Source organism: Arachis hypogaea, chromosome 5 (genome assembly GCF_003086295.3).
Source record: "Arachis hypogaea cultivar Tifrunner chromosome 5, arahy.Tifrunner.gnm2.J5K5, whole genome shotgun sequence".
In the NCBI taxonomy this organism is placed as follows: domain Eukaryota; kingdom Viridiplantae; phylum Streptophyta; class Magnoliopsida; order Fabales; family Fabaceae; genus Arachis; species Arachis hypogaea.
The window spans coordinates 91,329,026-91,400,681 of NC_092040.1; the positions used below are offsets into that span (position 1 = coordinate 91,329,026).

Consider the following 71,656-nt stretch of genomic DNA (forward strand, 5'->3'; position numbering starts at 1 on the left):
TTATATAAAAAATATATTAAAATTAAATTCTTATTTATATTGTATGAGTTGCATGAGGCACGAATAAACAACTCTATCAAGAAGTAAAAACACGCATACACTATACAAGGAAACTGAGTAACTTCAATAATTATTTTTAAATTAAATGTTAAAATATTCTATGGCTAAAATTTGAGAGCTTGTCAAAACATGCAGTAACAAGATCACGTCAAAAAAGGTATCTATAAGGATACTCTAGTACTTAAGTCAGCTTTGTATGTTCTCTGAAAATCTAAATTAGATAGATTTACTTTCTTTAGTTTTCTCATTTCCTTCTTAAGTTTGTCACTACTACTTTATTTAAGATTCTTAGACTTAGTCGAGAACAAAATTGTCCACATATGTTAAATGTCCTAGGTGATATTCAAAATTCACAAATATTTAACTAAAATTAATCTATTTTATTAGTATTATTGCAAAAAAAAAAAAGGAAAAAAAGAGGTAGCCAGATCCAGAGATCCTAGGTAGCTGTTGCTGAAACAAGCTAAGCAAACCTCGTATCGTACGTATGCCAAACAGTAATGTTAACGTTAACGTCAAACCTCAATTTAGTGACCGAAAGTCCTTTTTATCCTTATTAAATCCCACTTTCTCTCTAAAAAATTAAACAAATAAATAAAAAGATAACTTCAATATTACAAGACTAACAAATATTATTATTTTAAATTAATAATTAATCAATAATAATTTATATTTATATTTATCAAAATTTATGTATATAAATCAATTATATGTATAAATTAATATTAAAAGTAATTTAGCACTTATATTAAATAAATATTGATAAAATTGATAAAAAATATTTTTTTTAATTTGTTAACATATTTGATAAATTTTAATAATAACAAAAATAAAACACTAAAAAATAAAAAAAATCTCTTTTAAAAAGCTAAAATCTATATATATTAAAAAAATTCTTAAAAAATACTTATCACATAGTAAAAATAAAATATTTTTATATTATTATATTTAAATATAATTAATAAATAAATAATTATTTTTATATAAAATATCTAAGTATAAAATTATTTTTATTTTTTCTAAAAAAAATCTCAATTTTTTTAAACGCATCCAAACAAATTCTAAACCCTAAGACGATTGTCTGAAAAGATAATACTGAAAATAAAAAAGTCTCCTCGCTTAGCTTCTTTTACTTTCCTTTCCCTTTCTTTTTTCCAAAGCTTCACTTCCCACGCAAAAGTGCGAAACTCAATGGACCCACCACCGCCACCGCCACCGGCAGCCACGTCATCCAACGGCGCCAACAAGCTCCGCCTCATGTGCAGTCACGGCGGTCATTTCCTCCCCCGTCCACGCACCAACACTCTCTTCTACGCCGGCGGCGAGACACGCATCGTCTCCTTCCATCGCCACAACCTCGCCACTATTTCCTCCTTCATTTCTCACATCTCCGCCACACTCTCCGTCGTGCCTCCGTTCAACATCAAGTACCACCTCCCACCTCACCTCCACCTCGACTCACTCATCTCTCTCTCTTCCGACGATGACCTTGCCGTACTCCTCGACGAGAACCGCCGCCTCAACTCCACTCCCTACCGCATCAGATTGTTCCTCTTCTTCTTCCACTCTTCTCCGCGTTCCGCCGCTGCAATTCGGCACCCGAAGACGGAGGCGTGGTTCTTCGACGCGCTTAAGAGTGCTAAGATTATGGAGCGTGATGCTCACGTGACCAGTCAGGAGTTTTGTTCCTCTGTGGCCGAGTCTATGGTTTTGGATACAACCTCATCTTTTGGCTCCACTTCTTCTTCAACTTCGTCGACGAATTTGCCTCCGTTGAGGGCTCAGGCTGATGAGAACAACAACAACGACGTCGTTTTGAAGGATAGCAAGGGGAAGTTGAATTCTTCGGATTCAACCTCGTGGTACTTACTTGTGCTCTTTTCTCTTCTTTTTTACTTTTGTTGCCTATGTTGTGTTTGTTGTTTTGCCACTGCCAGTCAATTTAATAAATCAATTCATTTAACTCTGATTATTCAAGGTGAAGAATTTTTAATAACTTAGTAAAGCTAAGCTTAGGAATTCATAATTGGCGGTTGAACTGAACATTGGACTTCAATTATCATATGGCTTGAACTGATTATATGATATTGAGCTGAGGTTGAGCTCTGCCAATTTGGGTTCACTTCCATCCATAGATGTAAGTTTGATTAGTAGTTCTTTTAGGTCCGGTTTGCTATTTTTTTTCTTGACGGAAATGCAGAGATATGAACAGACACATACCTATTTAGGGGAAACTGATACGAAAACAAGCAAAATGCCAAATTGCCAATTGTTTTGAGACAAATTTACCCAAGTTTTTGTTCACCAAAAAATTGGAGACAATAGGATATGGACGAGACATAACTTTTTTGTGGTGTCTGTCTTTTGTCCGTGTTTCCTACACTGAGATACTTACAAATACAGCCTTAGTCTACATTCTCAGTTGTTGCTTCTGAGTATTTTTGTACTGTTAGCATTATTTCTTGGAATTTGATGTTGTTTAATGGTGACAGTTACTTCACTTACTTGAGCTCAAAGTAGTGAGAACACCCATCCCTTCCATTCAAATTTTAAAAGTGTTAAGCTATCATGGCAAAAATTATGGCAATGGCTTGCTGGCAATTTAGTATGTTCTGTTGCAGCTGAATGCCCTTGTTTATACTCGCACTCAGTTTTGGTAACTGGTAGTGTTTTATTTTGTTTCAGTGATAATACTGTTTCATCTAGTGTTATGTCCAATACATCTTACGAAGACCCTGCGGTTTATCATATTTCGGAGGCAAGAACCAATGCTGAATCCATTGAAGCTGAAAACAAACTCGCTTACATTTCCTCTGGGGGCATGGCGAATAACATGAATATGGATCTCGGGTATGCCTCATTTCCACAGTATAATCAAGTGGGGAATCCGCATTTGCAGTTTGTACAAGCTCCTCAGCAAATTCTACCAATCCACCCAAGTGGCCTGTTACCACTACCATCATGCCAACCAATGTACCAGCAACCGCAACCATTGCAGAATATGGTTTACTATCCTAATCAATCGTGTGCTGTATACCTTGTGCCTATTGGAAACATCCCTCCCAATGGTTTTCCTATAGCTGCTTCTGGCAAAGCTTCATTGAATCTGAATCCAGATCCTCCCTTAATGAATGTTCATGTAGCTTACAAACCTATGCGGGAAGCCAGGTCTCCTTTTGGCCATGATTTTGCCCCACCAGATTACTTAATAGACAATGCAATGACTGCATCTTCTACTCATGTAACTCAGCAACAAGACATGGATATTTATTCATTTTATCATCAATCTCCAAACGTATCTATCAATTCTGGGGAATCTCCCGAGTTTGAAAATGAACTTGATGATGGCCTTGCTCGTGATCAGATATACAAATCCCAGCCCCCTCCTCCGAAATACCCAACCATGTCAAAAGCTACAACAAACTTGTTATCTGAGGCTCTTGCTAAATTGCATGTGGATAACCTGAAGCAGCAGACAGAACAGTAGTCTTTACCATGTGCAAGATACAGTTTTGGTAGAAGTTCTACAGTGACTTTGAATGTTTCTTTTCTGTTTCTCATAATGTACTGGTATGTCTTGTTTTATCTTCACCCTCTGAGTGTTTTTATAGGTTGAGCTTTTCCTGTTACCCTTTTTTCTTTTTTTACTTTTTTCATATGAATATTTCTTTGATACTTGAATGTTACTAATTCTCATGTTTGATATGTAAACCATCCATAATGTCAAATCCTATAGAAGATTTTCATATAAAAGAAGACATTTTCTTTAGATTAACTTAGCAAGGGTGTTTCACATATTCAGAGATCAATTTTTAGTTGCAGCTTTAATGTTTAATGTTCGAACTCCACTAATGAATTAAGTGCAGAAACACATCACAACCGGTGTAATTAATAAATATTTTTATATTATAATCGCTTATAATAATGCCATTGAGTTGATAATCTTTGAATCTTTGCTGATTCGATTTTCTGTCATTTTGCCATACCTTTCCCTTTCATTGTTCCTCAGCATTTCTGGATAACCCTCCTTAGGATAATGATAACAACATTTAAAATGAATTAATTATAAATAAATAAAGTTGGCTTTCAGCTACCAGTATAACTTTTTATGAATTTGTCAGCGGTTCGTTTATAAATCCTAAACTATGGTTTGTAGGTTTTCAAATAGTGGACTTATTCAAACTATACCAGTTATCATAATTTTATAGTTAATTTCAGTTGTCATTTATAGGGTTCCGCTACTTACTCAAATTATATTATATACTAGTAGTATGGTTAACATACAACAATTGTATAAGAAGTATTTCATTCTTAACAGCACCACACATGCTTGATGCACCAACATATTTGTACAAATTCTCAAAAAAAAATCAAGATATTTGATAGCACTATTCTTTATCCTTGTGTAGAATCACTCTTCTTTACAAAGTCTAGATGAGCAGTCTAGCATAGTGCAATAAGACTAGTTGCCCCATTGTTTTTATTATTGTTATTGAGGAAAAGCAAGGCTTTAAATTAAGTGTAGTTTGGATTATATACTATCATAAACATATCAAAGATGAAAATAACAAGAGTGATAAGCTCTGTAATGATTTAAACGACATTAAGGCTATCTTTAATAAGTGTCTCAAGACAAAGATTCAGAAACAGGAGACAAAGATAATAGAGAAAAGTTGTGTCTCTATTACTGTCTCCGAACAAATTTTGTTTCAAGACAATGAAATTTTGCTTAATTTTGTATTTGTCTCTTTTCTTTTTCTCTAAGCATTCTGTATTGTTGTTTTGACACTAGGGCTTTACCTTCTCAATGCTGTTATATTGAAGCAGTGTTACTGTGATGAATTCCTATTGCTCCTCTTGTTCTTCTTCCCTCTGAAAAACTTGGTCAAGTTTGGGATCACCTTCTTCTTCTTTTTGATGGTGAAAGGACTCACACGAGTTGCCGGTGAAGCAGACTTCTGAAATTTGGATCCCCTTGCAGGAGTCGCACTGCCATTGGATTTGTTGCTCTTTTGAGACAATGATCTCTGCATCTGCAAGTCACTTGATGCATTATTTTTGCCTTTTCTTGGCCAATTCTCTAGCTCTTCCCTACCTACTTTCTTTGTAACCAGCCTTTCTTTGTTATAGTCTTCTACTTTTGTCTCTTTGATTACAGTCTCAGCTATTTTAGCTCTTATCAGTATCTCTTTCTCACTAGCCTTGACAGCTTCAGTCCATGCCTTTGCTGCTGCAACCTTTTTGTCTGCGATTTTTTCAGCCTCGGCCGCACGATTAGTTAAATACTCGTATTCGAACTTTGAGATTGTGATCGAAGATCTGTTCTGTGTAGCTAATCCTCTGTCTCTCATTGCATTCTCTGTGAGGGCTTCCAGCTTCTCTAAGGCTAAACTTTCGGATAATTTGATTGCTTCAAGCTCCTTCATGATGTGTTTCAACCTTTCCTCAGCCATGTCTTTCTCAAACTCGGATCTTTCTATCTCTGCTTTAGTTTTTGTAACCTCTTGATAAACAAGCTCTCTTTCTTTTTCTGCTGTCTCTATTTCTGCATTAAGCTTATTCAGAGAATGTTGTAAACTAGTTACTATTGATTTGTCCTTTTCCTCTGCTGCAATCAAACCTTCTAGTTTAGATTTTGCTCTCAAAATCTTGGAATTGAGATTTTGAACTTTTGTACCAGCTTTTGATTCCTCCTTTAAGCCAACTGTCTCAGCACTCACTTGCTTCATCTCATTTCTTATCACATCCATAGATGCCATAAACTGGAAACCTTCTTCCCTTATTAAAGCTAAATCTTTCTTTGCTACCTCTACTTCTTCTTCTAGAGTCTCTAGCGGAGGAGACTCGCTTGATTCCTCCCATTTACCCGAAGCTCCTTCGATGTGTTCAGTGCTCTCATGTCTTCGAACCCTTTTATCCATTTCTTTGGCATGCTTCAGTTCGTTCTGCAAGACACCAACATCAGACAATGTCATAGCTAATTTCATTTCATGCTCTTTTGACTTATTTATCTCTTCAATACCCTCCTTCAACTTCTTTCTTAACTTTTCCAGTTCGAATAAAATCTCCTTGGCTTCCTTTTCTCTCCGAGCTTTGATGTCTTCCACTTCTTTTAAAGCATCAATCCTGGCCAATTCAACCAGCACTTGTTCTTCATTGGCTTCCTCAATCTCCTTCCTCAGCAATTCCACCATTCTTGATCCGTGCATCACACGCGATAGGGATGCTTCCATTTCCGTCTCAGCTTGTGATTTCTCTTTCAAAACAGCATCCACATCAAGCTTGAGCTGGAACAACTGGTGTTTAGCATATTCCAATTCTCTCATCACTTGTGAGTATTCATGGTTGTGACTATTGTCCTTCCTTTTTGCCTTGTGCAACTTCAATTCTAGTGATGCTCTTTCTTGCTTATGCGCCTTCACCTTGTAGCTAGATTTCTCAATCATAGAAGAAAGATCTTTCACTGTCTTCTTTGCAGTAGAAAGCTCATACTCTGCTTCAGCTTTCGCAGAATCCGCAGCCCGTCTTCTCTCTTTGTACCAACCAGCATCTCTTCTTGCTCTTTGAAGCTCTCTTGATGTTGAAGCGTACTTCTGAAGCAAAGAACATGCAAGAAATTAGAACACACAAAAAATCTAATAAATTCATAAATTGCTTATAGTCAAACTATATATGAAGATTGAAGCGAAAACATACCGAAGATGATAAACAATCCATGTAGCTTTTCTTCAATGAAGGACTATTGAAATCTGCAATCCTAACAGGTAGCCAAAAAATGAAATTGTAACAAGGTTAACTAACTAGGTTACTTATTGAGACACTCAAGCAATGATTATAGGAAAACAGCATAAAGGGTAGCAAAATAAATGCCTTACCAGTTTGATAATGTTTATCCCAAGAAACAATGTTGGTGTTTGTGGTGAAAGTGTTTGTGGTTGAGAAATGTAAACAAAGCTCAAATGGCACAAATTAAAACAATAATAATAAATTATGCAACAGCAATAGCGACAGACTGATCAGGTGACTGGCTATTGTTGGACACATACGTCGTTGCTCATGTCCTAAACTATTCTTTTGGATCTTTCGTAATGTTTAATTTTCTGTCTTCTTTCAATAATATTCTTTTTCATTGCAAGCAAGTATCAAAACTCTTGTCCTGAAATTTTCCGTTATTTTTTCTTTTTCATTGGACCCCATCAATTTTCGTTTTCTTTGGTCCACTAAATTTTGATCTTCTTAGTTTCATTAATTATTTATACTTTTACATAATTACATCGAGTGATACCGAAATTAATAATTTTTAGTAGAACATGTTTGTAACGAATTTTCATTACTAAATTTTTGATTTTTTTTTCCTTTAGTTTTTATATCAGATTGTCATATTAGCGGATACAAATTTAGTTAAATCAATCTTTATTATTTAAAAAAGAAAGTTTCTATTTATTTTTTAAATTTTCAAATCAATCCCCCTACAAAAATGAGCTATATTAGTTTTTAAATTAAAAATTTGACATGTGTGAACTAATTTGTTAATAAAATAAAATATTAAAAATTATTTTGGTGTTTTATAATCTATCAAAAAATAAAATGTCATACTAAACGTTTTTTGAAAAAATAATATAGGTATTACTCTAATTTATAATTTAAATATATATTCAATTCTACGTCACTCATTTATTCCTTTATTCTTACCATGAATATATATATTTTTTATTTCAATTACGTGAACTTGTGAAGGAATACAAAATTAAGGTTAACTAACGTGTTCAATACTCAATAGCTATATTTCAATTATTTTATTAGTAAAACATATTTCAATGGTTTGACATGTTTAATACGGTTGATTAAATTATTTAATATAATAATATAAATTTGAACATTTTAACTATGATTTGCAATGATTGGTGTGTGGATTAGAGGAAGCGAGAAGCGCGCAATTCCAAAAATGAAATTGCATGGTGATAGTCATACGTTGGAAGATCTTGCATGAAACTGAAGAAATTAAACTCTGGGAAGCAACCATTGATGGTTGTTGTTCTTCTTCAATTCATTTCCCTTTTAGAATTAATTGGATGAGATCGATCTTTCTAGAAGAAGAAGAAGAAGAAGAAGAAGAAGAAGAAGAAGAAGAAGATGATGAAAGTGATGGATATGGAGAAATCATCTATTTGCAACAGTGTCGTTAACTTCTTGTTGGAGGAAAACTACCTTCTAACCGCCTTCGAGCTCCTCCACGAGCTCCTCGACGACGGCCACAACGAACAAGCCATTCGCCTCAAACAATACTTCGCCGATCCCTCTCGCTTCCCTCCTCTTCAAATCGCTCGCCTCAACTCTCTCACATCATGCATGTTCTTCATTCTCTCTTTTAATTTCAAAATTAACCACCATTGTTGCTTGTTTCTTTCTAAATATGTGTGTGGGATTTATGATTTGATTAATGAGATATTGATGCTTGAAATTTCAGTGATAGATCCGCAGACTCTGCTGCAAGAGAAAGAAGAGGCAGAAAGCAAGTTAGCCCTTACTGAATATGAGCTACGTTTGGCACAAGAAGACATCTCCAAGCTCAAAGCTGATTTAGAGAGCAAAACACAATTCCTTGATCAGCTTAATGGTACTTTTTCATCTTTCTTCCATGATATCTTATTTAAGAATTGTTGGTTGTTACAATGTTTATCTATGTAATCATCTGTCTAGTGCACAAGCATTTCGCATTAAAGTAGGGTCCAGGGAAAGACCGTATCTAAAAGGTGTAATGTAAGCAGCCTAAGCCGATAATTGCATTAGTGATCTGACCTTGAGGTCACAGAGACAACTGAACCATTGCTCTAAAACTCCCCCTTACACGACAAGAAAAATATCTAAATTTACTTCTCTGAAACATGTTTGTTGTGCTCTTAGTGTTTAGGATGTCTTTTTAAATGCTAAGCTTGCATGATCCTGAACTTGCATTTATATAGAGATTGTTAAAAAATACATTAATTTGCATTGGTGACATTCTTCTATGAGGATATATAATAGATATTATTGTTGTAATTCTTGCATGCTTGATGATGCTTCTACTGCGAATGCAGCTTCACAATCATGTAGTAAACATGATCTAGAGAGTGATGGGCAACAAATTCAAGAACAAAAGAACAATAATAATAGTAATACTTCATTCACTGATTTGGGACCCCTCAAAAATACTGAACGAAGAGATCTTAACTATGCTGTGAAGGAATATCTTCTTTTTGCTGGCTACCGCCTTACTGCAATGACATTTTATGAGGAGGTAAGAATTGCATCTAATTCCACTTTCGATTTTTCATTTTAACTACTTTCACTTTTGCATTTGTTGGCTTTATGTATTAATACTTGATCAGATTAATCTGCTTTACACAACTTTTCTGCTCTATTTCTTGTTTATGTATTTTCAGTCCTGAGATATTAACCAAACGCCGCCTTAATTTCGTGCAGTGTTTAATTTGCAATAACTATTTCTGTAGGTTACAGATGTTAACCTAGATAGTGTACAGAATTCACAAGCAGTAATACCAGATGCATTGCGTCATTACTATTATCACTATATTTCATCAACTTCAGGGGCTGCTGAGGTAATTTTTACACTCATGGTAGAAGTTGTTCATTGGTTCCTTCCTAAAGGGTGTTGATGAATGGTCCAACTTGACGTCTTGGCTAAATCCTTAAATATTAGAATTGTGTCTATCTTGTGTTATGCATACACATATTAATGCATTTTTTTTTATAGGCCTTTCAAGATTTATGTAAATATAGTATAACCAATATGCAGGAAAAAATTGCCCAACTTCGAGAAAATGAGATGTTGCTCAAAGAAAATCAGAGGTTGAATCAAGAAATGGAGACGTTGTTGAATGATAAAAAGTTGGCTGATGATAAAGTAGACACATTGACTAAATCCTTGGAGGTACTGAAGAAAGAACTTAAAGACAAAGAGAACCTGGTAGGTCTTATATTTTCTGAAACGTCTCAGTTAAATAATGTTCATATTCTCTAAAGTATATCCTAGATAGTGACTTGTGAGGTTCTTTGCTCTATTTTAGGCACAATTGTTAAAGCAATCATTGGAGAATCAAAGAAAGGAGCTCCGTGTTTGCAGAACCGATATCATGAAGATGAAAAAGCGTATTGATGGATCTAATTCTGCAGAGCCTTTAGATAAGTACAAGAAAGAAATTAAGAACTTGCATATAGAAATCAAAAGGTTGAAGGTAAAGAATGAAGCTCCTGAAGCTCTGAGTTCTATTGGTTCTGAAAATGAAACTGTTGCTGAAGACAAAGTGATTGAAATTCATGAGGACAAGGGATCATTCTCCCACCCTGTTGAGGAGGATAACAAGAGTGACGCACGGAGAGATGATGCTCAATCACCACCATCAGTTGTTGGAACTCCTAGGGATTATGATGATAAACATGAAGATGCATTAGTTGATGGGTTGCTTAGTCCTTCAAATGTAGATGCTGCTATTGAAAATGTTGAAATTGTTTCTGAGCATAGTGAAGCCAAAAATGATGATATCAGGTTACAAGTAAAGTTAGACAAAGTAAATAATGAAGCAATATCTGAGAAGACGGTAAGTCAATTGTTCATCAGCTTTAATGATGTAAATAATGAAAGAGAATTTACTTACCTATATCAAAATGTAAATTATGTACTATTGATCTTATATGTGTTTGTTGTTATTTGACAGGGATTAGTAATCATTCAGATACTTGCGGACGCTTTGCCTAAAATTGTTCCTTATGTTTTGATCAACCATCGTGAGGTTTGTCAGTCACTAATTTAGAGTTTAAGGTTTAGGATTTACAACATATATTGAATTAGTATTGATCATTTCCAGGAGCTAATTCCTCTAATCATGTGTGCAATCGAGCACCATCCAGATAGCAGCACTCGCGATTCCTTGACTCATACATTGTTTAACTTGATCAAGCGCCCTGATGAACAACAAAGAAGAATAATAATGGAGGTTGGTTATATTATATTTCTTAGGATTTTCAAGGACGCCGTTCATCAATGCAACATGTTTTTTTCTTTCTTATCATTTCAGGCATGTGTTAGCCTTGCAAAGAATGTGGGAGAGATGAGAACAGAAACAGAATTGCTTCCTCAATGTTGGGAACAAGTACATATATCATGCCTTGATTTGTTCAAGTTTCTCTACTTTGCCATTCTAAATTAGGATCAAAGTTTATTATAATCTGTTGATATTATGGATTTTATACAGATAAGTCACATGTATGAGGAGCGTAGGTTGCTTGTTGCTCAATCATGTGGAGATCTAGCAGAATATGTGCGGCCGGAGATTCGCGACTCTCTTATTTTATCCATTGTGCAGCAACTAATAGAAGATGCTGCCATCATTGTTCGAGCAGCTGCGGCTCACAATCTGGCTATGCTGCTTCCATTTTTCCTGAACATGGATAAATATTTCAAGGTCAGCAATCATGGAGAAGATTTCTGACTTGAGAGAATTGGCTGCAATGTAAGCTCTGGAATAGGTTGAAGCCATGGTCCAGGGAATGGAGCCTTTTATATTATTCTTCCTATAATAATATAATATTGACAAATTTTAAGAACAAAGTATAGAAAGATTTAAGACAAATGTGTTTGCTCCAATTATTTTTTTTCATTTGATGTTGTTAGGTGGAGGAGTTGATGTTCCAATTGATATGTGATCCCTCAGGAGTGGTAGTGGAAACTACTCTCAAGGAATTGGTTCCTGCAGTTATCAAATGGGGAAATAACTATGAACATGTCTTGAGAGGTTTACTCTCACTTATGTTAACTTCTGCTCAGGTATTTTTAGAAAAACTTTGAATGTTCTTGAAGCATATTTAGTGCCCAGATCAAGAGTATTCATAACTTTCTTATGGAGCATGTATTAAGTGTTAGCAATCATTTTGAGTGGAATTTTGTGCCTCCAAATTGCAGAATTGTCCTCCTATATCAACTGTTAAAGCTTCTATTGATTCACATCTTCATGTTCTTGGTGAAAGAGAGAGATGGAATATAGATTGTCTATTGAGAATGTTGGTGGAATTGCTCCCTGTGGTGCACCAGAAAGCAATTGAGACTTGTCCCTTTTCATCTACCACTGAATCTAAGAAAGTGGTGTTCTCTACCACATTACTTGAATCGTACGCAAGGTAAGCTTAGAAGAAAAATGTTGACCATGAAATAAATAAGACCATTATTAGACATGTAAAATAATGTATGAAACAAAAATTTGGGCCTTGAACGTCGCATCTTTTCATCATAATAAGATTAAGTTCAGTAAGTATTTTAAGAAAGAAAAAGATAATAGAGACAAATATAAGAAAGAGGATTTCATCCCATTTTTTTCTCCCAATTTCCCAGATAGAAATATTTTGTCCTTTTGTGTATATATCTCCTCTTTCAAATATGTTTATGTTTCCTAATATTTCTGAATGGCCATAATCTAAAACCATTATGATAAGCATAGCACACCTGAGTAAGCAAAAACACATACAGGATTTTATTCTCAATGCTGATGAACTGATCATGAATGGTCTCCACTTTCTGGTAGGGAACATGTTGAATGGGAAGCATTTGAATGGATGCATGTTGAGTGCTTTCCCAAATTGATACAGCTAGCTTGCTTGTTACCATGGAAAGAAGATAACTTACGGAGCCGAATCTCAAAGGTCACTATAGTCTTTACCTTTTCATTATTGTGTATAAGGAGCATGGTTAACAACTGAATGATGATTTTGTTGAATGAAATTTTGCAGTTTCTGTTATCTGTTTCTGAAATGTTTGGGGAATCCTACACAACATGCATAATGCTACCTGTATTTTTAACAGCAGTTGGGGATGATGCCGATTTCACATACTTTCCAACTTCTATTCATTCTAGAATTAAAGGTAACTATACGATTTAATATAAAACCATTTACATCATTACTGTATTTGGCATCTAATCACTTGTTGTAGGTTTGAGACCAAGGAATGTTGTTGCTGAAAAGATTGCTGCATCATGTGTGCTACCACTTCTGCTGGCTGGAATTTTGGGAGCTCCAGGGAAAAGAGATCAGTTAGCAGAGTACTTGAGAAATCTTCTACTAAAAGAAGACAGTTCCAAGAAGGAGAATCCTTCATCCAAACACACCCTTGAGATTATTAATGCCGTTCGCTTCATTTGGTTTGTCAATCCTCTAACTAATCTATAGAGATTCTTAATTAGATCCTTACAGTTTAAAATCTCTTATCTATATATGAGCTTATATATATTGAAAACATTTTTGTAGCATATATGAAGAAAACCATGGTATGGTATTTGATATCATATGGAACATGGTTGTTAGCTCAAATGAGGAAATAAAAACAAGTGCTGCCAATCTTCTCAAAGTTATTGTAAGATTATATTGTTTTTCTTAGTTATTTGTTTGAGTTAAATTACTCTGTTTGTCCTTATAATTTCACTAATTTATAACTGAGTCTCTACACTTTTAAAGTTTTTAATTGGATTCCTACTTTCTACATTAGTTTTAATTTTGTAATCACATCCTTGCCATACCAAAACATGTTTAACTTAATGATATGCTAAGGCATATTCGTTAGTAGTTTGAGATAGATGAAAACGTTTTTGTAATATTTATTGTTAAAAAGAATTTAATTACCACTTTAAAATTGGTATAGAGACCTAATTAAAAAATTTTAAAATATAAGATCTAATTACAAATTTAAAAAAATTACAAAGACCAACAAACTAGTTTAACTTTTTGTTTGTTACTAGTTATGTCTATGCAGAAACTAACATATATAAGGGGTCTTTAATACATGATAGGTGCAATATGTTGATGCAAAAGTTGCTTCAACAAATGTGTTACCTGCTTTAGTTACTCTTGGATCTGACCAAAACATCAATGTCAAGTGTGCCAGCATTGAAGCTTTTGGTGCTGTGGCTCAAAACTTCAAAGTTGACATGGTATCTCTCAAAACTCTGTCAATATTGATACAGATTTTTTTAAGTTACTAATACTCAAATGGATATGTTGCAGATAGTTGACAAGATAAGAGTTCAAATGGGTGCATTTCTTGAAGAAAGATCCCATGAAGCCACCATTGCTGTCATTCATGCTCTGGTGGTTGCAGTGCCTCATACAACAGAACAGCTTAGAGATTATATCCTTAAGAAAGAAAATTTCTAGAAATCATATTAAATTATCAATGTTTTGGAAAATTTTCTGTTACTTTTCAGGTTCACCAAAATTCTATCATTTCATTTGTTTTCTTCAACTTGATGATGTTACATCTTTTGTCCAAGATTGCTCAACTCACAGCCGCTCCATCTACTGCTTCAGGGGATTTGATTCCTCGGCGAGAGCGAGCTAACGCATTTTGTGAGGCGATTCGCGCTCTAGATGCTACAGGTTCGCTTGATTAATTACTCTTTTTGTTTCAAAATATCTGTCACTAAAAGACTTGGTACAATCACATTTATATAATTAAGTGCAAAATATGATGTTAAATGTAAAAAAATAAACAAGAAAATGCCAATACAGGCACCAAGAAAAAATCATTGTATTCGGATCAAAGATATTCTTTGGTGACTAAGTTAGTTGATTTTTTAGTACTAAATTACAACATAGTGTGAACTCTTAACTTGTACTATTAGAATGCCTTTAGATTCTAATTCTAAGACAAAATTACAAAGTAATAGAGAATTAATACAAATAATTTCTATCTTCATTTTTAAGGAGTATAAAAAATTCAAAAATTTTCTCCTTGATTAAGAATTCTAATATTTGTCTTGTGCATGCATGCATGTTGTAGATCTTGGTGCAAATAGTGTTAAGGAATTCCTGCTACCATCTATACAGAACCTATTGAAAGACGTGGATGCATTGGATCCAGCACATAAAGAAGCACTTGAGATCATAATGAAGGAGAGATCAGGAGCAAGCACCAGATTGAAAAGTCAACACTCACGTGCATCATCACTTAGCAACCTCTTTGGGGAGAGAGAGTTGCGCACCAAGAGAGACAGCACAGACACGCCGCCCGAGGCGAATAATCTTTCCCCTAGGGCAGCGGCCTTGGCTGCCTCCGGGGAGGATACTAGATTTCGGAGACTTATGATGGGACATTTTAGTGAGATACTTCGTGCCAAGGGAAGATCACCTGACGAAGCTCAAAATCCATAGGAGCTGAGGTTATATTTTATGTGCCCAGTTTTTTTTTTATATATATTTCTTTATTTTCAAAAATGTTCAAATGGTATACTTATTTGTAATACTAATATCAAAGTAACATTCATCATTTTTCTTCAATTATATTTTAGTTTAATTTTCAGGATTAAGGCTCAATTTTTTGGAATTGGGGGCATGTGTGTGCTTCGCTTGGATATGGTTTAGGGGGGAACAGACATATATGTGGGATAGTTTTTTGTCAGTGTGATTAGAAGGAACTCGGAGCGTGCGTGTTGTTTGTATCTAAATTTTTTAATAACAAATCGCATGGTCCGATTTGTTTGGTGAGGAGCTAAAAATTCTTATGGATGAAATCGGACCCAACGATTTCACAATGAAGCATTTTGATTGCATATCGCAGGGTCCGAGTTCGTGGACGAGGGCATGAGTTGGGCAACATTGAACTCGGACCCTCCGTTTTGTGAAAGCTTTAGGGGAACTCGGATGGTCCGAATTCGTGTCCTTTTTTTTTTCATGTTTAACCTAGTCGAAGGGTCCGATTTCGGTAAAAATGATGATATAAAAGTATGAGTTGAACTGGTGGGAGTTTTGTGGCGTCTTCTTCGTTTTTGAACGGCAGCTTCTTCTTTCTTCTATCTGGTTTTTTTAGTTTTAACTTTGAAAATCTAGTAGTTAAGATTAATGTTATGCTTTTTTTGTGGTGAGTGAGAAAAAATGAGTGACAAAATATTACTAAAAATATACTATTTTGGTCAGATTTTGTTACAAACGACTGAAGGAGTTAAATTTATTTGTGAAAACCCACTAGATGTTGTTATTCCTTTTATTATCTCATTTGAAGAGCTGAAAGGTGTAATATGTGAAAAGATTGACTCTGAGAGGGCAAGAAAGATATCGTGTATGCTATACAGATATTCCATACAGGTGTTTGGTGGATTCGTCTAGTATCAAACCAAATATGTGACAGATGAAGCGAGCATGCAGGAGAGGTTTTCAATGTATATTGAAAACCGGTCTCAGATCTCGTTCATCGAGTTGTATGTTGAGTTTGAACAATCTGAGGCTGACCGGAATATTCTACGGGAAGATTATAATAGTGACAGTGAAGAAGAGTTCGAAAGCAACTATGAATGTGTTGCTCCAAATGAAGATGAAGATCAAGGTGACAGAACCATGGCCCCAGATGTGACAGAAGTGGCAAATGCACTCGCGAACGAAGTTCTGTTTGAGGAGCCATCCTTCATGCGAGTTTTAGACCTGGAAGCCATGCATGTTCCAGAATTTCCAGAATATATGACTGCAGGTACGTATACGTGGTGTTAGTCCTTTTTTAGTTAGACATTGATTGAGTTATGAGTAAGCAAGTTTAGGGGTATTTGATTCTTTTTTTACTTTTATATGCTAGAAGAATTAATTAGAAAATAATAATTAAATTGTCCATAGTATGGTTATAACGGATTGCTTGAGTTTGCAATAATTATTTGTACCGGTTCTATCTTTTTACAGTTCAAACCCCATGAACCGGACCGAAACGGTCCGGTTTATTGGTTTGTCGGTCGAACCAGCCTGACCGGTCCGGTTCGTTTGGTATGCAGTCGAACCGGAAAATCCGGTATGCTTTTTAAATATGCTGCTGTTGTTATTTATTTGTCTGGAGTGACATCATAACATGTTGTTAGGTTTGGAGTTATAGCATACTGGATTCAGTGAAATTTTATTAACCTTTACAGTCGTTTTTGAAATATGTACGTGTTAATGAAATTTTTGCTGTGCTTGTTGTCCCAGCAGAAATTCCTATTGTGGAAGACGGTGAATTTGGCGTAGGTATGGAGTTCAGTTCAAGAGAAGCTGTTATTAAGGTGGTAAAAGACTATAGCATATGACGAAGCGTAGACTACCAGGTTTGAGTCTGAGCCCTTGACATTTTATGCCAAGTGTACACAGTATGGGTCATGGTGTGATTGGCTTATTAGGGTTAGTTTGATCAGCAGGAGGTACTGTTGGGTTATAAGGAGGTATAATGGTAGTTACACATGTACAAGAGCCACGATTTCACAGGATCATTCGAAGCTAGATTCTATCACAATTGCAGAAGCAATAAAGCCACTGGTTGAGGCTGACCCATCCTTAAAGGTAAAATCGGTTATAGCAGAAGTCCAGTCGAAGTTCAACTACACCGTCAGTTACCGAAAAGCATGGTTGGCTAAGTAAAAGGTAGTTGAAAAAATATTTGGTGGTTGGGAGGCATCGTATGAAGCGTTGCCAATATGGTTTGAGGCCATGTGTCACAAGGAGCCATCAGCTATTGTCCATTTTGAGACTATGCCTGCATATCAGGGCGATGAATTGGTGGGTGATATTCGGGTAATGCATCGTGTATTTTGGAGTTATTATCCTTGTATTAGGGCATTCAGCCATTGTAAGCCAATTATCCAGGTGGATGGGACTCACTTGTACGGAAAGTATAAGGGTTGTTTGCTTGTGGCAGTTTCACAAGATGGCAACAACAATATCGTTCCAATTGCATTTGCTATTATGGAGGGAGAGACTTCTGATGCATGGCATTTTTTCCTCAGTAACCTTCGTCAACATGTTGTAACTCGTGATGGTGTGGGTCTAATATCCGACAGGCACGAATCCATAAATGCAGCTGTGGAACGCAGTAACGGAGCGTGGTCACCTCCAAGAGCTTTTCATATGTTTTGCATCAGGCATATAGAGTCAAACTTTTTGAGAAAGTTCAAGGCACCGTACCTCCAAAAATTGGTCGTCAACATCGGTAACCATTTATGAGATTTAAGCAATTTATTAATATATTTTCCTTACATAAATCTATTGACCTCCATTCCTTTGCTTTGCATATGTTGTGATCTACCAGGATATTCTAGGACGGTGCGGGAGTATGAGGTGCGTTACCAGCGGTTACGGGAACGTGGCGAGGCGTACACAGACTGGTTAAACCGAATTTCTCGCGAGCAGTACGCATTGGTCTTTGATGGTGGGTACCGATGGGGGCACATGACAACGAATCTTGTGGAGTGCATCAATTCAGTTTTGAAGGGTGCACGCAATCTCCCCATTACTGCTCTTGTGAAGGCAACATTCTACAGGCTAAATGAGTTATTCACCCCGAAAAAGAGCGGAGACGGAAGCAAGGATCAATGCTGGCCATGTCTTCTCTGATATCGTGACCTCGAAGTTGCATTAAAACCAAATTGCATCAGGAAATATTCAGGTTAGTTGCTTTGACCGCCAGAATGAGGTCTTTGAGGTTCGGGAGATGCCAAGCGGACTGGAGTTTGCAGTCGATCTCTGTGGCCTACGATGTGACTGTGGTGAGTTCCAGGTGGACAGGATCCCCTGCAGACATGTATTCGCATGTTATGCCAACCAGCACTGGATTGGCAACTGTATGTGCATGATGTGTATAAGATGGACCAAGTGCGGCGGGTGTACCGAGCAAGGTTTAGGCCACTAGGAAATCCTGCTACATGGCCTGCTTACAACGGACCTCGGTTTATACCGAATCCATACCTGAGACGGGTAACGAAAGGTCGCCCAAGGATGACGCGCTTTCTGAATGAGATGGACACGCGAATGTTACGTCGTCCTAGGCGATGTACTCTATGTGGGGCTGAAGGACATAGTCGTAGCAGATGCCGTCAGACAGCTGGTTCGAACACCAACAGAGGTGCCCCTAGGTTCACAGATTTAATATGAGATTGTATAATATAACCTGAATGAGCAAATTTAATTAAAATGACCTACTATATGTAACCTTATAATTTATGACAATTTAGTATTATAACATATCTGTGCCATTATATAATATGATGGTTAATACATCAATACATCAATATCTGTATGAGCATATTAAGGTTTTATGAAACATTGTTACATACTCCAGATGATTAATACATTAATAATATCACTACAACATAAGCACAGTAAACATAGAATATAAACTGATAGTTAGTGCTATTTATTATTACATAATGTCCAACACAAAAAAATTACTCTAAACATTACAAAGTACACTGAAAACTACATTAAGTCATTAGTACATAATTTCCAACATATACAAATAACCCTAAAAAAAATTAATAACTACTTTCTCATTGCCCACTTTACATCCTTCACAAACTTCTTGCATTTCTTAGCCGCTTTTTTAAAGACGGAAGGAGTGAAACGATTAGCGCTCCGACGTGGGGGATCGATCCGTAGATTTTAACCTTTGACGTTGTCATCCGGACTGTGTGCCTGACCTGTATACAACGAAGGAATAAACAACTACATGCAGCATATTACAAATTCATAACCAATATAGATACAACAAATCAAGAAGGAAAAGCCAAAAGAGAGGCCAATTATGCAAACAAGATACATTCAAATATGGAATACATAAAGTAAAATATTTAACATAATACCATCGTTACGAGATTCTTCATCCTCATCAAACTCTTCAATATCATCCTCCTCATCATCGCCTTCGTCATCTGGGTCGTCTACTAGATAGGCATCAGTTTCTCGTTCGAGTGTGTTAGTGTCTTCCTCAATAAGTCCCAAGTTAACACGGCTAGGATTTTGACTATTAAGGACACTGTGTCCACCCTCACTCCTACTAGAGTCGACAGATACGAACCCTCCAGAAGCAACGGATGAGGTATGGCCTGGATACCTCGCATCCAATGAATACCTGCCTGACATGAACTCAGGCTGATGGTCATATTGTGACTGTGCTGCATCTGCAGCCATGAACCCAAGCAACTGGCTAAAAGAACCTCCTTCACCTGTTTCAAACTGTGACATACCCCAATATTGTTGCTGCATTGGAAATGATGGGGTGAACTGTGTCTGAGGTAGATACTGGGTTGAGGGCTGAGGTTGTTCTTGTTGAGGCGGATTTGGAAGTGATATATATGGCTCCTGATCTTCATTGTCATCATCCATATCTTGACTATCCTCATCAGTATCCTGATTACCCCCATCCATATCATCATTACCCGCATCCATGTCCTGGTTATCTTCATCATTCTCTTGACCCACAAGATTCGACAAGGCTAAGCGATTTCCATATTTTGTATGGTACCAGTTCATGTAAGTATCCAAAGGATGCTCTGAAGGCATGGGAAGCTCAGAAAGAATGTAGTGATACCTGTTTGTCCAATGCATCACCCATTTTGAATGAGTCGGTGCCGTGGCCCAGTTAAGATTCTTAGGACCAGTCAGAACCTCTCCATGCGCCTTATCCAAATTCTGCTTTGGATTAGGTACTCCCTGAATGAAACCGAACTGTCGTCTGACCCTATCGGTGGCATGCCACTCAATACATTCAAATGACACTAATGGAACTGTAGCGCTCCAGATAACCGATTGCATGTAGATTTCAGCAGGAATTATGTTTGGATCCACACGATCCACAGCATAAGCAACCCAGACAAACTGGAAAAATAAGGGATACTCATCATTACAACCCACAATTCAAATAAAAATAAAAATGCATCATGCTTTTGTAGAAAACTTGTTAGACTAAAACATACCTGTCTTTCCTGAAGTTCATCAAATGCCTTCCTAAAGTGATCTAGTTTCAAATTTCTAAATCGTCGGTCACCACGCTCCCAGTTACGCCACCTAATATGATGTTCTCCATTAGGTCAACTGAAACTTAAATATCAAGAAACGGGTACATTGTAACATAATATTACCTGTTTGCTAGTGGAAAACTACGGGGTTCTCTAGGAATCGGCGATAGATATGGCAGTCGGATCCAAGCCCATCCGAGCAGAAGTGTTAGTGGACCATCTATTTCCTTACAGTTATAACGAGATGCCCTGCATAATGCCCTGTAAAGGTGTGCTAGGCATGCCGAGCCCCAACTATACTGTCCAATATTGACAAACTCACGTAGCAAGGGTAGAAATTTCCAATGAACACCTGCCCCTGACTTATCCACAAACAGGATAGTTCCGATCAGCAACATAATGTGGCACCTAACATACCTCTGTATATTTATTTCATCAGTCAATTCTAAATTCTCTTTTAGATTCCTCAGCCACGTCAGTTTTATGCAGCTAGATCTACAGTCCTCTTTTCGCGGTGCAACGCCAAACTGAAGCAAACACTCCGCCTCCAAGGCTTCAAAACTACTCATTGTCATCCCTGTTACTGGAAGACCATCTGTGGGAAGACCAAGAATTAAAGCTACATCTTCAAGTGTCACAGCACATTCACCAATGGGAAGGTGAAACGTATGTGTGTCTGGGTGCCAACGTTCGATTAGAGCATTTACCAATGCTTTCTGACACTGCACTATCCCAATCTGAGACACATGATAGAACCCGGTAATTTGCAAATGATCCTCCACCCTATCGTTGTACCGATCCGGAGGAACTGGATGGTTACATGTCAACATTCTTGATTTCTACAAAAAAAAACATAACAACTTACTAGTCAGATAATTAACAATTACTAACTTACCATCATCAATCAATTTACTGAATCCTTATATAACTAATTCTTCTAACTTTTAAAATTATTTAATTAATCCTAAAAATTATTCATAACTATAAATGAAACTCATTACAAACACATATATTCCTAATCAATATTTTCAACAATATCACAACATCTAGAATAAAATCGAATGTTAATTACTCTTTTGTTAAACAATTTTTCCTCTATGTTAAAAAATATTAACAATTAGTATATGTCATCATTCATACTCTAACAACGGTAATAATTAACTTGCTAATAATAATTACTAGAATTAAAAATATTTAAATATTCTCATACAAAAAAATCTAACATGGATTAATTAAAATAGCGCTACTAATCATTCAGCATTAACACTTTATCGCAATAACAATAACACTAACATTTAACCAAAATCAATAACAGTTATATTAAGATTTTAAAAACGCATTTAAATAAGATTGGCTTACATATAATTATACTAAAAATAAAATAAAATAAAAAATTACATTATCTACTACATATTACAGTCGAAAATACAAAACATAACAACAACATAATCACAAAAAAATTCCTAATCATGATATATTTAATTAATAATCTGTAAAAAAATTTTAAAAAAATCTAACTAATATTCAAAAATTGGTCATAATTATTCTATTTATATTCATCAACTGCACCTCTAACAACAACATAATCATAAAAAATTTCCTAATCATAATATATATAATTAATAATCTATAATATAACTTTAAACAAATCTAACAAATATTCAAAAATTACTCATAATCTTTCTATTTATGTTCTTCAGCTGCATGTTTAATAACAATATAATCATAAAAAATTTCTTAATTATGATAAATATAATTAATAATCTGTTAAAAATATTTTAAAATAATCTAACCAAAAATCATAAATTAGTCATAATCATTCTATTTATATTCTTCAATTGCATCTCTAACAATATTCATAATAATAAAATTTTAAATTTTAATAATTATAAATATAAAAAATTATAAAATTTAAAAAAAATAAAAAAATACTTACATAATCAGGATCACCGAGATAATGAATAATATGAAGCTCAGATCGATCAACATCTTTAACTTTGTATTTCTTTGGCATTGTTGATGCTCCTCCACCATGCAAATACCAGAGAAAGGAAGAAGAAGGTGACTGAGAGTGAAAGGTTAGTGAGTGAAGTGTGTATTCGGATGGTGAGAGAGGTAGTTACTTCTTTGTGTGTTTTTTAGGGGCACCGTTTATGGATCACCGGGGGATACGACGCGTGTTCGTCCTTACAGCAATTCGGACCATGCGATTCGTCTAATGGAAATCGAACGGTCCGTGAAGTGTAGCCAACTCGGAGGGTCCGAGTTCCACACCAACCTGAGACAAATGCATAAAACTCGGACCGTGGGTTTTGTTGCCTGAACTCGGAGGGTCCGAGTTCCTTCACCCCTGACACCACACTTAAGTTACACACCTCCCAGCCCCATATCATACTCATACACCAGCATAGGTCCCATATGTAAATTAAAAAGCGTCAGGATTAAACGGTTATTTATTACATGTATTTATTTATTTATTTATAATAATTTTATTTTATTCGCATTAATTATCATACTAATACTATGATTCATGGAATCACATTAGTACTAAATTTGTAGCTTTACCTAATCTACATTAGAACTATAAAGTAATATAAAGTGATACAAATGATGACTATTACGGTAAATGCACTGCTAAAATACTTCAAACTTAATAGCACCCCATTCTTCAAATTTTATTATGAAAATATTGCATGCTTATTATCAAGTCATGACACATGAAAATCAATTAACTTTTATCAGAATCATAAATTTCACATTGGCTGGAAATAGAAATGAAACAATCTTTATAAGAGTAGTGAATATTTCTTTTTAGGCACATTTTGATAAGTGAACGTGGAGACTTTAATTAATATCTATTTATCTATTTATAATTTATAAAGGTTTATATTAATTTTTTATACAATAAATTTTAGTATTTTTTTTTTCAAATGATACTACGTCAGCACTTTTAAATACATGACAACATATGAAAATCAATCAATCATCTTTAAAAATTAAATTCTTACCTATTATTATTCAACTAATAAAAACATAAATTACTAATTAAATACAATAAATATATAAAAATAAAGTATCATAATTATAAAAGATGTCTGTTACAAATATCCAAATCTCACATTATTTAACTTACTTATATATATTATATAATTAAGACTTTTACTACTTCACTATTGGCTCTCTTTTTAATTTTTTACAAATTATACTACATACTACTCTTATTACTATTACTTCATTTCTTATTCTCTATCTCGTTTAAATTATTCAAAAATATTCCAAATAAGTTTAAATTTAGCATAATATTTTATTAGATAATTTAAATATATCATAGTTATAAAATTAATTTATAATTTTATATTATATTGCATTTAAATATATTAAAGTATTATTTTCACAATATTTTTATTCGAATTTATTTTTTTTAATCTTTTCTTTAATTATTTACAAACAATTAAAACAACAAATATATAAATTTGTATAACTCTAATATAAAAAATTTGTCTTTTAAAAAAATTGACTTCAAATTCCTAAAAACAATAATCTATGATTCAATTTATATTATATTTTTGTTGAATAATTATATAAAATTGTATATAAATTATTAAATAAATATTTTTATAAAATATTTTTAATATAAAATACTTTAAATTTAATATTAATATGCATATTATCTAATTAATCTCTAAACAATATTAGAATATATTATGTAGTATAACTAATTTAACTCCGCACAATTACACAAATCTCACTCTAGTTACTCTTACTATCAAAACAAAAGCCTAAGTTAAAATTTCGCTTCAAATAGTGAAAATAATACTTATAATCCATAGATATATTTATACATATGAACTGTAGTATTTTAATTTATATATAAATATCAATACACAGAAGATGTAATAACCTAGCTAGCTAGCTGTAATTAATTACCCCCTGACCTATATTTTGGAAATGGAATTTGGCCGGACTCAATAAGTTGAATGTCTTGGACAAGGAGCTCATAGTGCTTCTTCACTTGTTCTGCAGTTTTTCCATTGCCAACAACCTTAGCAACATTGTTCCAACGTTCAGAATTGTTCTTGTCATATGCAGCTATTGCCCTTTCAAAAGCTTTGTTCTCCTCAACAGTCCATGCATTATTATCGGCACTACTTGATGATCCTGAAGACATTATTATTATTATCTAGCTATGAAGAAACAAAAACAAATTAACTAAAATATAAACAAATACTTATGCAACGAGCTTGCTAAGTTACAGTATGATAAATACTTAGCAATAATAAGGATGAAGATATAAAAAAATTAGAAACATTGCATTATTATATGTAATAATAAAGAGTGTATATATATGTTCTAAGAAATTGAAGGGTATATGAAAGTGAACTTGACTTGTATATGCATGAAGGGAGTCGTCTTTTATAGTGGCGGTTATCAAGAAGACCTAATTGGTGAAAGAAAGTGAAATTCTAATGAATTTTTATTTATTTATTTATTTATTTTTGACGGGGTTCATTATGAACCACAAAGTAAAGTAAGGACCATCAGCATAGTATTGGAGAATCAGAATCAGTTTATGTATCTTCAAGAGTTACTGTGTCGGCTAATTAAACGTACATTATTCTTCATGTTATTGGGGTACTCATATATTTAAATGGTTTTAATATGAAAAATAGATATTTTGGTGAGTTGTTATATTTGTGTGTTAAACATATTTTAAATACAAAATTTATTTGATACTGATTTAATAGACATATCTTTTATATCTAATTATATCTTAATAAAAAATAAAATAATATTTTTTCAGAAATCAAAGTTCACATTAAGTTCAAGTTCAATGAGCATCTATTTCTTTTAACAAATATTTTTCACATACAAATCCATACAAATCTTTTTATTTAATTCATCTCACGCATTACTATTTATCCAACTTTTCAATCAACGTGCGAATATATAACTGTCTTTCTCAAAAGAATTTTGTTTTCGTTTCCGAATTTTCTAAGCGTTTTCAATCTATGTTCTCTTCTATCTCTGCGTTCTCTATATTTCTCTTCGTTCATTCTAGGCGTTCTCTTTTTTCGTTTTTCGCAATTTTCTTCGTTCTCTACATTTTTTAAATTAAGCTCTAAAATCAGTTTTGAATAGCTATCTCGTTGTTGTTGAAAATAATGAATGATTCAAGTTCAGATTGTAAATTGAACCAGAGCGAAGTAGATTATTCTTTTGAATCCAATCAAGTGACCGAAGTGTGGATCGATTCTAATTAATGTTTTCGTTAGTAGTTTATGATTCCGTAGGTGAATAATGTTATTTTTGTTTGTGAAAATTGTTGTTCATCGTTGATGGTTTGAATTGAATGTAACGTGGGATTTCTGCATTAAAAAAATATGTTTATATATTTGCAGCAAATTTCGATGTAAAACTAAGATATTTATGTATATTGTTTAAAAATTTTTGGTGTATGTGTACTGATAATTTCTACATAATTCATAACTCTTCTTTTCCCTCCTCCACATCTTCTGCTGCTGCTTCTTCTTCTTTTTCATCATCATTATTATCTTCTTTTTTTCTTATTCATTTTTTTCTTCTTGTTTTACCTTCTCAAGTTTCTTCTTATTTTTCTCTCTTAACAAGAATTAAAAAAAATCAAATAAAGAAGAAGAAAACATACATAATGCTACAAAAATACTAGGAAGAGGATGAACCTATATTCATTCAACTAAAAGAAAGAAAGAAATAAGAAAAAAAATCAACATTAAAAAAAATATTTTTGTGTATATGCAGCAAATTTCGGTGTAAAACTAACTAAGATATTTATATGGATTGTTTAAGAATTTTCAATATTTTTAAAAACTCTTCCTCTTTTTGCTCCTCATCTTCTACTGCTTCTTCTTCTTCTTTTTCATCATCATCACCATCTTTTTTTCTTTTTTTATTTATCTTTTCTTTCTTATTTTACCTTCTCAAGTTTCTTCTTATTTTACTCTCTTAACAAGAATAAAAATAAAAAAATACATAATGCTGCAAAATTACTTGAAAGATGATGAACTTACATTCATTCAACTAAAAGAAAGAAAGAAATAAAGAAAAAAAGAAGAAGAAAAAATGTAGCATTAAAGAAAATATTTTTGTGTATTTGCAGCAAATTTCGGTGTAAAACGAAGATATTTATGTGTACTGTTTAAGAATTTTCGGTGTTTTTTGTACTGATAAGTTCTGCATAATTCAAAACTCTTCCTCTTCTTCCTCCTCATCTTCTTCTGCTGCTGCTTCTTCTTTTTTTTTTCATCATCATACAATCTTCTTCTTCTTCTTTTTCTTATTCATCTTTTCCTTCTTGTTTTACCTTCTCAAATTTCTTCTTGTTTTACTCTCTTAACAAGAATAAAAAAAAGAAGAAGAAAAAGCACATAATGCTACAAAATTACTTGGAAGATGATAAACTTACATTCATTCAACTAAAAGAAAGAAAGAAATAAAGAAAAAAGAAGAAGAAAAAAATATAGCATTAAAGAAAATATTTTTGTGTATTGCAGCAAATTTCAGTGTAAATTGAAGATATTTATGTGTATTATTTAAAATTTTTTGGTGTTTTTGTAATGATAAATTCTGTATAATTTAAAATTCTTCCTCTTCCTCCTTCTCATCTTCTGCTATTTCTTGTATTTTTTCATCATCATCACCATCTTCTTTTTTTCTTTCTACTTCTTATTTTACCTTCTCAAGTTTTTTCTTATTTTACTCTCTTAACAAGAATGAAAACAAAAAAGAATCAAATAAAGAAGAAGAAACATATAATGCTGCAAAATTACTTGAAAGATGATGAACTTATATTTATTCAACTGAAAGAAAGAAAGAAAGAAGGAAAAAAAAAGAAGAAAAACCTGCAGCATTAAAGGAAACATTTTTGTGTATTTGTAGCAAATTTCGGTGCAAAACGAAGATGTTCATGTATATTGTTTTAAGATTTTTCGGTGTTTTTGTACTGATAGGTTTTGCATAATTCAAAATTCTTCCTCTTCCTCCTCCTTATCTTTTGCTGCTTCTTCTTCTTCATCTTCTTATTTTATTTACTCATAATTCTTTTCAAATTTAGTTTCGAAACTTCCTTCACTTTTCACAATGATTTTGAGAGATTTTGATCCTTATTTGAATTTTGAGTATTGCGATTTTGATCGAGAGAGAAAAATCATTTGTCATAATGGTTTCTGCACTATTCAATAGTTGAAAAAGCACGTGTTTACATGCAATCTAAATTGAGGATTATTTTTGTTGAATTTTGATCAACTTATATAAAGTTGTATGTTAAAAAGACTTATATATATAGCAGACCTCTTAACCAATAATGTACATTTCTGTCATTAATAACAATTTTATATAGGGAAGTTTTATGGTGCCATTAATTTTGGTGACTAAGGCGGGCATAAGTTTGACCTATAAGTAAAATATTAACACATGACAAAAAAAATTAAATCTAACACCAAAATATTTCTATCTCTCTTATAATTTCTTATGATTACTTTTATTAAAATAATATTTTATAATTATAAAAAATAATTTCAAAAAGATAATATCAAAATTATTTTTTAATTATATTTATAATTATTATTTTTATTTTTAAAAAATATTTTTTATAATTATTTTTACTAAAATATTATTTATAATTATTTTTATTTTTAATTATTTATTATTATTTTTTTAATAATTTCCAAAAATAACATTAAAATTATTTTTTAATTATTTTTATTTTTATTTTTATTTGTAAAAAATAATTTTTTATAATTATTTTTATTATTATTTTTAAAATAATTTTTTATAATTAATTTTTTGTAATTTTGAGAAACTAATATCAAAATGATATTCTCTCTCTTAGTGTTAGTTTAAAAATAATCATAAAAAATTATAAGAGAGAGAATATCATTTTAGTGTTAGTTTTCTAAAATTACAAAAAAATAATTATTTTGGTAAAATTAATGATAAAAATAATTACAAAAAATTATTTTATAAAAATAAAAAATAATTTAAAAAATCATTTTGATGTTATTTTTTAGAAATGATTAAAAATAATAATAATAAAAAATAATTTAAAAATAAATATAATTATAAAAAAATTATTTTAATAAAAATAATTATAAATAATTAGTTTTTAAAAATAAATAAAATAATAATTATAAATATAATTAAAAATTTTATTTTAATTTTATTTTTTAAATTATTTTTTAATTATAAAAATTATTATAAAAAATTATTTTGATAAAAATAATCATAAATAAAAAAAATTATTTTGATCTTAAACTTAATTTTCTTGTCATATATTAATATTTTATTTATAAATTAAATTTATACCAACTTTAATCACCAAAATTAATACTATCATAAAACTCTCCTTTTATATATATATATACACACACTTAGCTTTCAGCTTTCAGCAACTTGGAAAATTTGACACGCCCCTATGGGCCTATGGTTGCAAATATCTTTCAAGTAGAACTTCCCAATTGGAATAAGTTAAGTATATTCGTAAGTTAAAGTATATTTTGAAAATTAATTTGAGTTAGAATAATAGTTAATTCATTAGTTTGTTTAAGTAAGTATTAAAAGTTCAAATTTTATATTATACATGTAATAATTATTATTCTTATCTAATTTTTAACAAATTAATTCTTAATTTATTAAACAAAAAATACTGTAAAAAATAAAAAAATATATGTTTTAAAAATTAGAATAATATTTTTTATATATAATAATTTATTGATCAGAATAAACTCTCAAATAGAGATTAAATTAGTCATCTAGACTACGAAATACATAAGAAAAACTCAACATATCTTATGATTGTTAATTGATATGCACGGATAATTTCGAACTTAATTATACACAATAATCTTGCATTCTTCGAATCTTTACGATATTTTTTGTCATCAAGCTATATCTTTCATAATGAGAATATATACACCTATCCTAGAACATATGACATATCTATACAATTTTATATCAATCAATTTAAAATTATTATTTGACATATTTTTATAAATTAAAATGAACGGTAGTATAAATGTTAAAAACAGACATAAACATGGGTTACACCTTATAACGATCTTATTAATATTCAAGTTTTACAAAATTTAACATAAACAATCTTTATAGTAGGTAACAATTATAACTCAACAGATGCTAAAATTTATTTTTTATAAAGAGATTTGAGCAATATAATAAATTTGAAGAATAGAATTAAACTATTAATAATTAAAATATATTTTGATGAATATATATAGTGTCTTTGTTAGTACAACATATATATACGAATTCATCCACAGGGAAAACCCTAATTTATTTGTCCTTTTCTCCTCCTATTACTTAAAGAACATGAAACCATAAGAATCAGCAACTTTAATTTATGCACGTGATGAAGAAGAATATAATAATCCAATATGTATAATAATAGTTAGGTTGGTCCTATTCGATCCTGATAATAAAGTTGCTGGCTTGCTACAAATAATTAAAGAGATATACATTCTAATTTGTTTGAGTGAATCTTAAAAAAAAAAATCAAAATATCAAGTAAGATGAGTTGGATAGCATTTATGTGGATCACATCAAATTATGATGTATAGATATGATGCAATGCTTATCACAAATAATTTAGTTCTGTATGATTTAGAATTATGGTTTAGAATTTAGAATTTAAAAAAATTATTATTGACTGATTTTAGTTAAAACAATGTTGATTTTTTAGTTGAACTCTAGATTATATAATGTCCTAATTAATTAAAAAGAGGAATGACAACTAACTCTTATTTTATAGGGTTTTAACAAAAGAAAATGCGTACTCTATGCTCTTCGTGATTGTGAGAAAAGTCAGAAAACGAAAGATACATTTAGCTAATATTATATTTAGCTATTTAATATCATTTATTTACTATTTTAATTTATTTTTTTGTCATTAGAGATATAATTATTAATATATCTTCTCTTATAAACTTAAATTTTTGAGAAAAATTATTTCATCCCATGATATTAAAGTTTTTATAAATTAAAGATTTAAAGTTCAATTTTTATTGATTCTAAAAAAAATAGTATAAGTCCAATAGAAAAAATAATTATACAAAAAAATTTACATAAACATAAAAAGAAACTCTTGTGTGAAAACTGAAAAGTATATTAGAGATATATATAATCATTTGTATCTCTTCATACAACTTAGACGTCTGAGAAAAATTATTTTAGACCAATTATATAGAATAATTCCACCTTTGTAATTAACAGAAAAATAATTACTTTACCTAATGAAAAATCTTTATCATCATATTCTAATTTTTACCATAAACTATAGGTAGAATAATGCTACATAATCAATAAAATTTATTTATTTTTTAGTCAATACTTAATTAATTCTAAATATTAAAGACTAAATTTTAGATTTAAATAATTTTAAATTTTAATAATATAAAAATAAAATATTAACCCAAAATACTAATTAATATTAAAAAATTTGATCCCTTATATTTCTCCTATAAATCATAGAAATAATGATTTCTATTCAAAATATACACACCTACCCTACCTTTAATTTTTCTTTTCACTCTCACTTAACTAACTCGATGGTTAGAATCCTTGTATGTACCACTCTGATCATTGTTCTTCAAGCCCAGCATGATGGAAGTCTACCCCTCGGAATCAAAGGATTAACCCTACCTTGAATCAAAGTTAACGCTTCTTCAAACACTACTTATTACCACTATATAAAGACTCTTAGCTTGTAGCGACAAATCTTATGAAATTCAACAAATGGAGCTAGCATTAGCATTTTCAATATATATATATAAGTCATCATTGTCCACTTCCCCAACCACCATTCCCACCAATTCTAATATACTAATTGACCATTTCAACACAGAACTTTAAACTAATTAATTACCCTAATTATTATTAAATAACTACTTGAAATCACTATAAGAAAAAAAACAATATTTATAAAAAAATTATTACAAAGTTGTTGCAAAAAAATTCTTAAATTTTATGATAAATAAATAATTTGTTACAAAAATATTATATTTTATGACAAAATAAATTTTTATTACAAAACATTTAAAGTTTTTGAAACAAACGGATAATTTGCTACAAAATATTTTAAATTTTTGCAACAACTTAATATTTTGTTATAAAACATTGTAACATTTTAAAACAAAATAATTCGATACGAAAGACAACATAATTTATAACAAAAGAAATTATGTTAAAAAATATTAGAATATTTTGTAATAATTTTTTTATTATCATAAAATATTTTTATTTTATAACAAAAAAAAATTTTTGTTTTAAAATAATAATTTACAATAAGTTTAAGTTTAATATAAAATTTTTGTTACAATACCATTTTTTTTTTTTTTTGGGTAGTGAGTGCAATATCCACTACTACTGTCAAAGTGCGTGGGAACCTTATTACTTGGAGTTCAACTTTTGATGCCACACCAAAGACTTTAATTTGTTATTATCCAACGGGTCCACAATCACACCAAATCAACTCTCTCCAATTAATAATATCCAACTCAATACACATTTAGTGTAATAAGGTGTACATACAGTCACTAAGTGAAGTACCACATAAATCAATTTTCACGTACAGCTGTTAGAGAAGAACCATAGAAAACTAAATAAACTAATATTCTAAGAATATGTTTGTATTTTAAAGTTCAAGAAGATATAAAGATGTAATAATATTATATAAGCAATTCAAATTAAAGAAATAAATACCTAATAAAACTACGAGAGAGAACAAAATTAAATGAAAAGGAGTGTGCATTATTTTTATTTGTACACCCAATCATATATACCTTTTAGTCAATCATCCCCAACATTTGTTACCTCTTTTGTTTTAACTTTTAAGAGACAAATCAATGCAAGACACTCTAAGACTAATTATTGTTAGCTATAAAAAGTAGGGAAAAAAAACAGTCATTTTCTTTGTGAAATGTCTAAATGGTATTTTCCTTTCTTTTATTTATAAAATATATATATTTTTTATATAAGATTAAAAAAAACATACACTTTAACATAAAAAATTATATATATATATATATATATTAGTGATAATTATTTGGTTGATTCAAATAATTATTTATTTTTAATATTTTTTACATAATATAAATATTTTGGCTTGTTACAAAAATTATATAAATATTTTATCTATTTCATAATTACTGATAAAATATTAAAAATAAGTAAAATTTATTATATTAATAATCATGAAATATATAGAAACTTTAAATTAAATATTTTGTAACAAGTTCAAATATTTTATATCATCTGACAAAATAAAAAAAATTATGACAATAGCAAATAGATAAAATTTATTACATTAATAATATAAAATATCTAAAAAGTTTTAAATTAAATATTTTTTATTCAAGTTAAAATATCTTATATTATGTGATAAAATATTAAAAATTAAATAAAATTTTGTACAATAATAAATTATTATTATTATTATTATTATTATTATTATTATCATCAATCAAGTAATTATTATTATTATTATTATTATAATTATTAATAGATATATATATTACAAATAAAAAAAAGAGGATGCCATTTAAACATTTTGTGGAAGATAAAAGTATCATTTTTTCTAAAAAAACATTATTCTTAATCAGTAATAAGTTTTTTTTACGTAATTCGTCGTGGATTGGAGTTTTATTTAATAATCTGTTATTGGCCAATGAATTACTACATGCATAAGGTGATATTTGAATTTCTGACACTTATTTAAACAGACTAATAAACTAACAACTAGACCAACCCAAGTTAATTTTAATTAGTAATAACTAGTAAGTTAAATCCACCCAACCAACCTTCCAAATCAACCAACCCAAATCCCCCCCCCCCCCAAAACAAAAAAACCTTTAACATTTTAATCTATAAAAAATGGTGAAAATTGTTTTCCTGTTTTTTTCCACTTCCATGTATGCATGCATGATGCCATGATTACAAAAGAATATATTATTTGCCAATATAATAATGAACAAACCAAACCCACTCTCTCTCTCCACTATATCACACACTCATTATAAATTGGTGCACAAGTTTAGTTTGAGATCATCACATAATCAATATCCAATTCATCAGATATTGTATTGGTGCATAGAGTCACATAAAAAAGCTAATTAAGAAATTAGTAGAAAATACACACATAATGAAGAATTTCTCTAACTATGTGATGGCCGTAGCGGTGGCCATCTCACTGTTTTTTCTGGTGGTAGTATCTCCACCAGTAGAAGCAGTGACATGTAGTCCCCTACAGTTAAGTCCATGCTTGGCAGCATTCACGTCGGATACTCCGCCGTCGAGCACATGCTGCCAAAGGCTGAAGGAGCAGAGGCCATGCCTTTGTGGTTACCTCAAGAACCCTAGCCTAAGGCAGTATGTTAATTCTCCCGCTTCTAGAAAAATTGCTAGCTCTTGTGGTGTTCCCTTCCCCACATGCTAATTATTATTATATTAAAATAAAAATAGTAATTACTTCATATGAATAGTAATATATATGTTATCTTAGCTTCGTTGTGTGATGTATCTTATATATATGGCCCATTAAGAAAATAATTATGTTCAAGGGATGTACTGGCTTGAACACTATGAATGAAATACTTTAATATACAATGAAGGAATTTGCCTTAATGAATATAATTATATATGCTATCAATGACTCTTTTAGGTGATATCTTCTATATATATAATCAACTTTATTGTAGAAATAGATATACTTTGATAATTGGTATGATCGTGATTATTTTTTAGACAACAATTTATTCTCTTGGGACGATAATCATTTTTGAGCATATTGATGATTAAGAAAAAGAATATAGTATTAAACATTATTTTCATGACACCCAATATAAAACTTGTAACAATTATTATATGTTGTCAACTTGTCATCTCTGTTTATATATAAAAATTGACGATAGTAGCAATTCAATATTACGGTTCAATTTAACTGACTTTATTGAAGCTTTTTTTCAAGTAGCTTCATGAGGTTACCCATTTAATTTCTTAGGTTGTGCCACAATATTCTTCATCTTCTAATAAAAATGATATTAAGGTGAGTGTAAAAGCTAAAAAGACTAATTATATATAAAGAGATTATTATTTTGCTCCTCTTTTGTTTTGTTTTTTTTTTTTTTTTGGGTTTAGAGAGGTGGCTATTTTTCTATTATTAAAATATAATCAGTTTACGATATGACTTATAATAGGTCCGATAATCACTTTCTCTTTTATGGAAGAAAGACAGAAAGGTTCTATTCACTTCCCATGGCCTCTAGCTAAAAATTTTAAGACCAGATTATTATTATTATTATTATTATTGTTATTATTATTATTATTATTGGATCAAGGAAAACGAGATTTTTATTTATTCTTTTGGTCGTGTGGAAAAACTAGATATATTTACTTTGAAACTAATAAGACATCTATCAGATCAGCAACTCAAACGTTATTACTGTCTTTCTGAAAATAAAAATGTTCGGTAATTAAAAAAATTAGTTAAAAATAGTCAAAATTTATCTTACTTAATATTTATTAATTATTATAATATTTAATAAATACTAAATAAAATAAATTTTAGTTTTTTTTGTATTTTTCTAATATTACGACTATAAAAATAAGCTTCTCTTTTGAGTCATAACATGGCCTCCATTAATTAACTATAGTCCAATATTATTGGGTTTTTTTTTTTTTATCTATGAATTAGACAATTTTTAATTTTAGATTATACACTCACACATACATAATATTTTTTTTTTAGGTTAAATTTGCATATAATGAGGATCGAATCTAAAACCTCTTAGTAGAAAAAAGAACTTGTATCACTTGAACTAAGGTTCATTGGCCAATACTATTGGGTCTTAAATCAAGTTGATTAATTTCCAGAAGAAAAAAAAGGTGAACGCAAGGCCCTAGTCTAATGTTATGATCTTTATCTTGTAATAGGTGCATCCAAGCCCAAGACCTGATTGAGGCCAATAAAAATTTTTAGTTTTTTATTTATAAAAATAGGATATTGAGATATAAATATATAAACATAAAATTATATTTAGCATATGAGATATAGATAGAAATATTGTATTTTTGGAACACTGAATTAATATATTTTTTAAAGTCAAAATCACCGGATAGGAGATTTTTTTTTTATTTGTCTTATACTATTTTTTTATTTTTGGAGTTCACTAATAATCAAATTCTAAACCTTTTAAATAAAGAGTTTTGATATTATATTATAAAATCATTCACTCTAAAAACTTAAGCTAATAAGAAAAGATAATATTAATAGTTATATTTCTAATAGTTGAATCTACTTTAAAAAAATCCCAAAAAAAATTTGAACTCAAAAAAAATAATCCAATATACGAACCCTAACCCCATTTAACAAAAAAAAAAAAAAAGAAGAGAAATCCAAGTAACTTAGGTGGCATCTATCAAAATCTACTATATAAACCTTTTTATAATTTGTTCTCAACCTAAATGTCATTGTTGGTTGAATTTTGGTTGCATAATTACCATATTCGATCTTTTTGGTTATTATAGGAGACACCAATAATGAGTAAGTAATCGTGCCAAACCTACTCTTTCAAATTAGTATCCAACTCAATAGCTACTTATTAGAGGCGTGTAAGGGGTATAGATAGGGGTGACAATATGTATTTTATTTGTGGATATCTAATTTGATCTCATTCGATTGGACAGGGTTGTCAATTTAATTCGTAGTAGATAGGATAGGATGCGGGTAGAGTTTTTGTGCAGGTAGGGTAGAATGTGGGTTGAGCCTTAATCCTACTTGATCAACCCGCACTCTATATATGTATATGTTATATATTTATATAAAAATATATTTTAAGTGGATGTTGAACCTAAAATCTCTCACTAAATACAAAAGATCTTTGGCCAATAAAAAATTATTAATTAATAATTTAATATTTTTTTACATAAAAATCAGTTCTATTTTAAATTATCATTAAGTTATATAATAATAGTGTATTTTTTCTGTAACTTGCGATTACCGGATAGGATTAAAGTTGAGATTCTTAACCCGCGAATAGAGTAGAATTGAATTTATATAAAAATTTTAATCCACAAATAAAATTAGAGTTGAATCTAAACCGTATCCTATTCTACTTATTACCATTCCTAGTTATATAGGGTCATCAAGTGAAGTACCACATTACGTACGACACATTTTTCACATATGTTAATGTTTACTTGAATATAAAAACATGAAAAATATGATAAAACAATATATAAATAACTAGAAGGAGGTAGGCATCAGAGTGGTCCCTGAAGTTGTCCTCGAGGATCAAAGTAATCCCTGAAGTTAAAAATTTGTCTGGATCGTCCCTGAAGTTGATCTCCGGTACTCATAGTGGTCCTTCCGGTGAACTTCGTCCAGCTGGCGCAACCGGAAAGTTGAGGTGGCGTCGTTGGTGACACGTTAGCAGCCCAACGGCTAGCTGACGTGGCCTAGTAAACGTTTTGGAGTCAATTTGGTCCCTAATTTAACTTTAAAAACCCTAACCCCCAAATTGACTCTATTCTCCTTTCTTCTCCGTCGCACACGCTTTTCTTGTCTTCTCTCCGATCCTCTCCGTCGTACTAGAGGTGAGTCTTGAGTGTTGTCTTCATCATCAAACACCAGTGTTGATGGGTAGCGCAAGCAACGCAGCTGGGAGCTCCAACAACCCAAGATCATTTGGAAGCATCATGAGGAAGATGAATAGAAACAGAGATGCACGTCTGCCAGAATGGTGTGCATGCGGGGCGAGGCCAGTGCTGCGATGGTCAGCGACGGATTCTAATCCAGGGAGACCGTTTGTGGGTTGCCCAAACTACAATGTAAGTGCTTGATGCTGTTCCTTGTGGTAAATCTAGAGGTTGGTTGATTCACTTTCCTGGGTTTAGACTGCAGGAAAGAGGTGGTGTGGGTTGTTTCTTTGGGTGGACAAAATTCTGGAAGAAGATGCGGTGACATGTGATGGTAGAACAAGCTCCTCAAATGACAACGAAGAATGGAAGATGAATATTGCTTGGAAACTTGGAAGACTAGAGTCTGAAGTTAGAGTTCTGAAAATGGGGGGAATTTTCTTGTTTACATGTATGCTACTGCTGCTGGTTACAGTTGTTGTGCTTGTCTTAAGATTGGATAGGCAGCAGAGTCAATTGTATGTAGCCAAAAACTAAGTGAAATGTGATATGCATATGTTGCTCTGTTAATGTAAAACTTGTCATTTTGGTTGAAAGGAATGCAGATTAAACTGTTTTACATGACTGTCCAAGAGTAATTTGGAATATGAATAAAGTAGAGGTTATATGTAGAAATAACTGTTCCTGCAGGACTAATGAAATCCTCTAATCAATGAGGCCATAATAATCTTTAATCATATATTAATGCAGTAAACATATACAAAATAGGCAAGGAAGAGCCATGGCAATATTGTGCAAATCTGTCAGCAGTTCTCAACATATTGAGAACACAAGTTTTGAACAAAAAAGATCCCCAACACTTGGGTTCTAAATGCAGAAAGTACACTGCTTCATCAAAAACGTTAAACAAAATAATGTTCTCCTAAACATAATAAACCTAGTCTTCATTTTTGGTTTCTTGGTGGTCTGAATCCAGGATTCGGAACAAACTTCATGAAGTTAAAAAGTCTTGTTACGGTCCCCTGTGATGCACCTTGCATAGGATGAGCCGGAGGAAGAGTTGTGGGTTGAGTGGTTGCTGGTGGGGTGGTAGCAGGTGGAGTGGTTGCTGCTTGAAAGCTGCTTCCTGTGAATTGGTGCAGAGGTTGTAGTAGATGTTGCTGTGGTGGGAATTGGCTCTGCATTATCATTGGTGGTGGTGTTTGGGGTGGGATTCAAATCCTGTATCACCAAGACCTCCTCCTTCCCTTTAGATGAAACTGCCTCTGCTTCCTCAATGTAAAGAGGTTCTGAGACTCCATGCTCATAGTAAACATGAACAACCCCCTTGTTCTGCTGACCAAGGTAGCACATCTCCATTAGCTCCTTGTCATTTGTTAGAGCCCTTAGACCATTTTGAAACGCCCTATTAGGAACCAGCCACCATGTTTGAGTGACCTTGTCATATCCAAGATCCTTGTGGTAGTCTCGAACAAAGAAGACGTCCAGTTTGTCTGGATCAAGTCCTGGCAACTCAAAGACATCTCCACCATTGTAAGTCACACCTCCATCATCAGTGATGAATGATCCTCCATGGTGAAATAGGATGGTAAGCAAATCATCACCCATCTGCAATTTAAAATTTTTTTATCTTATATCAGCCTCCCTGAACTTCAACCACATTACCAACTTACTACCTCCATAACTAAAATTACAACAGCAGTAAACCCTTGGACAAAAAAAACAAGTTTCCATCTTAACAAAAACCCCCTTACTTAGCCTAGCCACTAAGAAACCTCCTCCCGATCAAACCCTAGCCAATACCTCAAAACACAAGCATGCATTCCTAAACAAAACACTCCAAGAAAACGTTTTTTCCCCTTCTGAAGAATAGATTAACAACAAAATTCAAAAAACAGAGCTTCACCACACATTTAAAATTTTTTGGCGTACCTTTATCAGAGAAACCCGTCTTCACAACTCCCTGCCTGATGCAGATGATGAATGCGATCCTCTAGAGCTTACGTTCTCCACCCAAATACTCTCTGGTGAAGGCAACAGCACTGGCGCCAGTGAAGAGGGTAACGGAGAAGAAGGGAGCTCTGCTTTGTGTTGTGTTTGTGTGTTTGAGTGTGGGAGACGAGACGTTAGTGAAACGTTGAGGGTGGGGGGTTTTTTCCGCATAAAACGACGACGTTTTATGTCTTTTTGGCGCCACCCATGAAACGACGTCGTTTTGGCATGCTAACGTGTCACCAACGATGCCACCTCAGCTTTCCGGTTGCGCCAGGTGGACGAAATTCACCGGAAGGACCACTATGAGTACCGGAGATCAACTTCAGGGACGATCCAGACAAATTTTTAACTTCAGGGATTACTTTGATCCTCGAGGACAACTTCAGGGACTACTCTGATGCCTACCTCTAACTAGAAGAGACAACTACTAGACGAGGCGAATTACCAAAAAATAAATAAAGATTGTAAGGAAAATTAATATCCAACCTAATAGTCACCTTGTGAAGTATTGCATATGAATTAATTTTCATAGATGCTAGAGGGTGATTGAAATTGTTAGAGATACCATGATTCATGTATTTTTTTTTGTTAATTCAAAATTTTTAAATAAGTTGTGATTTTATGGCATAATATTATAATTTTTGCGACAAAAAAAATTAGTTTGACTTTGTTGACTCTAAAAAAAAATTATGCTTGATTGAGAAATACAAAAATATACGCCTCTGTCTTTAAATTTTATGATTAATTTTTTTTAGTTGTCTTATATAATTATTGTTCGGTAAGTGAGATACCAGACGGTTCGGAAAGGTCTCTTGGATAGGAAGGTGGATTTCCGCCTGGTTTTGGGTCGCGATATGAAGATGGGAGCGGCCGACTTTCCGAGTACTTCGAGCGGAGTGGGAGTGTCACCTGCAAAGACACTTCGACACTCAAGTCAAAAAAATGTGCACGTGATATGAGAGTAGGGTTGTAGTAACGTACCTTGGGGAGGGGTAAGACCCTCCCCTTATATACCTTATCAGTAGAGCGGGCCCCACAGGGGAAGGTCCTTCTAGGAAGGTTCCTTCTCCACAGCTGGCATGCAGCTAGCACCAAGGGTGCGTGGCCGGGTCGCCAACCGGACGGGTCATGCGCATTGACCCATCCGAGCGGGTCGGGACGTCTTCGGGCCGGTTTGGCCGACGTGCCTAGCTGGGCTGGGACGTAGCAGTGCCCCCAATGCGCCAGCTGTGGCCGCGAGCGCTGCTGGTGGCGCGTTCCGTTTCCTCCTTCGCGGGTCGTCGCCTGGTGTTCAGTTGCTCATGGTGAGGACACACCTCCTGCGCGTGTAGGCCTGTTCGTCACTAAGGATAGCCTTTCGTCGCCTCGTTCTTCGTGCCGAGTATTTAATGCTCATAATGGGTTATTCAAAACTCCGCGTAAAAATACCATTATGCCCTGTCCTTCGCGCTTCTTGGGTTGGTTTCTAAGTTCTCCGTTCAGTTTCGTTTTTCATTCCCTTACCATTATCCCACTATTTCTACATTTGCCTTCTCCATTCTCCTATTCCCTACTACGATCCCTTGGTTTGCTTGCATTCGTTCTTCTTGCTTCTCCATATCAATACAAGTACCTTTGGTAAGCTTTTATTTATCACTTTTTGATCTTCGTAGCCTTACCTTGCTATTCATGCCATTTGTTTCCCTGCTTTGTTCCTATATGCATGCTGCTTTTGTATATCGAGCGTTATTAGCATTAGGTAGGCGCGTTTGGTGGTGATAGTGACGATGAGCCGGCCAACGAGAATTAGGAGGTGCCCCCAGAAATAACGAGAACCAGGTGGTACGTCCCCCTTATGCCGCCGAAGTGCCGCCTCATAATGCTGCCGAAGCGCATGCCTCACCCACTCAGGGCGAAGTGGTCGGTGTAGGCGATGGCTCGTCTTCTCAACCAGAATTAGAGGAGGAGGAGGTGATTGTTGTGAGCAACTCGAAGAGGAAGAGGTCGTCCTCTAGCCCCGAGGGAGCTCAAACTGTAATGGAGAGAAACTTCGATGCCAGGAACTTTATTAATTCCCAACTTCTTCCTGGCACGGAGGATTTCTTCCACGGTGGGGATCTTTCTTCTCAGGCAAGGTGGATGTACTGCACACTTCTTCGTGGAGCCGCCATAGCGAGGAAAGCGGAGTTCGCTTTGGTGGAAACACATTCGGTGCAGAAAAAACTCGAGTCCTCTTATAAAGTTGAAGTTGACTCACTTTGGGAGAAGCTGGCTAGCGCGGAGAAGAAAGCCAAGGCTGCCAAGGAAAAGACCAAGATTACTGAGGAGAAAGTGAAGACTTCCGATGCCGCTGTTTCCCGCCTAACCGAGCGAGAGCTGACTTTGGAGGGCCAACTCAATGCTGCTCAAGGTCGGGTGGCCGCATTGGAGAAGGAGCGCGATGAGGCCGCCTCGCTGGCGAAGACTACTCAAGCTAAAGCTGCCGAATATAAGAAGAAGTACAAGGAGACCGTGAAGCAGAGGAAAAGCGCCATTTTGATGACTGAAGAGGCTCTTAAAGCCCAAGTGAAGCTGGTGGCTCCTGACTTCGACACGTCGGCAATTGGGGTCTTTAAGACCATTAGGGATGGTAAAATTATCGATATGCTGAAGAAGTGATCTTTGTAACTTTATGAATTTTGTGATCTTTTGGTTTGTGAACTTTGCCTTGTAATTTCTGGATTACTTTTGTTGAAATGTTAGCCACTTGGTCGGCTTGTAATTATTGTTTTACTCCTCATTTAGTCGGCAATATCTTTTCATTATATTTTGTTACCGTTTGTTGGTGTTGTCTATCTGCTTACGTCCGCTTTACCGTTGTGCTGGTAATTGATAAGGCCAGGTTGTGGGTTATCGTGCCGCCGTCGCATTTACAATTAACAATATAAAACATAGAGGGAAAGAGTGAGTTTAATCATAAAGTGAACATTAATCGGTAACTGGTCCGATATATGGCGATGACAAGTAATTGACAAAGATAAACTATATTACCTACTCAAAGTAATGCGGACCTTACCGATCTTGCCAGGTCTCCTAGTCGGCCTGCTTGGCCTAAGAATAGAATCTTCTTAAGTTTTTCGCGTTCCATGTTCTCGGAGCTTCTTTGCCGTCTAGTCGTTCCAGCTTGTAGGCACCTCTACCGATTACCTCATTTACGCTGTATGGGCCTTTCCAGTTCGCCGCCAGCTTTTCTTCTCCCCGAGTCAGTAAGCCGATGTTGTTATGCCTCAGGACCAGGTCGTTTTGCTTAAACTCTCTCTTGAGTACCTTGGCGTTGTAGCGCAGAGCAATCCTTTACTTCAACGCCATTTCCGACAAGTGGGCCATCTCCCTAGCCTCGTTTATTAGGTCTTTTTCTACAGCTTCCTCAACTCCTCCTAAAAGTAGCCGAGGGCTCGGCTCCCCATTTCTACAGGTATCATTGGGTCTACCCAGTAAGTTAGATGAAAAGGGGACTCCCCGGTGGCCAATTGTTGGGTTGTGCGGTAGGACCATAAGACCGAAGCTAGCTCATCAGCCCATGTTCCCTTCTTCTTATTGAGCTGCTTCTTGAGGCCTTGTAAGATGACCTTATTTGCAGCCTCGACCTGGCCGTTGGTTTGGGGATGTTTCACCGAGGAGAATTTCTGCTTTATGCCCAAGCCAGCAAGGAACTCTCTGAACTTCTTGTTAACGAATTGCATTCCGTTGTCTGAGATAACGACCTCGAGGATCCCCAACCGGGTTATTACTTACCTCCACATAAACTTCCGACAATTAGCTGAGGATATGCTGGCCAAGGGCTCAGCCTCTATCCACTTGGTACAATATTCAATGGCCACTATTAGGTATTTGACCTGCCCTGGACCGACCGGGTCCTAGCAGGTCGACTCCTCTGTGTGAAAATGGTCGACTCCCTTGTAAAAATTGGCGTTTTCCTGGCACCTCTTGCACTTTCGCACAAATTCCTTGGAATCCTTCATCATTGAAGGCCAGTAGTAACCGACTCTGATGAGTTTCCTGGCTAAGGCCTTCCCGCCTATGTGGTGGCCGCAGCATCCCTCGTGGACTTCCTCTCTGAAAATACTTAACACACATATCAAGGCATCAAATGGTAATAAGAGAGGATTAAAATTAGCTAAATTAAGACCAAAGAAATATGTTTCCAATCATAGCACAAAATCAGGAAAGAAAATATAAAACATGTCATTTCTATGAATAAGTGTGAGATTAGTGGATAAAATCCACTCAATTAAGCACAAGATGTACCACGAAATAGTGGTGCATCACTTCCCTAAGCACGTAGTCCGTTTGGTCGGGATGCAGGCATTTCAATAGGGGTTGGCTCAGTCATTTCTTAAACAACTGGCCTTGTATGATTGCATACTTGGCCGCCTCCTGCCTCAGCATCTTTGCCGACTTTTCGTCTTCGGGGAGTTTGCCGCTTTCCAAGAAGTTGGTGATCGGGTCCATCCAGGAGGGATCTACCTTCGTGAAATGTAGGGCCACTGCCGGTTCTTTTAACAAGCCTTGAATGAGAGATCAGTTTCCTGATCCTGGCTTTGTGCTCGCCAGCTTTGACAAAAGGTCTGCTCGTGTGTTCCTCTCTCTCAAAACGTGCTGCACCGAGACCTCCTCAAACTGCCTGATTAACTCGTTGACCTTCTCCAGATATTTCTGTAGTAATGAGTCTCTAGCCTGATACAACCCATTGATCTGTGAAGTTACGACTTGTGAATCACTACATATCTCGAGCCTTGTGGCTCCGACCTCCCCTGCTAGGACTAAACCGCCCAGAAGGGCCTCGTACTCCACTTGGTTGTTTGATACCGGGAACTCGAACTTGATCGAATGTTCATATACGACCCCAGTAAGGCTTTCCAGGATTATCCCGGCTCCCCCGAATGTCTGATTGGAGGCTCCGTCCACATGGAGCTTCCACCGTGTGCTCGGTGCCTCAGTTGGGTCTCCTGTTACTTCCACCAAGAAGTCAGCCATGGTCTAAGCTTTAATCGCATGCCTGGGTTCATACTGCAGGTCGTACTGGGATAGCTTGATAGCCCAAGTCATCATTCTTTCTGCTAGATCAGGTTTCTGAAGTACCTTGCGGATTCCTTGATCCGTCCTAACGATTACGTGATGTCCTTGAAAGTACTGTCGCAATTTGCGGGAAGAGGTCAGGAGCACAAGTGCTAGCTTCTCTAGTTTGTTGTATCTTAACTTCGCTCCTTGCAGTGCTTTGCTCACAAAATAGATTGGTTGTTGGATCTTTCCTTCCTCTCGCACTAAGACCGCCGCCATGGCTTCATCAGTTATCGCCAGGTATAAGTATAGCGATTCTCCGTTCTTAGGCTTCCTGAGAACAGGTGGTGTCGCGAGCATCTACTTGAAATGCTTGAAGGCTTATTCACATGCCGGGGTCCATTCAAACGAAATCCCCTTCCTCATCAAGTTGAAGAATGGTAAAGCTTTAGCAACCGACACTTCGAGGAAGCGGGATAGTGCGGTGAGCCTTCCTGCCAACCTCTGTACGTCTTTGATGCACCCTGGGCTCCTCATTTGGAGTATTGCTTCACACTTTTCTGGGTTAGCCTCCACCCCTCTTTGGGTTATCATAATCCCCGAGAATTTCCCTGCTTCCATGGCAAAGGCACACTTGAGCGGATTGAGCCTCATGCCGTGTTTTCGGAGAGAGGCAAATACATTTTCTAGGTTGCTTATGAGGGCTTCAGGCCAGGTGGTCTTTACTAGGATATCGTCCACGTATACTTCTACCATTTTTCCTATAAGGTTGCTGAATATCTTGTTCATCAGTCTTTGGTATGTGGCCCCTGCGTTCTTCAGGCCAAATGGCATTACCTTGTAGCAGTATGTTCCCCCTGGCGTTATGAACGTTGTTTTCTCTTCGTTTGACCTGTGCATCGGTATCTGATTATAGCCAAAATAAGCATCCATGAAACTCAGATACCGATATCCTGCCGCCGCGTCAGCGAGGGCATCTATGTTAGGGAGGGGGTAGGAGTCCTTGGGACATGCTTTGTTAAGATCAGAATAATCCACACACATTTTTCATTTTCCATTGGGCTTCCTAACTAGAACTACGTTTGACAGCCAAGTCGAGTAGTCGAGTTCCCGGATAAATCCTACTTCTAGAAGGCTGGCCGTTTGCCTGGCTACATCCTCTGCCTTTTTTTGGGATATTTTCCTTCTCCTTTGAGCCACCAGCTTGGCTTCCATCTTGACGGCAAGGTGGTGTGACATAAGCTGGGGGTCTATTCCCGGCATGTCAGCTGGCGTCCAGGCGAATAGGTCGCCATTAGCCCTGATCATCTCTATTAGAGGTTCTTTCAGGTTGTAGGGGAGGTTTCTGTTCACGAAAGTGAACTTCTCCTCCGAGTCGCCAACCCTGAATTTCTCTAAGTTCCCTTTCAGCTTGGGTCTGGGCTTGTCATTGACCCTGGCATCCAAGTCGGCAAGGAATACTCCCGACGCCTCTTTGGATTTCTTTCTTAGGGAGAGGCTGGCATTGTCGCATGCAACTGCCGTTTCCAAGTCTCCTTTAATGGATCCCACGGACTCGCCATCAGCGATGAACTTCATTATCAACATCTTTGTACTGATCACTGCTCCAAGATCGTTGATTGTTTTCTCCACAGGATAAGGTTGTAGGCCGTGGAGTCTCGCAGAACCACGAACTTCGCCATCACCGATCTTTTCCCTTGTCCCAGTTTAATGGATACCGGTAGGGAGATTATCCCATTGGTCTTGATAAAGTGGTCCCCCAATCCGACCACACTGTGTTGGTGAGTCTTTAAATCGGTATCCCAAAGACCCAAAACGTCGAACACGTTGCAGAAAATGATATTTGAATCAGCCCCAGTGTCTATGAGGATTCGCTTTACTAGGCCGGTTCCCACTCTAGCCGTGATAACCATCAGAGGGTTTTTCGCGACCTCGTTAAACCATTGGTCCTCTGGACCGAATGATATGGACGGAGTCCTCTTGGAGTTCCGCGTGGGACTGGATGACGCCACGGCCAAAACTTTGGTGTCCTTCTTGTGCGCCGACTTCGATCTTGGAGCCGCATTTCTTCCGACAACCACATTTACTATGGTGAGATCGTGCTAATGGTCCTCGGGTTCTTGACGTCGCTTCACCGTGCGGTTCTTGTCATCTCCATCTCGGTCGCGATCTTGTCTCCTCCGCTCCCTAATGAGGTGGGAGAATTCGGCTAGCTTTTCCTCCCGGATCCCTTGCTCCAGCGCATCCTTTAGGACAAAACAATCCTGGGTTTTGTGTCCATAGCCCTTGTGGTAATCACAATAGAGAATTTTGTTCCCTCTGGTTCTATCCTTTAGAGGTCGGGGCTTCGACAGAATTCTCTTCTCGGCTATCTGCTAGTAGACTTCTACAATGGGGACTGTGAGGGGGGTATAGTTGGTAAACTTCCCAACTCGGGAAAACGGCTTGATGGCCTTGGCTGGCACTCCGTCGCGTGCTCCTTCAGTATTTCTCCTCTACCGTTCTGTCGAGGTTGGTTGTAGGCAGGCTGCCACTTGTTGGCTGCCACCATTTAACTGACTTCTTCATCATTAATATATTCCCTAACCACACTTTGGATTTCTTACATCGTCCACACAGGCTTCGTGGTAAGATGCTTTTTGAAATCCTCATTCAGAAGTCCATTTGTCAAACATAAACTGGCCACCGAGTCGGTTAGGCCTTCAATCTCCAAACACTCATCGTTGAACCTGTCCAAGTATTTCCTGGTCGGCTCGCCGGATCTTTTGTCACCCCGAGTAGGTTGATCGGGTATTTTGCCTTTGCGATTCGGGTAGTAAAGTGGGCCAAGAAGGCGCGGCTAATGTCTGAAAATTTGAATACAGAATCTTGCAGGAGATCGTTAAACCACCAAATTGCGGGCCCTGCCAAAGTGACCGGGAAGGCGCGACACCTCACCTCGTCGCCTACCCCCTTCTAGGTTCATCCTGGCCTCAAAGGCCGTTAGATGCTCATGTGGGTCTTGAATCCCATCATACCTCATGTCCGTTGGCTTGTCAAAATGCTTTGGCAGCCGGACCTCGAGGATTGAATGATGAAAAGGGGTTGCCCCATGATCACGGGGCGTCGCGTTCTCTTCGGGCTTTCTCCTTTGTCCTCCCGATACTGCTCGGTGACCCGTCTACTTGCACGTCGGTTGTATATCAGGGGTCCCGCCGTCTTCTTGGCGCCTCCCGATTCTCCTCTTGGAGACTATCCGATTCAAACCGTGGGCTCGGTGTGCGCCTGGAGACTATTCGGATAGCGGACAGTTCGGGGAAGTCTCTTGGATAGGAAGGTGGATTCTCGCCTGGTTCTGGGTCGCGATATGAAGATGGGAGCGGCCGACTTCCCGGGTACTTCGAGCGGAGTGGGGGTGTCACCTGCAAAGACACTTCGACGCTCGAGTCAGAAAAGTGTCCAGGTGATATGAGAGTAGGGTTGTAGTGACATACCTTGGGGGAGGGGTAGGACCCTCCCCTTATATACCTTGTCAGTAGAGCGGACCCCACAGGAGAAGGCCTCTTTCTAGGAAGGTTCTTTCTCCAGAGTTGGCATGAAGCTGACATCGAAGGTGCGTGACTGGATCGCCAACCGGACGGGTCATGCGCGTTGACCCATCCGAACGGGTCGGGACGTCTTCGAGCCGCTTTGGCCGACGTGCATAGTTGGGCTGAGCCGTAACAATTGTCAAAATATGTTTATAAAAAAAAATTATCAAAATATAATAATTGGGGTAAATATATTAATGATAAAGATAGGTATTTAAAAAAGTATATAGTTAGCGATATAGTAGTTAGAATCTCAATTTAACTTCTAAAATTTTTTTATATTACGATTTAAAATATATCAATTAATTTTATAAAATTTATACTAAGTCTAACAATTTTATAATTTAAATTTTGTTATAATTTTATATTTTACGTATTTAATTTATTTTTTCGATTTTACATAAAAGATACTATGTTCTCTACCTCGGATATAGCATTACATCAATACCAATCGTCACACCAAACCTATACTCTACTCACTCCAATTACCAAGCGAAGTAGTATTACATATGAATCAATTTTCACATACGTTTAGTCGAAGCACATTAGTAAGGGACTAAAAAAATATGTGTTTTGGAAATACGTACGAAAACATATATAAAAGATATAATAAAACAATATAAACACTTGGAAGCAAACTACATACAAGAGAATCATGAAAAAATATAGAAAGAGAAGGTAGTATGTAATGACGTGTGTATGTGTATTTAAAAAACTCCAAATCATACACCTTTATCTCGTTTGCAATATGTATGAGGTTTATATACAGTGTATATGCCCTTTACAAGTCAATAATCACACCAAACCTACTTTTTACAATTAATTTCTAAACTCAGTAGACATTGAAGGTAAGGGACCAAGTACAGTATTAAATCTATATGAATCAATTTTCAAAAGTGTTAATATTTTGTTGAAACACATTATCTTATATATTTTATGGTGAAAACTCAGATGCAGTCAATTTAATTGATAATTGAAAATTATTAAATGATTTAAATAATTTAATTATATTTTCATTTAATAATTTTTAATTATTAATTTCACGTGAAGTTGACTGTATCTGAGTTTTTACCATATTTTATACTTTTAGTTGTTTTATATAATTATCAAAATAAGTTGTTTATGTAACGAAATAAAGAGTGGAATGATTAATAATGAACAATTTCTCTAACAACTACTTAAAAGGGAAAATTGTTGAATGAGAAGTATACTGATGTCAGAACGTAGTCGTTCGAGTCGATAATCTTAATAATTTTAATAATTTTATTATAGTAAAAATAAGTATAAATTTATTTTGGTTGGTCAACCAATTAAGGATTTAAAACAACTTATTCTTTAAAAGGGTTTAGAAGAAAATTACAACTCAACTTCACTACTTAAAAAAAGTAGATAAATTATTTATACTAGTGAAAAAAAAGTCTAGATAAATTAAATAATGTGTGATGACTAATAATAATAGCAAAATTTATTATTATAAATAATGTAAATTTATATTTTCTTGTTACAATTAACTATTATACTTAACCTACTAATTTTATTTGTTCCTATGTTACATAAAAAACTAATTTTTAGTTAACCAATAACATTATCCAAATTTAGGGTTTAAATTTATAATTTAATTAAGATTTAGAATAAAAAATTATAATTTAAAATTTAAAATTTAAAATAAATAAAATAATTTTAAAATAATTGAATAATGTTGACTAAAAAAAATTAGTTCTCTAACATTACTCCGGTGTGTTGTTGAATAGAGTTGTTAACAAATATTTCTTATATGTGATATTTTTGTATTAGAACAATACGAACTAATTAAAAGCTATAAGAGTAATTATTATAATTATTATTTAAAACCAATGTATCAAATAATGTAACAAGTATATATAGTTAGGAACAAACTACACAACTTGATATAAAATAAATGGTGAAGATTAAATTAATTACTCAATAATAATGGTTGGAAAATACTTTATTACCCTTATATATGCATATCCCACTTATATAAATTGGTGAACAAGTTTAACCAAAATCCAATAATTCAGTTATTGAATTAGTGGTAAGAAATTAATTAGGAGCGAGGATACAACATGATGAAGAACTTCTTTGGCTATGCGGCGGCGGTGGCGGCCATGGCAGCCATCTCCCTGCTTCTGGCGGCCGTGCCTCCAACATTAGTGAAGGCACAGTCGCCACCGCCACCACCATCACCGACACCAAATTGTAGCGTGTCGGAGTTGAGCGAATGCACTATACCATTCGCATTTGGTTCAGCTCCGACACCCACATGCTGCGCGAAGCTGAAACAGCAGCAGCCATGCTTTTGTGTTTACTTGAAGGACCCAAGCCTGGCGCAATATGTTAACTCTTCCAATGCTAGAAAAATCGCTGCCTCTTGTAATGTTACCTACCCTACTAATTGTCCTTAATTACTATATGGATAATAACAATAATAATGATAACAATGTTATGTTATCTTCGCACTATGTGCTATGATGTGTTAAATGTTGTTATACTGGCCTCAACTTATATATTATGAATGAATGACTATATAATAAGATATGATCAATGTTGAAGGAGTTTTGTCTTAATGAATAGTTAGTTTACTCTTAGGAGTGCTATGCTTTAATTTATAAAAACAATATTATTCACAGTGTAGGATTAGATATTCAATTCAATTCATCAATCGTGATTATAACTTTGATAATTGTGTGTCGTATGGACATATCTTTATAACTTTATTTATATATAGGCATAAACATGAATCAACAATATAATTCAATCGGCTCTGATAGTCACTTTTTACTACATTATATTGTTTTTTTTTTAAAGAATATTGTATTAATTAAACATTGTTACATGGCTCCTCGCTCAAAGCCTTGAGTAATCAAATCTAATTGAATGTCATGATGCCCAGTATAAAACTTTTAATATTGTAACCTTTATTATTATTTTAATATTTTAACTTTTAAGTGATTAACTATCAAAGCAATTCATATTTTTAAGGTTGTTAGCAATATCATATTTATCGGCATAGTTATATGGAACTATGGAAGTTAGATGAGTTGGCAATAGTTTAAGTTGTTTACGAGCAACAGAAAGTAGTTAGAGTTAGTTAAAAGAAGGCTCTTACTTAAAAAAAAAAAAATTACTAGGGATATAATTATTAAATATTATCCTCTTTTATCAACTAAGACTTTTGAAAGAACTAATTTTATGTTATTGAATTAGTGTTGGAAGTTATGATCTTAGAAAAAAGTTTGAAAGAGTACTGTTAATTTTAGGAAGAAATTTAATATCTTTTAAAAATTTTATAATTGTTATTTTTATTAGCAATAAAATTGTCCAAAATTTAATTATTTTCTATTTTAAAATATGATAATGCTAAGAAGACAACAAAAAAAAGTCAAAACTTATTTTATTTAACATTTATTAATTATCGTAATAATTAATGAATACTAAATAAAACAAGTTACGATTATTTTTGGCAAATTTTTTTATTACCAAATACTAAAAACTTTTAAAATAAAAATGTTAAAAATAATTTTAAATTTTGATAAAAAATTTACCAAATAAACAACACTTTACAGTTGTCGGTCCATTTTTAAGTTTTAGCCCTATCTTATTGGGCCTTTAAATCCACTTTACTAATTTGAATCAAGTTGATAAAATCTGTGGATCGGAGACTCCAAATCCAACAAAAAGGTATTCCGTGGAGATTTGAATCAAAACCCAAAAAAAAAAAAAAAATTGGCCATCTTTTAAGTCATATCCTCTGTACTACTTATATTTAGTGTATATTAAAATTAATTATTAGAATATAATATAAATTAGAATATAAAATATATATTAAAAATAAATTAAATTATATATATTTATATACTGTAATTAATTTTAATATATAAAATGTATTTTTGTTGTATTTAAGCAACCACAAACGCCCCCTCCCCCTTTTTTCTGTCATTTCTAATTAATGTAGCACATGTTAGGCATTTGTCGGCATGCATATATTATAAAACTAAATTATTTGATAGCAATAAGTCACAACATGCATGCACACAAAGGTGACAAATAAACGTTGCCGATGGATTAGTGCAAATAAACGTTTCCAATTAAGTAGTGCATGATGTTGGTTCCCCATGGTAACTGATGACGCTGTCTTCAAAACTGACCCTTCACAAAAAGTTTTCTTTACCAAAACACTTGTGACTTCTGACTTAACCTTTCTGCTAAGAGTTGAAACCTCCCCCAAGTAGATCATTCCGACAACATTAATTACTAATAATAATAATAATAATAATAATAATAATAATAAAAAGAATAATAATAGTGCATTTGCATATATGTCTAGTTCTAGTGTTCTACCTATAGCATGTTCTAGTTGTAGGATAATAGCTATATTTGCAAAACCAATTTCTTTTTTCCCGGAATATAGTAATGCAAGGCAACTTTTGCTTTGTATTTAGTAGCTGTATATGTTCCTGTACCCATGCACACTGCCCATTGCTTCTGCCTTTAACCTTCCCTGAGTATAACCTTCTTAGATATATATGGATCTTTCCTTAGATCATTACTTAATACTTTATTGAATTAATTATTAACATAATCTAAAATAATAATATTGTTTTGAGTTTTGTTATATTCTATTAGAAACCTTAACCAATACTTTGACAAAACTCTCAAAATTATATTATTAGTAATATAATAGTAATTAATTATTTTGACGAATTATAAAAAAGACCGATCCTAAAGCCGTATTCAATGGATAAACTAAAACACACATTTAATTAATTTTAATTCGTTTGTAATAAGTGTTAAGAGAGTTTGAATTTTATTTTATATATATATATATATATTTATTTATTTATTGACTAATAATACATTTTTAGATAATATTTTAATTTAGAATAAAATTAGTCATCACTACAACAATTTCAATAGATAGTGATGATAGTTTAGCGGTAATTGTAAAAATTCGTTGCTGGATAAAAAAATAGCGGCGATTAATCGTGAGATTGTTACCTGTTTTAAATTTAGCAGCAGTTATATGGTCAACCGTTGTTAAATGTAACAAAATGCATAAAATAGTTGTTAAGTTAGAATTTATTTTTAGTGGTAGTTTTATTCCAACAAAAAGTTTAATCAAAATACGTTATTAAAACACCTAAATACTATTGCTAACTCCTCAAAAGTTGTGCTACACATACTACTCTTTATAAAAGAATCTAATCCTAGTTTTGTTTCGCTTTTCACCTTCTTCTGGTTCTTTTTTTAATTTGATATTTTTTTTTCGTCTCTTGTTGTATAAAAGTTCCACCACAATTTTTTCATCACTACATTGTAAACCGAGTTGAGAACTTAATTTTTACCACAATTTTTTCATCACTACATTGTAAAACCGAATTGAGAATTCAATTTTAATTTTCAGGTTTTTCTTATTTTCTCTTCGGAATCATCTATTATATCACTTTCATCACTTATTCTAGAGTTTTTTTCTCCTCCTTTCTAAATCTTACACGCTTCTCTTTTTTTTGTTGAGTAAATTTTTTTATTTTTTTTATATTTTTCTTTCTTAATAGATATAAGTTTGTTTCTCTACTTTTTTTGTGAGTTTTTGTCTTTTTCTTCTCTTAGTTTTGCTTCCTTTTTTTTGAATTATTTTGTTCACTTTAATCACACTTTGATCATAAAATTTTCTACTTAACTTCTTTCTTTCTCCTATCCAAAATTGTGCAGATTTTTTTATAATATCTTTAAAGTCAGGCAAAAGTAAAGATGTTAAAAAAGATTCATCTTTTTTGTCCTCATTTGTTTTCAAAAGATTAATTTCTTTCAAATTTCCTTCCAAACTCAATTGTATCTCTTATATTACTTTTTTAGAATTCTTATCATTATGGATGCACTTAATCTGTAAAAATTAGATTCTCTATTATTTATAAGTCGAGAGAATCTCGTCTCTCCACCTATTTATCTACCTCTCTGAGTCAATAAAAAATTTTCATATATAGCTTCTATCTTATTATTCTTTGTGCGCATAATAGGTGTTGACACATCATTCGTTGTCTTCTTTCAAATTCAGACATTTATCTTTTAAACTTCCTATATTTTTATTTTTTCTATCTGTTTCCTTCACAAAGATATCATATTTTTCTCTATTTAGATTTAAACGTATACGTATCAAAACATTACTCACCAAAAAAAAACGTATCAAAACATTGATATGAGGAGTTTAGTAGTGTCCACCAACACTTTGACAAAGTTAAAATTTTTTACTTTCCTCAAATTTTCATCAATTTTTATAATTGTCCCACCATATCCCTGTCATTTTAGAAAAGAAATGCAGGAAGATGCGAAATATCTCTACTCAAATTCTTTTCTGTAGACCATCTTTTTATTTATCTAGAATGGTTAAGGAAAAAAAATAATTTGAAATCTTCATTCATGTTCTTAATTGAGTCATACATAAGGACTATTTTAAACGAGTCCGAATATTTAACATCAATAAACGTGTGTCAATCATTAAAAAAGCTTGGAAATTATTTCTTCCGCTTTCAATGAGATGCCAGATTCTCCCATGATACTTCTTTCAAATTTTTTTAGTTTTTACCATTACCTGATCGATCTTTCCTTTTTCTCCTAGCATTACATCTTTTCTATCTTGTACACTTACTCTTTGATGAGAATCTTTTTCGATATTCTAATTTATTAGAGCCTCCTAAAAGATTCTTTGGTCAACAATGCTCAATGTTATTTCTTTGGTTGGCTGGCTCGACCCTGTGTCATATTTGTCCCTGGGAATCTCACAAAAAAACAATTTTAAAATTTTTTTATCCCTTATTTCATTTTCTTTGCTAACTGACAAATAGAAGATGCAGAGATTAAGAGAAAGGGATGTTGTCCCCTAACATTGATTAAGATTTATACAAAATTAAAAGCTAAAATTCATTACAACAATACAAACTATCTTTTAAAATTATTATGTATAAAAAAGATTAAAAATCGTCAAAAAAAAAAATTTGATATTATTTTAACTATAAAAATATGTTAATAAAAGTTTTGTCAAAAATAGTATTTTTAATATATAAGTAATTATAAAAAAAGTTTAAACTTTATTTTGATAAATATTGGTTGTCAAAAATAATTTATTAAAAAGATTTGAGAATATATTTTTTGTGATACTTATTAATTGTCAAAAATACTATTTATTTTGATATTTATTGACCATAAAAAATTATCAACAAAAATTTTTAACAAAGAATGAAATGAGATCTTGAAACTAAAGAATAAACTGAGATTTTGAAGATGAAGAATGAGTAGTATGATCCCAAACTGAGAGCAGTGTGATGTCAAAATTGACGGAGTTTAACGAAAAAAAAGAAATAATGGAATAAGTTGAAAATAAATGAATGTCAAAATTGAGGAGTAATTTTCTATAATCAAATTATTCATTAAAAAATATAAAGAATTTAACATTTGTAAAATTTGTCAAAAATATATATTAATTTTTACACTTAACTATGACTGTTAAAAAAAATTATGTTAAAATAGCTCTATTTTTTTGTAATAATTATATCTCAACTAGATATAACAAATTATTATAATTAAACTTTAAACCCAACTTAACCGTCAAACACATTGATAGCTAACAGTCACAATCACATATTACAGAGATGTTTACGTATCCAGAAATCTTAAGATAATAATATAAATCCGGATGTTCATAGAACGATAAATGTTGTTTGTATCATTTTTATTTTCACCACTTAAATAAAGACTTTTTCTTCTTTTAGTTTTAAAAATGTAGTATAATGTAGAAAAAAAATAAATAAATGTAATTCTAAAATTAAACTTTAATAATAAAAAAACAAATACAAAAATAATGATATTTTAACGATGCGTCCTATCTATGCGGCTCTTCGTAATTGCATTATTATAAAATGGAAATATTTCTTAGTGACCCATCCTTTGGACCTTTCTAGGCTCATGTCTCCCTAAAATTCAACATGATGACCCAAATCAATTGGATTATCGGAGTAATGATTTTTTTATTTAATTAATAGAAACTTTAAAAATATATTAAAGTTATTAATTAATTAAATTCTTTTATAAATAATATATAAATTTTAAATTTTAATTTATTTGTTATATATATATATATATATATATATATATATATATATATATATATATATATAAAATTTAAAGATTTTCACTTATAATATAATTTTAATATATGTTCTAAAAATACATGTTAGTTACGTTCTATTTTATTTTATATCTTTCTTTTTTACTTCCTTTAATTGCAATTTTCTACAAGTTTCTTTATTATACCAATATATAGAAAACTCACCATGAAATTTCGAGCGATTTTCCTAAACTTTTATTGATTACTATAGCAGTTAGTCATAGAAATCAATCCTATTATAATTATGCCCGGATATGTCATATGTATGATCTTAGCTAATTAGATGATCAAATTTATATATCTTCTCTAATTAATTTATTAGAAGTACGTAATGTATAAATTCATTAATTATTTTGCTAAAAGAAGAAGTAATACATAGTAAGAGCACATTATTGTTTAAATTTAAATAAAGGAAACAATGAAATCAGTCAATACACTGAATGGTTCGATTATTGCGTAGGCAGTGACATGGCATTCCAATTTTAGAATGGATATATGTCTAGATGCATGTTCGTTTTATTAATTAAATAGTTTGAATAATGAATAAAAAAATATTATGGCCGATATTTTTTTATCAATATTAATATTTTATTTTTATATTATTAAGATTTAAAATTTAAAATTTAAAATATAAAATATTAATTAAATATTAATAATAAATAAATAATTTTTATTGATGAGATAACATTTTTTAATACTAATAAATTATAATTTAAATGATATATTTTTTTATATTTGTTTAAAAATTGTGATTTGAGTTTTATTCTTAATTTAAAAAAAAAAGGAAATATTATCCAATTAATAATAAAGAGAGTAGTATCTTTCTTCTTTCGTTGTTCTTTCTATTGCTTTATTTAACCGTCTCTGGATAAGTGCTTCCCCAAATGAAACCCAATTCAATCCACGCGAGTCTCAAGTTCTGTTGTGATCTGAACCATCTTTAATTTTCAGTTTTCCACGTACCTACCAACCTTCATTATAGGACTTCATAATCACTAGCCACGTGTATTGCATGCCCCTTCAGAATCAATCAATAATACCTCTTTATAAGTTTTAATCACCTCACGTGCAACCAAAATGATTAAAATTCCTGCTAAAATATTATCGTAATGGAAGAATCTACTTATGATTTAACAAAGCTTCTAATTTATATATGAAAAAAATACAGCTAGCAAAGGTGAGAATGAGTCTGATAATAATAATGGGGTTTTTTTCACCTTCATAAAATATTTTTAAGGGTTTTTCTAATTTATTAAAAGCAAAAACATCTCACATAACTATGTGAAAATAAAATTAAAATAATGGAGTGAGTGACTATGGGCTATTTTTTTATGGGAGTGAGATGAATAATATATTTAAATATTATAATTCTTTTTATATTTTTTAAAATTATAAAAGATACATAAATTAAAAAATTTAATTTTTATAGCTCAAATTTTTTAATTTTTTAAACAAAAATTAGACGGTTCAATTTTAGAAATTAGATGGTCTAATTTTTATATTTAAAAAAAATAAATGATACTACATTTGATATTAACATTTCAACCATTTATAATATAAAAAAATTATTGTCAACTCAATATCAAAAATAAAAAATTACCATAGTTTTGTTTTTAAATATAATTTGTTTGTTTATTTTTTAAATTATTCTTAATTAATATGTACGTATATGAATTTAGTCCAAATAACTGATAATTTGGGACAAAAATAAAAATTAATTATTTTATTAGAAGAGCAAAGTAATAATTAGGTCTTTTGATTTTGAACTAATTATCTCTTGAAAAAAGAAAAATATCAATTTAGTATACGTTATGTCTTTTTATTAATTCATCATATAAAATTAAATGGTAATATTTATATGTATCGTTAACTATTGTGATATATTTATTTATGAAAGATTGTCATATAAATAATAATTTATAGAACAAAATTCACCTTATTTAAAAAGATTCATAATAAATAGAGATAGAACAGTTAATAAATATTATATATATAAAAACTAAAAAAATAATAATATTTTATTGTTTAAAATTATATTGTTTACATATTCATGTGGCAGCAACGAAATATTTAACATTATAAATAATAAAATGCATGAATAACTTCATTTGTTTCACATTATTTATTGACAAAAAAAGATACATATCTATTGTTTATTACCGTGAAGATTCTAATTATTATTTTTTCTTTAAAGATTAATTAATAGATTTTGTTAGATAGACAATGATTTTTCTAAACAATGAATTTTAAAATTGGCTCAATAAAATAAAAACACATTACACTCTAAATTATTCATTTAAATCTTAATATTAGAATAACTATTTATACACCTAATAAATTGAATATCCGATATATTTATTATTCATATTATTTAATATTTTTATTATCTATCTATATTTTTTTAATTAATTTGAGATCGAAATTCTTAAAAATCTAATTAAAGACATGAAAAGGATTCGAACCGGAGGGGATTACATGTAATTAAATGAACCCCATAAACACAAAGATGAGCCTAAATTATATATATATATATATATATATATATATATATATATATATATATATATATATATATATATATATATATATGTAACCTCAAAGAATCACAATTATACTAGAAGGAGAGAAATTAAAATTTATTTATTTATTTACTTTTAAACTTCCTTTTCCAATACTCGATGTTGTGTGAGTTCTATTTTAAAGATTCGAATATAAATTTAAATAATATTAAAATAAATTAGACTAAATTGGATCAACCAAACATGTAATTATACAATAATATATAGTAGTTTTATAAAATGTATTTAATAAATACCATATGATATTTATAATATCAAAATAGTTTATTTTAAAAATAATATTATATAATATAAAATATTAATTTAAATAAACATTATGTGACTAATTTTATAATCAAGTATATATTTTTAATTATAGAATATTACTTTAGACCGAGTTAAGTCTACTTGAAATATACTCCAATTTGACCAAAAATAACATAGCAATTTCAACTCCACAAAATATACTTTAGATTCGAAGTAAATTTCAGATGGGTCAGGTCTTAATCTTACACGTAACCCTAGTAGATAGTGGTAAATTACCAAAGCGTTGACATCACTTGCGGAGGCCCCTGTTTTTTGTCACTATAAATATTTGCAACGGTATGAGCCTAATTGCATTGCAACACGAGCTTAACGCTTATAACTTCATCCAATTAAATTAATCAATCACATCACAAAAACAATGTCTTCCGATCTCTCCATCATCCTCCCCCGCGTTCTAATCGTTTCTAGAAGAACCCTTCGCAAGAACAAGTTCGTTGATTTCGTCGGTAAGTTTTTCTTTTTCTTCTATATTTATTTATTTATTTATTTCATCTCTCTGTTATTTTTTAAATTAATTAATTTGAAATTCAACGAGTGTTGTTTCTTGCTTTGGATTCTTCCTTGGGAGATTTTCATGAAACAGAGTCTGCATTACTGGATCCATAATTGTTCATTCAATAACCGTAAAATTTAAGTAGAATCATAGTTCTATATTTAGTATTGTCTATAAAACATAGATAAGTTATTTTTTTATCTTTTCTAACCATTTTATCATAAAATTCAAGCTTAGAACACACACATTATGTGATTTATTGATTTTTTTTTCTTTTATAGGAGAATATCACCTTGATCTTATAGTAAGCTATGGTGCGGTACCTGTAATAGTTCCTAGAGTTTCCGGTGTCCACATGTTGCTAAGTAGCTTCGAGCCTATTCATGGCGTCCTTCTATGCGAAGGCGAAGACATAGATCCGTCATGGTACGAAGAAGGAGATAACAATGGCACTCTCTCGCAGGACGAATTAGACGAAATTAGAAGGGTCCATGCAAGTGACACAGCCATAGACAAAGAGAAAGATTCAATTGAGCTAAGTCTTGCAAAGCTTTGCTTAGAAAGGAACATTCCATACATGGGAATTTGTAGAGGCTCTCAAGTTCTTAATGTTGCATGTGGTGGCACTCTTTACCGTGACATAGGTAAAGAGCTTTCCAAGAAGTGCCCTGAGAGCCAGAGAGTTATGCATATAAACTATGATGATTATGATGGCCATAGGCATGTTGTTAAGGTTGTCGACAACACTCCTTTGCATTCTTGGTTTAAGGATTCATTGGACGAAGCCAAAATGGAGATTTCTGTAAATAGTTATCATCATCAGGGGGTTAAGCGACTGGCGCAACGTTTCGTGCCAATGGCTTTCGCCCCTGATGGTTTGATCGAAGGGTTTTACGACCCTGATGTTTATAATCCCGAAGAGGGTAAGTTTATTATGGGGTTACAATTTCATCCGGAGAGAATGAGGAAGTCGAATTCGGACGAATTTGATTACCCCGGATGCCCATTTGCTTATAAGGTTAGTTTTGAGAATATATCCTTTCTAAATTAGCCTAATTAATTAATTAATCAAGAAAGTTTGATTATGCTGATTTCTTGTCACATTATCTGGCTAATTGAAGTTGGTGTTCTGAATTTTATTTGTATTGTGAAGGAATTTGTGAAGGCAGTGATTGCTTATCAAAAGAAGATGAATAGTTTAACATGTGTGCCAAAGTCTCCAAAGCTTAACAAGGAGATGGAGGTTAAAAGGAAGATCATAGTGCGGAGTTTTTCACTTGCAAGGAATTTATACACTTCTGGCCATGGGAAAAGGGGTTCTTCCAAAGACTCTGAACTTGAAGCTGGAGCAGAATTTCTTGAGGTATAATTAATTTTCAGTTTTCATATTAATAGTGTGAATGGTCATTTAAAAGTTTTACGCTGCTGTCTGTTTATCAATGTGGCAAAATGTAAAAATATATAAATATGATACTACTTATAATATATGATTAGTCTTTATATTTGTTGTTTATTTATATAATTAATCATTGATTAAAGTGTTTTATGCTTAAATTTGCAGTCAAACACAGCACTGAGTGTGCAACAAGAGAATAGGTTAAAGCAAATGGGTGCAACAGTTAGAAATGCAGGATCATATGTTGAGAGGCTGAAGCTAAATGAAGAAAGAGAAAAAATGGCAAGAAATGTAATGGGAAAAATGCCAGTGGAACAGTTGTCTGATCTCTTGTCTTTCTACCACACAATGGCTCAGATTTGTTCTCAAGTCTTGGAAACAAAGATTCATGACCTTGTTGTCAATAATAATTAGTTCTTGATTTTTTTGGAATATAAATTATTATTTGTTGTTCTGTGTACAAAATTAAATTAAATGGGGTTGCTCTAATTTTGTGGTGGGAATCACATGAATCTTGTGTGGTGGTGGATGCATTGTTATATGGCTTTATGTATAATGTGTACACGTTTTAACTTTTTCCTCCTCCCTTAATTTTTGGCTTTTGTGTTAATGAAAGTGATGTTAGTCTCTATTATTAGCTTTCTTAATTTCTGTTGAATAATGAGGTGAAGAACACCATCAACTAGAGGCAGAGTATTTCATACAATAGAAAATAACTAACTTTCCGTTAAATGTTGGGAGAGGATTATTTTTTGTTGTTGTCACGGTATTTTCTAATTCGACAGATCAAAAATTAATATATGATTTGAGCGTGATTTGAGTTTCAATTAAAGGTTTGTCACTGACCAATGTGTTGATACAAGCACAAGGCATTCGAATTCCTCGACATTTGTTTAAGCAAATGAATAAACTGATCACTCGACCAACCAAATTAGTCATTGGGAAAGAATTATTGATTGGCTAAGGGAGAGGATTATTGGTTCTTGAAGTGAGGGGACTAACATGGAATCTAAAATGTCATTTTTTTTATTTGCTTCAATAGTTCGAGGCCCATCATCGATCTTATACATTGAACTGAAGATTATTTTCTTTGAACAAAAAAAAAAAAAAAACTGAAGATTATTTTTTAAATTGTTTACTATCTCAACGATGACCGTGTCTCCAAGAAGTGGCATATTACTCTCACAATCATTCAAATTCAAAGCAAAAACTAGGGAGAAATTGATACTACAATTTTGGAGGCCATTATTAGAACAATTTTTTTTCTCTTTATATATAGAGTTGGCAATAACTTTGCACGTGCTTCAAATTAGACAGGTGCATTTCTAATTAAGATAAAAAAAAATTAAATGTATAACATTAGTGTTTTTACATATTTACAGGTGGCAACTGGCAAGATGTTGAATTTAGATTTTTTTCCATTTTTTTTTGGAGAATTGTTCATACCCTGGCCCAATGTCAAAGGCCCAGGTCCAAATAAAAGGCCTAATCTGAAGGATTAAGCCTAGCTAAGTACCGACTTTCACGTAAGAAGTCGGTATCAACCACGACTTGCTCTAAAGAAGTCGGACATGAGAGCAGCTGGCAGATAAACACTCAATTCAAATGAGTAATCGCCCCTAAAATCTCTCTAACCGCTTCATAAAACCATATCTTAACCTCCCCAAGATAATGGGGCGGTTAACACTCTAAAGATACGGCACTACACCAACGGTGGTTATTGGCTCACCACTATAAATACACTGACACCCCTCAGGTATCTCTAAGCCCAATACTCTCTAGACCTGCTCACACTCTTGCTAACTTAGGCATCGGAGTGTCTTTGCAGGTACCACCCCCCATTCACTTACTCACACAAGTCGGACGGAGTCTCCCGAGCTGCATACTCACACGGAAACCTCCTCCTTCGCACATTTGGGCCAGCCAACGCCATCCATTCAGTCAATCTCCGGTTACTCCCCGTAACATTGGCGCCGTTGCCGGGGACCCGAGAGATCATCCATTGATGGCGGACAGATCCCACGAAGAAGGCCATGTGGAAACAGATTCCGAACAAGAGAATCTGGACACGGGTAATAACGATGTGGACCTAGCCCTACACCAGGAAGTTAACAATCAACATAGAGAGGGCACCTCCGGGGTAAAAAACCCGAAGGCAAACTCCTCAGACGGGCGCGAATCAGAAAAAGGCGGACCATCCCACGTGGCTGAACTAATGGGGTTAGTCCACAGCCGCCTGGAACAATTAGAACAAGAGCGGGAGAGGCAAAAGGAAACTGAAAAGTACCTCAAAGAGGAGATGGAACGGCGAAAAGAGTTAGAAAGAAAACTCTTAAAGCTAGAATCTCCCTCAAGAGTCACAACTCCCGCGACGAACAAGAAGAACAACTCTCGGGTGGAGAGGATCCTTTCAGCGAGGACATAATGAGGGCAAAAGTTCCGAAAAACTTCAAAAGCCCGGACATGGACCTCTATGATGGAACCACGGATCCTAAGCATCATCTGAGCAACTTCAAAAGTCGGATGTACCTAGCTGATGCCTCCGACGTGACGCAATGCAAAGCTTTCCCGACCACTTTGTCGAAAGCAGCGATGAAGTGGTTCGATAGCCTTCCCCCGAGATCGATCACCAGCTTTGAAGACCTCTCAAGGAAGTTTTTGATGAGGTTCTCAATTCAGAAAGACAAGGTAAAACATGCACCGAGCCTCCTGGGAATAAAACAGGAGGTCGGAGAGTCTTTACGAGCCTACATGGAAAGGTTCAACAAAGCATGTTTGGAGATCCAAGACCTGCCCACAGAGGCAGTCATAATGGGGCTAGTCAATGGGCTCAGAGAAGGTCCCTTCTCACAGTCCATATCTAAAAGACACCCCGTTTCTCTAAGTGATGTACAAGAAAGAGCTGAAAAGTACATCAATATGGAGAAAAATGCCAAATTAAGGGACCTGAGTTGGCGACCTGGATCCCCTCCCTCAACTAAAGAGAAGGAAAGGGAAGCCAGGAAAAAGGAAGAACTCGGTCTCGAGAGGCCAAGGAAATATCACTCTTATACTCCCCTGAAAGTTTCTATAGTGGATGTATACAGAGAGATTTGCAACACAGAAAGACTGCCACCCCCTAGACCCATTAAAAATAAAAAAGGGGGGAGCCGCAGCGATTACTGCGAGTACCATAAAATATATGGTCACTCCACAAACGACTGCTACGACCTCAAGAATATGATAGAAAAGCTGGCTAGGGAAGGTCGGCTTGATAGATATCTCATAGAAAGGTCGGACAGTCATGGAAAGAGAAAGCGAGATGATATCGATAGAAGAGACCCACCGCCGCAGACTCCAGAGAGACATATCCATATGATCTCAGGAGGATTTGCGGGAGGGGGCTTACTAAATCCTCTCGCAAAAGACATCTCAAAAGAGTCTACCAAGTCAGGGAAGAGTCGCCCGACCTTCCTACTATTTCGTTCACAAAAGAAGATGGGCAAGGAATAATCCTTGGGCACGACGATCCAGTGGTAATAACCATGATCCTAGCCAATGCCCATCTCCACAGAACCCTAGTAGACCAAGGAAGCTCGGCAGACATCCTTTTCAAGCCCGCTTTCGACAAGCTAGGGTTAGATGAGAAAGAGTTAAGAGCCTATCCCGACACCTTATACGGATTAGGGGACACGCCAATAAAACCACTAGGATTTTTGCCCCTTCACACCACTTTCGGAAAAGGGGAAAAATCAAAGACTCTGAGTATAGACTTCATAGTCATTGATGAGGGGTCGGCTTATAATGCCTTAATCGGCAGAACTACCCTTAATCGGCTCGGAGCAGTGGTATCCACTCCCCACCTCTGCATGAAATTCCCGACCTCAGCGGGAATAGCAACGGTGAGGGGAGATCAAAAATTGGCGAAAAAATGCTACAACGAAAGCCTAAATCTGAGAGGAAAGGGTAGAGAAGTTCATACAATAGAGCTCGGTGGCGCAAGGGCCAGAGAAGAGCTACGACCACAACCGGGAGGAAAGACCGAGGAGATACAGATTGGTAAAGAGGAAGGAAAAAACACTCACATAGGAGCCAACCTAGAGGAAACTCTAAAACAAGGGCTAGCTGAGCTTTTAAGAGATAATTCCGACCTCTTCGCCTGGAAGGCCTCTGACATACCTGGGATTGATCCCGAGCTCATGTCCCACAAACTCTCGGTCTATCCAGGGTCCCGACCTGTACAACAAAGAAGACGCAAGCTCGGCACAGAACGAGCCCTAATAATAGAAGAGCAAGTACAGGCGCTCTTGGAAGCCGGCTTTATTAGAGAGGTCAAGTACCCAACATGGCTAGCCAATGTAGTGCTAGTCAAAAAACAGAATGGTAAATGGAGAATGTGCGTCGACTATATCGACTTAAATAAGGCATGTCCTAAGGACCCTTATCCCCTATCAAGTATTGATACCCTAGTGGACTCCAGCTCGAGGTACCAATACTTGTCATTCATGGACGCCTACTCGGGATATAATCAAATCCCGATGTATGAGCCCGACCAGGAGAAAACACCATTCATCACACCCAGAGCCAACTATTGCTACGTGGTCATGCCATTCGGATTAAAGAATGCAGGAGCCACATATCAAAGGTTGATGAATAAAGTGTTTTCCCCCCACCTGGGGAGCCTAATGGAAGTATACGTCGACGACATGCTAGTAAAAACCAAGAAGGAAGTCGACCTCTTATCCGACCTCTCACAAGTCTTTGACACCATAAGGTTGCATGGGATGAGACTAAATCCTACAAAATGCGCCTTCGCGGTGGAAGCAGGAAAATTTCTAGGATTTATGCTAACACAAAGAGGGATTGAGGCCAATCCCGATAAATGTAGAGCCATCCTAGAAATGAAAAGTCCGACTTGTTTGAGAGAGGTCCAGCAGCTCAATGGCCGACTTGCAGCCCTCTCCAGATTTTTGGCAGGATCGGCACTAAAATCCCTTCCACTATTTTCCTTATTAAGAAAGGGATGCCCATTCGAATGGACTCCGGAATGCGAGGAGGCGTTCCAAGAGTTCAAAAAGTTTTTAAGCCAACCTCCTATCCTAACCCGACCAGCACCAGGAAAAGACCTCGTTTTGTACTTATCAGTAGCAAACAGGGCTGTCTCGTCGGCCCTGATAAAAGAAGACGAGGTCGGACAACACCCAGTCTACTTCATCAGTAAGGTCCTACAAGGCCCTGAACTAAGGTACCACAAACTAGAAAAGTTTGCCTACTCCTTAGTAATAGCCTCACGAAGGCTACGACCTTACTTTCAAGCTCACACAATAAGAGTCCGTACAAACCAACCCATGAAGCAAATCCTCCAAAAGACGGATGTTGCAGGGAGAATGGTTCAATGGGCAATAGAACTCTCCGAGTTCGATCTGAGATATGAAACTCGGACAGCAATTAAAGCCCAGTGCCTCGCCGACTTCGTGGCAGAATATGCAGGGGATCAAGAGGACAAACCGACTACATGGGAACTCTATGTAGACGGATCCTCCAACAAAACAGGGAGCGGCGCAGGCATAATATTAGTAGATGAAAGAGGAACCCAGATAGAGGTTTCCTTAAAATTTGAATTTCCGGCTTCAAATAATCAGGCAGAATATGAAGCCTTGATCGCCGGACTAAAGTTGGCAGAAGAAGTCGGTGCTACAAAAGTAATGATATATAGCGACTCACAGGTGGTGACCTCCCAAATAAGCGGAGAATATCAGGCAAAGGACCCTAACATGAAGAGGTACTTGGAAAAAACTTTGGAGCACCTTGGACGCTTTGCAGAAACCGAGATCAAACACATAACTCGGGATCTAAACAGCAGAGCGGATGCCCTATCCAAATTAGCAAGTACCAAACCAGGAGGGAACAACAGAAGCCTGATTCAAGAAACCCTCCAAGAGCCCTCGATAGCAAAAACAGAAGATAAGCAAGAGGTACTTGAGGTAGTCGGTTTAAACCTCGGATGGATGAACCCCTTAGTCGAATACATGAAATTCGACATCCTCCCTACAGAGGAGAAAGAAGCTAAAAAGATCCGAAGAGAAGCACAACATTACACCTTGGTGAGAAATATCCTCTACAGAAGGGGGATATCAACACCATTATTAAAGTGCGTACCGACCTCAAGAACCGCCGAGGTATTGGAGGAAGTACATAGCGGGATCTGCAGAAATCATCTCGGAGCAAGATCACTAGCCAGAAAAGTAATTCGAGCTGGATTCTACTGGCCGACCTTGCAAAAAGATGCCACAGAATTTGTGAAAAAGTGTCAACCGTGTCAGATGCATGTAAATTTCCACGTGGCTCCCCCAGAAGAGCTCATTAGTATCACTTCTCCATGGCCTTTTGCAAAATGGGGAATGGATTTGTTAGGTCCTTTTCCCCAAGCGCCAGGACAAGTCAAATACTTGATCGTGAGAATAGATTACTTCACAAAGTGGATAGAAGCAGAACCATTAGCCACTATCACCGCTCAAAGAAGTCGCAGGTTCCTCTACAAAAATATCATCACAAGATATGGGATACCTTATTCCATTACTACGTATAATGGAACCCAATTCATCGACGCTACCTTCAGAAGCTTAATAGCCAGTATGAAAATCAAACATCAGTTCACCTTGGTAGAACACCCACAAGCCAATGGGCAAGCCGAGGCAGCCAACAAAGTCATACTGGCAGGACTAAGGAAGAGACTACAGGAAGCAAAGGGAGCTTGGGCTGAAGAGCTCCCTCAGGTGTTATGGGCTTATAGGACAACCCCCCAATCCGCCACAGGAGAAACACCTTTCCGACTAGTCTATGGTGTAGAAGCCATGATTCCAATAGAAATCAATGAGCAAAGCCCAAGGGTAATTCTCCATGACGAGGTCGGAAGTGTACGGGGACACAAAGAGAAGCTTGACTTGCTCCCCGAAGTCCGAGAAGATGCCCAGATAAGAGAAGCGGCATTGAAACAAAGGATGACTACCAGGTACAACAAGAAAGTCATTCGAAGAACATTTGCCCCGGATGACTTGGTCTTAATCAGAAACGACATTGGAGTCAACAAATCAGGAGAAGGAAAGCTCGCCGCAAATTGGAAGGGACCATACAAAATCAAGGAAGTGTTAGGGAAAGGTTATTATAAAGTAACTGACCTGAACGGCACTGAGCTACCAAGGTCGTGGCATGCTTGTAATATGAAAAGGTACTACAGTTAAAAGCGAACTCTACTCCCTGATGTACTCTTTTCCCAACTTCATGATTTTTTCCCAAAAGGGTTTTTTCTGGAGAAGGGTTTTTAACGAGGCATCATAGTAGAGGCTAAGGGAAATAGGCTATCAAGACCCTTAGTAGCAAGAAGGTACCTCCCCAATTAATAAAGATCTTTTTCATTTACAATATCTCTTATAATATCCTTCTTTATTTTTCTAAGTCTTTCTACGAAACGCGCCGACTTAAGCTCGACAAAACGTGAAAATCCCATGAACCGACCTAGATGGTCGTCAGGATAAAACGACGAGGTACAAGTCGGCGTAAAGAGGTTGTATGAGTTGATCATAAAAAACTCGGGAACAATCCGACTCCTAAGTCGAAATGAGAACCCGAGTAAAACAAACTCGGAAATACTCCGAGTAGATGAAAAACGCATCACAAAAATAACCTAAGTCATAAAAACTCACTAAAGCAAAGTTGAGTATAAAGGATAACAAAAAGAGATTGGAAAACCTGAGAAAAGTTTAAAGGCTGCATAAAAGCCCTTAAACGAAAAGGCTCGAAAAAACAAGACAAGCCAATAAAAAGGTTTTCAGAGAAAGATCAAGAGGGTTTTGAAATATCGAAATTAGAAAAGCATACACGCATAAGGTGACTTAAACTCTTATCCAAAAAAGGGCATTTGTTTTGTTAATCTAAACCCTTACTCAAAAAGGGCACTTGCTGAAATATTTTGTTTACGGCCTTAAAAGGCCAAAGGAAATTGTTCAAGCGTCACCAAACAACATATAAATGAGTTTAAAAAAGGGGGGACTCGCAGGCCGAGCCCCCATATAGCCATAAAAAAATCATTTTTTCAGAGGAGTAGAAGGATCACCACCACCAGACTCAGGAGGAGCACCACCGGAACCAGGAAGAGAGGCTGAAGAGGAGGTCGGAGGAACAACAGAAGAGCTCGGAGCGTCTTCAGGACGAGGAGGAGACTCAATAATCCTCTGCCCCCGAGTCTTCAATTCTGACTCGGAAACAACCACGGGGGCAAGAGGATCCACGATAACACCATCAATAACGACTTTATCAGGATGTAAAGGAGAAAGATCCAAGTCGGGAGCGATAACTCTGACTTGCTCCAGGAAAATTCTCCAAGACTCCTTGGCACCATCAGCAATAGAGTCCTCCAACTCGGCGTACGCATTCCGAGAATTCAGCAAATCCTTCCTCACAGACACAAGATCCTGAAATAAACTCTGGTAACTATCCTGTGTTGTCTTCCTCAAGTTCGCCTCCATAGTACATTGGGCCCGCAGCTTGCTCTCCTTCTCCCGGAGGCTATCTCTCTCCTCCCTCAATTTAGCTACCTCCTCCCTCAACTCCCTCTCATGATCCTGGTAAGCAAGAAGTCTCCCCTCCAACTCTTCAACCTTCGAGGTTACCCCCAAAGAGCTGAGGGGAGTCTTCTCGAAGATATCCAAAAGCTTGCCACAAATGCCCGCCGCCCGAAAACTCTCCTCAGCCAGGATGGTGAGGTGGTTTCGAACAGAAACATCATCCATACTTATATGAGGATAGATGTTCTTTCGGACGAATGCAAGAGCATCCGCCTTAACCCCACCATCAAAAGAAGAGCCAGACTCTAAAGTCTTACGCTTCTTCTTCTCTGGCTCAGAAAGAAGTCGGGCAGAGGGAAGTGGTCGGGACAAGCTGGAAGACGAAATCACAATGGGCTGAGAGGGAGTCCCCACGTTCTGAGGAGGAGGAGGAGGAGGAGGAGGAGGAGGAGGAGGAGGGGAGACGATTGCCCTGGCACCACCGGCCCTGGCCCGAGATTTTGCCTTAGCCTCCTGAACTCTCTGGTAAGATTCCTGAGCATTCTTCCTTGCCATATCTGCAAAAAGAAATAATTAGCAAAATTTACAAGTCGGCAAAAACTCAAGTCGACAGAAACAAGTCGGAAATAGGAAATGCATTTACTACCTAGTTGCGACCGAACAAAGGTCGGCGTCCCCTGAAGGAATTTCCTAGTATCCAAGTATGGGGCCCTCCCCCACGCTTCTCGGAAAAACCCCACAATGGCCGCCTCCACCTCGTCCAGGTCATCTAGACCATACTTTTCACAAGGGGAGGCCTCCAGCCAATAAAGGGGAAAGCGAGGGGAAGAATGCTCATCCAGGAAAAAGGGGTGGTGACCCTCTACAGCTTGCACTTTGAAAAAATAATTTTTGAAGTCATGGAAGGATTCGTCAAAAAGAGTGAAAATCCTCCGACCTTGTATGGCTCGGAAGGATACCCATTGCTGTTTGTTGTTTAGCCCACTAAAGGGCTTAGTCATATGGAAAAGAAAGAAGAAAATCCTCAAAGAGGTCGGAAAGTCCAAAGCGTGACTAACAAACTGATAAATCTTCAGAAAACCCCAAGAATTGGGGTGAAGTTGAGTAGGGGCAACTCGACAGTGGTGCAAAACAGATATTTCAAAATCCGAGAAAGGAAGAAAAACACCCAAGCGGGTGATCATACATTCATACATAAAGAAAAAATGAGGGGCCGCCTCATTGACTCTCCCAAAACAAACCCGGTCTTCCGGACCCAGGGTTATCAACTCATATTTTGGCTCGTCCTCCTCCGAAGTACAAAGCCTGTGATGAGTACGAAGATGAGTGATAAACTCAGCGTCGACCAAAGGTTCCTCCCCAAGGACCGTGACATCAACCCACTGAGAAAGAACATCTACAGAAGCCATTTTTTCTTTATAAAAAAGGTGACAGAAACCTACAAAAAGAAAAAGAAAATAAAAAAACACGGTCCCTAAAGAGAGGGGATACGACGCCAAAACCTACAGACCAACCTATCCACCCACAAAACAAAAGCATGCAAACATAAGGCATGACGTGAAAGAGGTAAAGCTAACCTTTATCCGAAAAGTGAAGGTTGGAAAAAGCAGAAATCTTCGAGCACAAGAATGCAGCACGAGCAAGGAAAGAAGAAGTTTGAAAGATTGCAGAAACGGAAAAATGAAAGAGAAGGGAAAGTATTTATAAACATGCTAAGGGGCATAATGGTAAAAGCGGAGCAGTCATTAATGAGATTGCACCGTTACCAAAGCCCTCAATCCCTGAATGCTTCCCCAACGGACACGACGCTTGAATTGACGTAACTGTCAGAAACAAAAGGTCGCGAAAATCACGTCGGTTTATAAGACCCATGTTTCCTCCAAATAAGTCGACTACGAACCCGAGTTAAAATACTTGAACCCAAGCTCTAAAGAGACTTTGGGCTCAAGTAGGGGCACTGTTCATACCCTGGCCCAATGTCAAAGGCCCAGGTCCAAATAAAAGGCCTAATCTGAAGGATTAAGCCTAGCTAAGTACCGACTTTCACGTAAGAA

At 34.5% G+C, this 71,656-nt stretch overlaps 7 protein-coding genes across 12 annotated transcripts; 5 read left to right on the top strand and 2 right to left on the bottom strand.

Moving 5' to 3' along the window:
* The first annotated feature begins 1,134 nt into the window (after nt 1-1,134).
* Nucleotides 1,135-6,982, top strand: LOC112801907 (protein PAL OF QUIRKY). 2 transcript variants are annotated; one of them, XR_011882240.1, is made up of 3 exons: nt 1,149-1,922; nt 2,746-3,630; nt 4,853-6,982. XR_011882240.1 is itself a non-coding variant. In XM_025844855.2 (2 exons), the coding sequence occupies exons 1-2, from the start codon at nt 1,252-1,254 to the stop codon at nt 3,545-3,547; spliced, it is 1,473 nt and encodes a 490-aa protein (XP_025700640.1). In that variant the 5' UTR covers nt 1,135-1,251; the 3' UTR covers nt 3,548-3,829. The 2 variants fall into 2 exon arrangements, 1 of the variants encoding a protein (XP_025700640.1); XM_025844855.2 differs by lacking the exon at nt 4,853-6,982 and having other exon boundaries at nt 1,135-1,922; nt 2,746-3,829.
* Nucleotides 4,570-7,217, bottom strand: LOC112801906 (protein PLASTID MOVEMENT IMPAIRED 2). 3 transcript variants are annotated; one of them, XM_025844854.2, is made up of 3 exons: nt 6,936-7,217; nt 6,757-6,817; nt 4,570-6,653 (listed from the first exon to the last, which is right to left on the bottom strand). In XM_025844854.2, exons 2-3 carry the CDS (start codon nt 6,775-6,777, stop codon nt 4,890-4,892), a joined length of 1,785 nt encoding a protein of 594 aa, XP_025700639.1. In that variant the 5' UTR covers nt 6,778-6,817; nt 6,936-7,217; the 3' UTR covers nt 4,570-4,889. The 3 variants fall into 3 exon arrangements, with proteins under 3 accessions (XP_025700639.1, XP_072093540.1, XP_072093541.1); XM_072237439.1 differs by having other exon boundaries at nt 6,757-6,809; nt 6,936-7,150; XM_072237440.1 differs by having other exon boundaries at nt 4,570-6,650; nt 6,936-7,012.
* A 737-nt stretch (nt 7,218-7,954) lies between these two features.
* Nucleotides 7,955-15,846, top strand: LOC112801908 (uncharacterized). 3 transcript variants are annotated; one of them, XM_072237441.1, is made up of 21 exons: nt 7,955-8,407; nt 8,528-8,677; nt 9,138-9,337; nt 9,552-9,659; nt 9,857-10,027; nt 10,128-10,658; nt 10,776-10,850; nt 10,926-11,054; nt 11,136-11,210; nt 11,313-11,522; nt 11,732-11,884; nt 12,020-12,234; nt 12,636-12,753; nt 12,841-12,973; nt 13,043-13,250; nt 13,357-13,462; nt 13,896-14,036; nt 14,110-14,233; nt 14,362-14,481; nt 14,885-15,263; nt 15,405-15,846. In XM_072237441.1, the coding sequence occupies exons 1-20, from the start codon at nt 8,194-8,196 to the stop codon at nt 15,253-15,255; spliced, it is 3,552 nt and encodes a 1,183-aa protein (XP_072093542.1). In that variant the 5' UTR covers nt 7,955-8,193; the 3' UTR covers nt 15,256-15,263; nt 15,405-15,846. The 3 variants fall into 3 exon arrangements, with proteins under 3 accessions (XP_072093542.1, XP_029154253.1, XP_072093543.1); XM_029298420.2 differs by lacking the exon at nt 15,405-15,846 and having other exon boundaries at nt 14,885-15,403; XM_072237442.1 differs by lacking the exon at nt 15,405-15,846 and having other exon boundaries at nt 14,932-15,128.
* Nucleotides 15,847-16,218: 372 nt separating this feature from the next.
* On the top strand, nt 16,219-19,116 carry LOC140184719 (uncharacterized). The gene is made up of 3 exons (XM_072237443.1): nt 16,219-16,564; nt 17,050-18,040; nt 18,140-19,116. The coding sequence occupies exons 2-3, from the start codon at nt 17,542-17,544 to the stop codon at nt 18,442-18,444; spliced, it is 804 nt and encodes a 267-aa protein (XP_072093544.1). The 5' UTR covers nt 16,219-16,564; nt 17,050-17,541; the 3' UTR covers nt 18,445-19,116.
* A 14,818-nt stretch (nt 19,117-33,934) lies between these two features.
* On the top strand, nt 33,935-34,497 carry LOC112801909 (non-specific lipid-transfer protein 2). The gene has a single exon (XM_025844858.3). The coding sequence runs from the start codon at nt 34,030-34,032 to the stop codon at nt 34,321-34,323; it is 294 nt and encodes a 97-aa protein (XP_025700643.1). The 5' UTR covers nt 33,935-34,029; the 3' UTR covers nt 34,324-34,497.
* A 9,560-nt stretch (nt 34,498-44,057) lies between these two features.
* On the bottom strand, nt 44,058-44,513 carry LOC140173235 (uncharacterized). The gene has a single exon (XM_072196024.1). The coding sequence runs from the start codon at nt 44,511-44,513 to the stop codon at nt 44,058-44,060; it is 456 nt and encodes a 151-aa protein (XP_072052125.1).
* Nucleotides 44,514-59,332: 14,819 nt separating this feature from the next.
* On the top strand, nt 59,333-61,690 carry LOC112801910 (putative glutamine amidotransferase GAT1_2.1). Its single transcript, XM_025844859.3, has 4 exons — nt 59,333-59,616; nt 59,945-60,681; nt 60,817-61,026; nt 61,225-61,690. Exons 1-4 carry the CDS (start codon nt 59,529-59,531, stop codon nt 61,471-61,473), a joined length of 1,284 nt encoding a protein of 427 aa, XP_025700644.1. The 5' UTR covers nt 59,333-59,528; the 3' UTR covers nt 61,474-61,690.
* Nucleotides 61,691-71,656: the final 9,966 nt, after the last annotated feature.

Bases quoted from the DNA above. Each gene is read 5' to 3' on its own strand.
- LOC112801906 (XM_025844854.2), bottom strand. From the start codon at position 6,777: ATGGATTGTTTATCATCTTCG. The intron at 6,654-6,756 runs GTATGTTTTCGC...TCTTTGCTTCAG, and splicing joins TGGATTGTTTATCATCTTCG to AAGTACGCTTCAACATCAAG.
- LOC112801909 (XM_025844858.3), top strand. From the start codon at position 34,030: ATGAAGAATTTCTCTAACTATGTGATGGCCGTAGCGGTGGCCATCTCA.
- LOC112801910 (XM_025844859.3), top strand. From the start codon at position 59,529: ATGTCTTCCGATCTCTCCATCATCCTCCCCCGCGTTCTAATCGTTTCT. The intron at 59,617-59,944 runs GTAAGTTTTTCT...TTTCTTTTATAG, and splicing joins CAAGTTCGTTGATTTCGTCG to GAGAATATCACCTTGATCTT. The intron at 61,027-61,224 runs GTATAATTAATT...TTAAATTTGCAG, and splicing joins CTGGAGCAGAATTTCTTGAG to TCAAACACAGCACTGAGTGT.
- LOC112801907 (XM_025844855.2), top strand. From the start codon at position 1,252: ATGGACCCACCACCGCCACCGCCACCGGCAGCCACGTCATCCAACGGC. The intron at 1,923-2,745 runs GTACTTACTTGT...ATTTTGTTTCAG, and splicing joins TCTTCGGATTCAACCTCGTG to TGATAATACTGTTTCATCTA.
- LOC112801908 (XM_072237441.1), top strand. From the start codon at position 8,194: ATGATGAAAGTGATGGATATGGAGAAATCATCTATTTGCAACAGTGTC. The intron at 12,754-12,840 runs GTCACTATAGTC...GAAATTTTGCAG, and splicing joins TACGGAGCCGAATCTCAAAG to TTTCTGTTATCTGTTTCTGA. The intron at 12,974-13,042 runs GTAACTATACGA...CACTTGTTGTAG, and splicing joins TATTCATTCTAGAATTAAAG to GTTTGAGACCAAGGAATGTT.
- LOC140184719 (XM_072237443.1), top strand. From the start codon at position 17,542: ATGTGTCACAAGGAGCCATCAGCTATTGTCCATTTTGAGACTATGCCT. The intron at 18,041-18,139 runs GTAACCATTTAT...GTGATCTACCAG, and splicing joins AAAATTGGTCGTCAACATCG to GATATTCTAGGACGGTGCGG.
- LOC140173235 (XM_072196024.1), bottom strand. From the start codon at position 44,513: ATGGCTGACTTCTTGGTGGAAGTAACAGGAGACCCAACTGAGGCACCG.